General features: G+C 46.4%; 1 protein-coding gene across 1 annotated transcript; it reads left to right on the forward strand.

Moving 5' to 3' along the window:
* Positions 1-11,000: 11,000 nt before the first annotated feature.
* Positions 11,001-21,093, forward strand: fev (FEV transcription factor, ETS family member). The gene is made up of 4 exons (XM_069936237.1): positions 11,001-11,102; positions 11,232-11,289; positions 14,337-14,411; positions 20,573-21,093. The coding sequence occupies exons 1-4, from the start codon at positions 11,001-11,003 to the stop codon at positions 21,091-21,093; spliced, it is 756 nt and encodes a 251-aa protein (XP_069792338.1).
* The last annotated feature ends 50,996 nt before the right edge of the window (positions 21,094-72,089 follow it).

Consider the following 72,089-nt stretch of genomic DNA (forward strand, 5'->3'; position numbering starts at 1 on the left):
GTTGCCGGAATCATGTCACCAGGTGTGGCACTGCTTCACTCAATTCCCCAACGGCGTTGTCGACAGACTGGCCTGAGCTGGTGGGGTGGTGCTGGTCCCTCTGTTCAAGCATATGACCTGGGGGAGAAGGAATTGGGGGAGGTTGGGTTAAAGGCACTGCTGCACCAGATCTGGCTTGGGCTAGATCCCTTACCGAGACTGTGTCCTTCCGTCCATCCGGGTACTCACCGTAGGCATAATGCGGGTTCACATGGAGCAGAGTCACTCTGTCAACCAAGGGGTCGTTCTTAGAGTACTGGACATGGCGTCATAAAAGGACTGGACCGGGAACCATGAGCCATGACGGTATGGTCGTACCCGACTCGAATTTCCTCGGGAAAGGGAACATCCTTTCATGGGGGGTGGTGTTGGTCGCGGTGCATAGGAGGGAGCGGATGGAATGTAGGGCACTAGTGAGCACATCCTGCCAGCGAGAGGTGGGGAGACCCTTGGACCAGAGGGCAAGCGTAACCGCTAACCGCTTACCGGACGGTGGCATTCTCTCTTTCGTCTTGCCCATTACCGCGTGGGTTATAGCTGGTGGTCCTGCTTGAAGCAATACCACACTCCAGAAGGTACTGCCGCAGCTCTGCGCTCATAAATGAGGATCCCCGTCACTGTGGATGTAACTGGGGTACCCGAAGATGGCGAAGGTGCTGTGCAGGGCCTCTATAACTGAGGAGGAAGTCATGTCCGAGCAGAGCACAGCAAATGGGAAGTGGGAGTACTCATCGATGGCCGTAAGGATGTAGGTGTTATGGTTGGTTGACGGTAAGGGCCCCTTGAAGTCTACGCTGAGACGCTCAAGGGGGTGGGTGGCTTTGATGATGTGGGTGTTCTCCGGACGGAAGAAGTGGGGCTTGAACTCAGCGCACACTGGGCAGGCTCGGGTCATGGAGCAAATCTCCTCGACCATATAGGGCAGTTTGTGAGATTTGACAAAGCGCGCGAACCTAGTGACCCCTGGATGACAGAGCTCCTCGAGGAGTCTCTGCAGACTCAACCACAGTTGTATGTTGCCGCAAGTCCCCCTGGAGAGCGCTTCTGGCGGGTCGTTGGGTTTACCTGGCTGATAGAGTATGTCATAATTAAAGGTGGAGAGCTACATTATAACTCAGACAATAATATTTCAGTCTTAAATTTTAAGTCTGCCATTACACACGTCACTTATTGAACAAAGAATAGGTTCACAGTGTTGATGAAGGGTTGTGGCTTGAAACACCCACCATCCTTTCTCTCCCACCGACGCTGCTCAACACGTTGAGTTCCTCCAGCAGAATTTGTTTTGCTTCAGATTCCAGTATCTGCAGTTCCCCTGTGTGTCTCCAGATTCACTCATTCACTGTACCTCCCACACTGTCTGGGACACTTATCCCTCCCATCAAAGACTCTTCCTTGACCCAGGTTTCAGATCTGCGGGTATTTATTTTCCATTACAAATAAGAGAATCAGTTCTTTCAAACTGGGCTTGAGTTTGCATCGAAAAAGGTTCTAATATTTGGAATATTGAGTACCAATATAATATTTCTATCACAGGCCAGCACTGACAGAACAAAGCAGTACTGTGCCAGGGAGATCATGTGCCAGGGAGATCATGTGCCAAGGAGATCATGTGCCAAGGAGATCATGTGCCAGGGAGATCATGTGCCAAGGAGATCATGTGCCAAGGAGATCATGTGCCAGGGAGATCATGTGCCAGGGAGATCATGTGCCAAGGAGATCATGTGCCAGGGAGATCATGTGCCAAGGAGATCATGTGCCAGGGAGATCATGTGCCAAGGAGATCATGTGCCAGGGAGATCATGTGCCAAGGAGATCATGTGCCAAGGAGATCATGTGCCAGGGAGATAATGGCCTGAAATATCCATTTGGAGTGATAATTGCAACTGTGAAGAAGGCACACTAATGCCTCTTACTTTATAAGGCAGTGGTTCTCAACCTATTTCCCCCCTCCCCCCAACCCCCATCACTCACATACCACCTTAAGTAATCCCTTACTAACTGCAGAGCATCTATGGCATCCAACGCCTTAGGGATGCTCTGTGGTTAGTAAGGGATCACTTAAGGTGGTACGTGAGTGGGGGAAAAAGATGAGGACCACTGCTGTAGAATGTGGTAAACGCAGCGACACCTTTGCAGGCACCAGCCTTCCATCCACTGAAGATGTCTGAAGTAAGGCGCTGCCTCCAGAAGGTGGACCTTCATCACCTGAGTCACAACCTCTTCTCACTGCTACTTCCAGGCAGAAGGTACAGAAGCACCTCTCGGTTCAAGAGCAGTTTTAAAAAAATCCTATAGCTACGAGGTTCTTGAAACTCCCTGCACTAACCCTACCACCTCCCCCACCACCAGTCTACACTACTGAAACATTCCTTTTTTCTTGCACTAACTGCAAAGATTTATTCACCAGTCATTTGATATTATTTTTTTTCTGTCTGAATGGCCATTTAACTTTCTTTCACTGTTGTATTTGATGCATCTTACCTGCACTTGCTACAACAAGTAAAATTTTCCATGCATGTCTGTGCATGGTAAATAACCCTCCGAGACTCTACTAATTATTTAACAATATTTAGTTGTTTTTAAAACTGTTTGTACGTGTGTCCCTTCTGGTTGTGTTGTTGCCAGTCAGATGATAATAAATTTGAACTTCAAAATCCCATTGAGTACAAATTGGGTGTATCCAAGGCAATGAATATCCCAGGTGCAGGGCATCAATGAACATTGAACAAAGTCTAATAACCACAAAATATAATAAATAATCTTTAGTTAAATACTGACTGATCTCAGAGAATTGCTTTGACTGCAATTTCCGCCACCTTCTATGGGTTACAGTTGCTTATATAAACCAAATTATTGGCATTTAATACCCAGCGGTATTAAGGAAGCGGTGCATTTGTAAATTTCATTGACTTGGGTCAAACAAGTGGGCAGATAAATAAAGCAGAAAAACCATCACGATATTCTTTGCTGCATGTCCCCCCTCTCCAGTTTTAAGTGGCGGGCGTTGAGTGCCCCTGCCTTCCACGGGGTGATCGTTAAATCGATAACGGATTCAAGAAAGGGGCTTGAATGGCGATGCAAGCAGGAGAGACCTTCTCAATTGCGAGAAATCTCCTCTTTGCGATGGTTGAGGGTTGAGGGTGCGAATGTGACTTGATTTAGTTGGAAATGATCAACTTGAGCAGCGGGTTGGAATTATTTAACGGCGGAGAAAGGGACCCGGCGACAAAGTATCCACCGAGCAGAAGTATTCACAGAGTAAAGAGATTTAAAGCGTTATCAGGAGATGCGTTCTATTAACACGTTTATGGTCGATTGGGAGGTTATTTACAGCAAATATCTCTCACTGGGGTGTTTATTACAATATTGCAATCAAATAAGTTTCAGCTTGCTTTTGTATATTTAGCTTTATCTGTGGCGAAAAAATGTATTGCTAGTACGTGGAAAGATACAAATACGATTGATATTAATAGATGGCATAATGAGATGAAATATTGTTTAATAATGGAAAAATTACATATGTTTCACATGATAATTATAATTTTTTTGTTAATAAGTGGCTGTTATACTTGGAATATTTACATTTCAATTGATATTGATTAGATTTTAATATGTATATTTAAGTTTTTTTTAATATTCTTTTTATTTTTTTATGGCTCTCCTTAGGAGAGTTGGCTGAGGGGGGATCTTTTCTTTTCTTTTTTTCTATATATAAAAAAACTTGATGCTCATGTTTAATTGCTGTATATGTCATATATTGTTTTTTGAACGAATAAATAAAGTTTAAAAAAATGCATTGAAATCCCAATTTATTGCATGTCGAAAAAGCGCGGCAGCAGGTCACAGACAAGACTGGTTAAAGTAACAATGTGTATCACGTTATGTGTCTGGGCAGCTCATGGCAAATCCCCTCGGCGACTCAAATCCTTCATATTATATTTCTGTTTCAGGTGGGAGAAGTTGGCGACAGAACCTGCTCTTAATGAGGTGAAGGTGTCTCCGAAATCTAATGCGTTGGTGTCCTGCAATTTAGCGTCGAGACCAATCGGCAGTTTTCAGGGAGGGAGGGAGGGATGGGGCTGGTGGGAGGTGATCACAGAACTTTCTCACCATGTTAGCAGCGAGTTGGGGTCGGGGGGGGGGATTTCGCACGGGTGGTGAGCGATGAAATTCGGGGATACATATCGCACCAGAACTGGATATATTTATTTACACCCACCTCGCAGTAAAAAAGAATCAGCGGAAATTAGAGAATTGCTACTCAGGGCATCACACACACACACACACACACACTTCCCTCCATCCACGTCTCCCGCTGCCTGGGAAAGGCAGCCAACAGACTGAGACGGGCCCATCACACGGGACACCCCGGACAACACTCCCTTCACCCTGCTCCCATCGGGGAGAAAGATTGAGGGTACGGACATGCTCTTCCACCCAGCCATCAGGCACCCAAATTAAGCCCTCAACAGTGAAACCTCAATCCCTTGCCTTGTATTATTTTCTTCCCTATAGTAAATCTATAATTGTGGTCTTGACTTTCTAACTGTGTGTCTGTGTGTGTGAGTTCGTATCTTGGTGTGTGCCTGTCTATGTGTGCGTTTATGTGTGTCTGTCAGTTGGTATGTGTCTGTGTGTGCCTATGTGTGTGATGTATATGTGTGTGTGTGTGTGTGTGTGTGTGTGTGATGTATATATGTGTGTGTGATTATATAGGTGTGTGTGTGTGTGTGTGTGTGTGATGTATGTGTGTGTGATATATATATGTGTGTGTGATATATAGGTGTGTGTGTATGTGTGTGTTGTATATGTGTGTGATGTATATGTGTGTGTGATGTATGTGTGTGTGATATATATATGTGTGTGATATATAGGTGTGTGTGTATGTGTGTGTTGTATATGTGTAATGTATGTGTGTGTGTGTGATATATATATGTGTGTGTGATGTATGTGTATGTGTGATGTATATGTGTGTGTGATGTATGTATGTGTGATGTATATGTGTGTGTGTGATGTATATGTGTGTGTGATGTATGTGTGTGTGATATATATGTATGTGTGTGATGTATGTGTATGTGTGATGTATATGTGTATGTGTGATGTATATGTGTGTGTGTGATGTATATGTGTGTGTGATGTATGTGTGTGTGATGTATATGTGTGTGTGATGTATATGTGTGTGTGATGTATGTGTGTGTGATGTATATGTGTGTGTGTGATGTGTGTGTGTGTGTGTGTGTGTATGTGTGTGTGTGTGTGTTAAATTGTTAGACTGTTGGGAGAACACCTTGCCCTGTACTCGGCATAATTTGACAATTTAAATCCACACTGTATCACGTACTGGAACTTGAAATAATCTAATTTGTAAACGATCTTTTTGTTTGTCCAGTTAGATTCACCCCATTCCTTTTTTCGGCTACGATCACATTTTCTTTTCGTCCAAAACTGACTTGTCTCCGTGCTTTTCTGTTAGATCGAAACACTACTCAGCCAACACACAGACTTCTTTCGGAGCACTTGTTTAACCAAATACGTCCGATGGAAAAGATAAACAAAAATCAGGTCACTGACTCGAGACCGTTCGGCCCCTTGAGCCAACTCTAGCCATGAGATCTTTGCTGGGCTGCAGATCGATCGCCTTTTGCTCTGCATCGAGAGGGTATTTTCCCCGCGATCGGAGGATTCCCGATTCCTGCTACCTTGAGGCGGGGGATTTTGTTTTCTGATTTGACTCGCGGATGATCCGGCTTTAAAACCAACGTGACTTTCTCCTGGCTCTCAATCCCCTTTCCCGGGACGCCGTTCCCCAGATCTCCGTTCTTGAAATGCATGGAGCATTTTATTAAACTGTTCATCCAATCAATCCACGTGCAAGGACAGGGAACCCGTTCTCCAGTCATTCCCACTGATTAACCATCTCAACTCGGGATTATTCATTTTAACGAGAAGCAAAGCGTTGAAGCTTAAATGCAAACATTTTGCCAATGTCCAGAGATAATTTTACGTCTTAGGTTTTGTAATTTGGCGTCTGCTTTTCCTTTTCCTATATGTATTAATCTGCATTGGTGTTAGAATCCGATTTGGATCACACACCACTGCTGCATTACACAGCGGTTATATGGTATATATCGGGCGGCACGGTTAGCGGACAGCAGTGGTTCTCAACCTTTCTCTTTCCACTCACCTCCCACTTGAAGTCATCCCTCTGCCACCGGTGCTCTGTGATTAGTAAGGGATTGCTTCAGGTGGGATGTGGGTGCGAAGGGAAGGTTGTTTTTCAAATTTTATTTTATTGGTACATGTAAAAAGTACAGCTATTGCCAAATTACTATAGATCAAAATCAATACATGCTATTTTAACATCCCCCCCCCCCACTCCCTCTCACACAGAAACCCCCCCAAAGAAAGCAAGAAAAAAACCCAAACGAAATAGATTAATTATATAAACAATACTGGATATTACCTTATAACTAAATTATAACCTAATCATGTCAACCTCTCCAACTATGAATATATCCATTAAATATAAAAAATAGGATGAACTAAAACAGTATAATATATAGGACTTGGTCAAAATTTAATATATAGATACAATTATTGTTAGATGTTACATATACATCTAACAATAATAAAATATAAAATGAAGGTGAGGCAGGCAAGGGGAGTGGCAAAGCTGAAAATTAGTCTACCAATTAACTTAATATAAGTATTTATAAAGTTATAACCACCAATCTTTTTCAGGGAGGACGGAAGGTTGAGAACGTCTGCTCTAGACCCAGTTGTTAATGACAGATTTTGCTTGAGACAAATTGTCAGTGGCCCATTTCCTTGGGAGTTCTGAAACCGTGCACAGAACGAGTTAACGAGGGACGATTAAAACAGTGGTTTTCAAACTTTTTCTCTCCACCCACACCCCACCTTAAGCAATCCCTTACTCATCACAGAACACCGATGGCACAGGGAATACTTAAAATGGGATGTGAGTGGAAAGAAAAGGTTGAGAACCACTGATATAAATTAAAGGAAAGACTCAAGCCTGGAGACGCTGTGATTGACAGGGAAATGCTGCAGGAATTCAGCCGGTCTTTCAGCGTCCATAGGAAACGACGATATATTGCCAACGATTCGAGCCTGGGATCCTTCTTCAAGGAAGAAGTGGAATGAGGCCAACAATATTTGTCAAGGGCGCAGCCTCATAACACGGATAGACTTTGGAATTCCAGACGTTGAGGTCTCCCAGGGTAGAGAGTGGAGCTTGTTCCAACTGTCCACAGGAGAACGAGGAAGAGAAGGGTCGGGGAGACCCTGAAAGTCGTCTTGTTCCAACTGTCCACAGGAGAGCGAGGAAGAGAAGGGTCGGGGAGACCCTGAAAGTCGTCTTGTTCCAACTGTCCACAGGAGAACGAGGAAGAGAAGGGTCGGGGAGACCCTGAAAGTCGTCTTGTTCCAACCGTCCACAGGAGAGCGAGGAAGAGAAGGGTCGGGGAGACCCTGAAAGTCGTCTTGTTCCAACCGTCCACAGGAGAACGAGGAAGAGAAGGGTCGGGGAGACCCTGAAAGTCGTCTTGTTCCAACTGTCCACAGGAGAGCGAGGAAGAGAAGGGTCGGGGAGACCCTGAAAGTCGTCTTGTTCCAACTGTCCACAGGAGAACGAGGAAGAGAAGGATCGGGGAGACCCTGAAAGTCGTCTTGTTCCAACTGTCCACAGGAGAACGAGGAAGAGAAGGGTCGGGGAGACCCTGAAAGTCGTCTTGTTCCAACTGTCCACAGGAGAACGAGGAAGAGAAGGGTCGGGGAGACCCTGAAAGTCGTCTTGTTCCAACTGTCCACAGGAGAGCGAGGAAGAAAAGGGTCGGGGAGACCCTGAAAGTCGTCTTGTTCCAACTGTCCACAGGAGAACGAGGAAGAGAAGGGTCGGGGAGACACTGAAAGTCGTCTTGTTCCAACTGTCCACAGCAGAGCGAGGAAGAAAAGGATCGGGGAGACCCTGAAAGTCGTCTTGTTCCAACCGTCCACAGGAGAGCGAGGAAGAGAAGGGTCGGGGAGACCCTGAAAGTCGTCTTGTTCCAACTGTCCACAGGAGAACCAGGAAGAGAAGGGCCGGGGAGACACTGAAAGTCGTCTTGTTCCAACTGTCCACAGGAGAACGAGGAAGAGAAGGGTCGGGGAGACCCTGAAAGTCGTCTTGTTCCAACTGTCCACAGGAGAGCGAGGAAGAAAAGGGTCGGGGAGACCCTGAAAGTCGTCTTGTTCCAACTGTCCACAGGAGAACGAGGAAGAGAAGGGTCGGGGAGACCCTGAAAGTCGTCTTGTTCCAACCGTCCACAGGAGAGCGAGGAAGAGAAGGGTCGGGGAGACCCTGAAAGTCGTCTTGTTCCAACTGTCCACAGGAGAGCGAGGAAGAGAAGGGTCGGGGAGACCCTGAAAGTCGTCTTGTTCCAACTGTCCACAGGAGAACGAGGAAGAGAAGGATCGGGGAGACCCTAAAAGTCGTCTTGTTCCAACTGTCCACAGGAGAACGAGGAAGAGAAGGGTCGGGGAGACCCTGAAAGTCGTCTTGTTCCAACTGTCCACAGGAGAACGAGGAAGAGAAGGGTCGGGGAGACACTGAAAGTCGTCTTGTTCCAACTGTCCACAGGAGAGCGAGGAAGAAAAGGGTCGGGGAGACCCTGAAAGTCGTCTTGTTCCAACTGTCCACAGGAGAACGAGGAAGAGAAGGGTCGGGGAGACACTGAAAGTCGTCTTGTTCCAACTGTCCACAGGAGAGCGAGGAAGAAAAGGATCGGGGAGACCCTGAAAGTCGTCTTGTTCCAACCGTCCACAGGAGAGCGAGGAAGAGAAGGGTCGGGGAGACCCTGAAAGTCGTCTTGTTCCAACTGTCCACAGGAGACCGAGGAAGAGAAGGGTCGGGGAGACCCTGAAAGTCGTCTTGTTCCAACTGTCCACAGGAGAGCGAGGAAGAGAAGGGTCGGGGAGACCCTGAAAGTCGTCTTGTTCCAACTGTCCACAGGAGAACCAGGAAGAGAAGGGCCGGGGAGACACTGAAAGTCGTCTTGTTCCAACTGTCCACAGGAGAACGAGGAAGAGAAGGGTCGGGGAGACCCTGAAAGTCGTCTTGTTCCAACTGTCCACAGGAGAGCGAGGAAGAAAAGGGTCGGGGAGACCCTGAAAGTCGTCTTGTTCCAACTGTCCACAGGAGAACGAGGAAGAGAAGGGTCGGGGAGACCCTGAAAGTCGTCTTGTTCCAACCGTCCACAGGAGAGCGAGGAAGAGAAGGGTCGGGGAGACCCTGAAAGTCGTCTTGTTCCAACTGTCCACAGGAGACCGAGGAAGAGAAGGGTCGGGGAGACCCTGAAAGTCCTCTTGTTCCAACTGTCCACAGGAGAACCAGGAAGAGAAGGGCCGGGGAGACCCTGAAAGTTGTCTTGTTGAATAAACGAACGAGAGTTTATTCAGACACGATAGAAACTTTCTTCGGTTCCGTTTCCCAGTTGTGAAAAGTTCACCAAAAGCCCATTTAAGCGGATCATTTCAGCTCTGGAAACCAATCCCAGGGGTATCGGTGGAGGAGGGTCCCGGCTGAGAGAGGAGAGCAGCAATGTTTTTTCTGTTTGTGTCGGTACAGGATGGAGGATAAGCCAAAAGAGGCACTAGTTCCTCAAGGGGCCGTGGAGTGATCACAGGCACAGACTTACCTCGCGTTGGAGCCAAACACGAGAGTCTGCAGATGCTCTGATGGGTTCTGAAACTCAGCAGGTCCCGCAGCGTCCATAGGACGTTTCAGGCCTGAGTCCTTCTTCAAGATATCTTTCAGAAATTCCCGAATTTATCCCAGATATTGGAGAAGGAGTTGGAATCATAAGGCATTGCTATGAAGGTCGTTGTTTTGCGGCAACGTCCGAGTGCAAAAACTGCTTAAAATGAACATTTCACTAATAAATAAATGAAAATGAGCTGGTGTCTGCGGTTCATTGACCGTCCAGAAATCTGATGGTGGAGGGGAAGAAACTGTTTCTGTGCTCGTCTTCAGGCTCCTGGACCTCCTTCCTGGTGGAAGCAGTGTGAAGAGGGCATGGCCTGGGTGGTAACAGTCCTTGAGGATAGAGGCTGCTTTCTTAAGACACCGCCTCCTGGAGAGGTCCCCGATGGAGTGGACACTGATGCCCTTGATGCGGCTGGCAGCGTTAACAATTCTGTAGTTCCCCACCCGCCCCCTCCATCCGCCCTGTACATTGGCACCTCCATCCCGGACAGCGAAGAAGCAGAATTTATTTTAGATCCTATTGCATATATTTCTATGTGAGAAGGTAGTAAGGAAGCTGGGTTTGTGGAATAATTTAAACCAATTAAATTAACCCTCCAAATCCCCGAATCCCCCCGACCTATAGTCATGGAGTCGTCAGGATACTGGGATTTTGAGGGATCATTTATAATTATAATTTACACACACACACACACAGACAGATATATATACACACACATACATTCACTCACAGAGACACACACATACATACACACAGATATACATATATATAAATACACAGACAGACACACATACATGCACACACACATTATACACATCTACACAGATATACATTCAGACACATGCACGCAAATACATATATAGAAGAAGAAGAAAGAAGATATATATACACACACATATATTTGCTCACAGAGACACACTGATACATACATACACATATACACCTACAGATATATATATACATATTTATATCCATATATACACACAGATACATTCACACACACACACACACGCTACAATAACATTTTTTTAAAAACAACTTTCTGGCTGATTTGCTTTCCGAACCCTGGTTTGGTTTCGTAGGTTCAGGGACCCGGAATTGAGTCAACATTGGAAGTAAAGAGGCGAATCTGTTTGCCGAGAGTTAAAGCAGCGGAAAAGTGTGGCGGGCGCAAAGCGACCACTTCAAGCCTCCATGGAAACGTGGCAGATCCAGCGCAAGAGGAACGAGAGTTTTATTAAAAGGAGATGGAACTTTGATAAGGGTTTAATTCTTCGGTGGAGCCGAGCGATCGGGGTTGGAGATTTTATTGCCGAGACGCGTCTCTCTGACAATGTTAAATTGCTGTTTTAATTAAACCACCCAGCTCGTCCCAATCTTTCAGGAAATTGCTCCCTGATCATTGTTCTGTTCGCTGATATCCAGACTGTTGCCTCGCAACTCCCCCCGAACCTTACGTTTCACACCAGGTCGAGAGAGGAGGGTGATTCACTAGCTTTTTTTTAAATTTATCAAAAGCCTCCCCATAATGTTTGCAAACCGCTTTTGATCCTAGACTCGCCATGAAACAAGCAGCAAACTGCGGACCGGGACTCAATCCTGCCGGATATAATCTGATGTTAAACATGTACCTGCCAGGTACAAATCCTTCTCCTCTCTGACATTCTCTCTCTCTCCCTCCCTTCAAGCCCAGGTTCTTACCCCGTCTTGATTTCCCCCCCTCTAACTCAGATTCTCTTGTTCTTCCCTTCCCCTGTCCACTTTTCCTTTCTCTCTTCCCCCCCCCCCCCCCCCCAACTCTCTCTTTTTCTCACACCTCTCTTTCTCTCAAATTCGATCTGTATCCAACTCTTCTTTTCGGGGAGCGGAACACAAGAACGGCAGAAGTTGGAATTTTGAGTGAATAAGGAGGAGCTGAGGGACCTCAGTGGGACAGACAGCATCGGTGGAGGGAAACAGTCGGAACCTTTAGGTGTCCCGACTCAATACGTTGAGTACCCATAGATGCGGCATAATGCTCGCCAGCTTCTCTCTGTTCACTCTTTTCCTCTCTCTCCCTCTCTGTCTCTCCCCTCTTCCTCTCTCTCCCTCTCTGTCTCCCCCTCCCTCTCTGTCTCTCTCTGTCTCCCCTCCCTCTCCCTCCCTCTCTGTCTCCCCTCCCTCTCTCTCCCTCTCTGTCTCTCCCCTCTTCCTCCCTCTCTGTCTCCCCTTCCCTCTGTCTCCCCCTCCCTCTCTCTCCCTCTCTGTCTCCCCCTCCCTCTCTGTCTCTCCCCTCTCCCTCCCTCTCTGTCTCCCCTCCCTCTCTCTCCCTCTCTGTCTCTCCCTCCCTCTCTGTCTCTCCCTCCCTCTCTGTCTCTCCCCTCTTCCTCCCTCTCTGTCTCCCCCTCCCTCTCTCTCCCTCTCTGTCTCCCCCTCCCTCTCTGTCTCTCCCCTCTTCCTCTCTCTCCCTCTCTGTCTCTCCCCTCTTCCTCTCTCTCCCTCTCTGTCTCCCCCTCCCTCTCTCTCCCTCTCTGTCTCTCCCCCTCTTCCTCTCCCTCTCTCTCTGTCTCCCCCTCCCTCTGTGTCTCTCCCCTCTTCCTCTCTCTCCCTCTCTGTCTCTCCCCTCTTCCTCTCTCTCCCTCTCTGTCTCTCCCCTCTTCCTCTCTCTCCCTCTCTGTCTCCCCCTCCCTCTCTGTCTCTCCCCCTCTTCCTCTCCCTCTCTCTCCCCCTCTGTCTCTCCCCCTCTCCCTCTGCCTGTTTCTCTCTTTCTCTTTCCCCATCTCGGTCCCTCTTTCTCCCATTCCGTCCTCTCGCCCGCACACCTTCCACCTCTCCCATTTCCCACGCTACCATTAAACCTTTCTCCGTCGCAGGACCTTTCACCTCCAAGTGCGTTCGCCCCTCTCCTCCCTCCTTGACTCAACCCCTGCCCCCCCACCCCCTCCGTTCTTTACTTTTCATTTGTTGGACGATCTCCACCTGGACCTTTTGGTTGATTTTCTCTCAGGTTTCAGTCCTTCAGTGACTGCGTCTCTCTAGTTGCTCCTTGTCCTGCCTCTCCCCCCCACACCCCCACCACCTCACGTTCCCTCCCCACTTCTTTCTGACCCCGACTAAGTGCCGCCACTGTCCCGCCTCACTCTGCCCCTCTGCTCTCCACTCCTTGTCCCCATTCTCCCCCTCGTTCACCTTCAACTCCCTGTGCTGCCTTCAACGGATTCTCCGGGCGTCTCCCCACAGCTCTCAGCAATCACATCCCTTTCCCATCTACCGCCCCCACTCCCCCTCTTCTCTCTCTCCATCTCCGCTGTTTTATAAAGTAAAAGGGCTCTGATGTCGGAAGTGAGTTTGCCGTCTTTTCCTGAACGTGTTTCCTGCTTTCGGGACAGGGGTGTCCAGAGACAGAAAGTCAGGGAAGTATTGGTGACTTGGTGTGAGAGAGAGAGAGAGGGGAGGGAGGGAGAGAGAGGGGTGGGGGGTGGGGGAGAGATGGAGGAGAGAGAGAGGGGGGGGGGGGGGTGGGGGAGAGATGGAGGGAGAGAGAGAGAGGGGGATGGGGTGGGGGAGGGATGGAGGGAGAGGGAGAGAGAGAGGGGGGGGGTGGGTGGGGTGGGGGAGGGAGAGAGAGAGAGAGAGTGTTTATCAGTAAGTCTGCCCCTGAAATGTTGGTAATTCCTTCACAGTTGCTGCTTTTTTCCATCCAGATTCCAAAGTCTGCAGTCTCTGGTGAGATGAGACAGAGATGGACAGGGGAGAGATGGAGGCAGCGAAAGAAAGAGACCAAGGGAATCATAGTTTGAGAGAGGTGTGTGTGTGAGAGAGAGAGGGCATTGGTGAGGCCAAATTTGGAATATTGTGTGCAGTTTTGGTCGCCGAATTACAGGATGGATATAAACTGTATAGAGAGAGGGCAGAGGAGGTTTACGAGAATGTCGCCTGGGTTTCAGGGTTTGAGTTACAGGGAAAGGTGAAACAGGCTAGGACTTTACTCCCTGGAGTGGAGAAGGTTGAGTGAGGGGTGATTTGATCGAGCTGTTTAAAATTATGAGGGGGACAGATAGAATCAATGTGGACAGGCTTTTTCCATTGAGAGTGGGGGAGATTCAAACAAGAAGGGGAAGTTCTTCACTCAGAGGGCGGTGGAATGAGTTTCTGGCCAAAGTGGGTTCGATTTTAATATTTAAGGAAAAGTTGGATTGGTCTATGGATGAGAGAGGTCTGGAGGGTTCTGGGCCAGGTGCGGGTCAATGGGACTAGGTGTTCGGCATGGACTAGAAGGGCCAAACCGTTTCTGTTCTGTAATTGTTATATGGTTATAGAAAGAGAAAGAGAGAGTCAGGAAAAGAGAAGGATAAAGCTAACAGAAAGGTTCAGAGAGAGAGAGAGAAAGGGGCAGAGAGGGAGACAGCAGTAGATAATAGTGTATTGTTACACCTTTTAACAAGTATCTAATTTCCAAGACTTTGAAAAATTAGGCGGCTAATGTGCAGATTGTGGTTTTAGGATGGTGATATTTTCTGTGCTTTCTTTATGATCTTTATTCCCTTCCAGACACAGCCCACGACAACCTCCTCAAGGATGGAAAACAGGGGACGTGGGGAGCCTTGAGCTCCGGGGCACAGAAAGGTAAGGGTGCCAAGTATGTTTGTGACAAGGACAGTGCCCTTTGGCTCCATTGTGGAAGCAGGAGATAGTGCAAGCCATTTGGCATTTTCCGGCTGCTCTGACAGTCAATATGATCATGGATGAACATAAAAAGAAATGACAGCACAGTGCAGGCCTTTCACCCCAAGATTTAGTGCTGACCTATACAACCCACTCACCAATTTAAACCTTCCCCACCTCACACCAATAACCTCTATTTTTCTTTAATCTGTGCCTGCCTAAGACTCTTTTTAAATGCTCCTATTATTCCAGCCATCACCGCCACTCCTGACAAAGGCCCACAACTCTCTGTGTAAAATTCTAACCTGTGACATCTCTCCCAAACCTTCCTTCCCTCACCTTGTACAGATGTCTTCACTACTCTCACCCCGGAAACAACGGTGCTGGCTGTCCGCCCTATCCAATGGTCCCATTGTCGTGTAGACCTCCATCAAATTATCTCTCATCCTTCTTTGCTTTAAAGGGAGGAAGGGGGACAGAAAATAAAACATTACAGCACTGTACAGGCCCTTCAGCCCACTATCTTGTGCCGGCTGACGACAACCTTTGCCACAACAAACATTTGCCTCCGTTCTCACTTTCTAGCACTCATCCAGCAAACCTGCATATCTGTACATCTCTGAGTATGTCAGGGGCTTGCAGGTATAAAGGGAAGGCATCCTGGCAGCATCTGCTAGAGGATGGTGGAGGTTCAGCAGCAGGGTAGGGAAAGGATTGGTTCTGACTCTGTGCTCCCTGTCATCCATCAGATATCATCCCGATTTTCGCATTCCCATCCCTATCGTTTCCAGCCCATTCATTCTCTCCCGACCCTCATCGCCCCATCACAGCTGGTTGCACCTTCCTTTATCAGGCACCTGGGTTCTGAAGTTCTGTGTATGTGACCACACTTGGAGTATTGTGCACAGCGTTAGTCATTGGAAACAGTGCAGATAAGGTTCACAAGAATGTTGCTGGGATGGGATAATGGTACTGAGTTTATTGTCAGTATTCATAATGTACTTTTGCCTGAAATTCTTACTTTCTAAAACCAAACAGGAACTTTGCAAAAAAAAACCCAAACTCCTATGGTATTCTCAATGGGGGCCCAGAATAGTTAACGGGTGGGGGCACTGAATGAAGTCATAAAGTGTTTTTTTTACATAGTCAGATTCCAGGTGTATTGTCAGAGTCATGACATCATATACAGCCCTGAGATTCCTTTGTCCTGCAGGCGCGGCAGAATTGCCACTAATTGGTTGTGCAAAAAAATGAACCGCACCCAGCGGTGAACGTGCAAACAAACAACTGTAAAGAACTGTAAAGAGGTAACAAATGCAAATAAACTGACTGTGCAATACAGAGAGAGCAAAGAGAATCAATAGCGTGCACATGTAAGAGTCCTTAAATGAGTCTCTGACTGAGTTTGTGACTGAAAAGTGGAGGGGGAGCAGCCGTCAATAGGAGAGAGGTACAGAAGAAACCAACTAAGCTTTACTGCTTCACGAGGAAGGGTCACATGAACTTTGAAAAGAGATCTAAGGGGACCATAACCAAAAAAAGGTTGAAAATGTCTGCATTAAGTGGAAAGAGAAAAGCTAATATATATAACCGATAGATAATAAATATTCACACGGATAATAGTGCAAAGTGATGGGGGACTTGATTGATAAAGAGAGTTTGGTCAGACTGGGACATTTCTCCCTGGAGTGTAGGAGGCATTGAAAATTGGTGCAAGGCATGGATTAGGGAAAAATTCATAGTCTTTTCTTTTTCCAGGGCAGGGGAGTAGATTTAAGGTGGAAGGGGCCATATTAAAAAGGAATTTGAGGCAACTTTTTCACATAGAGGGTTGTGGGTATATGGAACGAGAGGCCAGAGGAAGTGGTCGAAATGGGGACAATTGTCATACTTAAAAGACCATAAGACCATATGTGCAGAAATAGGCTATTCAGCCCATCGAGCCTGCCCCACCAGTTGATCATGAGCTGATACACTTTCCCACTGAGCCCCACTGCCCGGCCTTCTCCCCGTAACTTTTGTTGCCCTGGCTAAGTTAAGAACCTATTGCTCTCTGACTCAAATACCCCCAATGACCCGGCCTCCGCAACCGGCTGTGGCAACAAATTCCACAGATTCACTCCCCACCCACCACCCTGGCTGAAGAAATTCCTCCGCATCTCTGTTCTCAGCGGACGCCTTTCAATCCTGAAGTTGTGCCCTCATGGGACATTTGGGCAGGTACGTGGGTGCGAAAGGATTTCAAGGGATATGGGTGAAATGCTGATTAATGGGAATAACTTTGAGAGGCCATTTTGTTGGCATGGATGTGTTTCCGTGCAGCACAATTCGACGAGCCCGCCATGACTCCAAAAGATCACTGACCATCTATGATTCAGCTTTTCAATACTCTTGCCTGCACCTGGGTTTGATGATATATTTGTAATTTTTTTTGTTCAAAATATAGTGTAAATAGTGTTATTATGGTCACAGTGGGATTACAGATAAAATTGGCAAGCATAACCCTATTAAGCAATAGGGTTAGCTAAGGATAACTTTACAAACATACATCTGAATGCATAAATATGCTGTCAAAATGAAACAGTCTGAACTTAGAAATCAAGGGGACAACAGTAAAATCAAAGAAGTGTATAAATTGACCAGGAAAAGCAAGAAACCTGTGGATTGGGAGAACTTTACAATATCAGCAAATGAATTTCTACAGGTACGTAAAGAGAATGGGATGAAGGTAGGAGAAATGATGACAGGGAACAAGGAAATGGCAGGCCGATACCCTCCAGCTGGATGATATTAACATTGACTTCTCTGGTTTCCATTTGCCCTATCCAAAGCCGTAGAGTGAGGAATAATAGGGCTTTATTACACTTTAGACTCGTAGCTGGTCTGATTCCATGTGCTCGATTGAAGACCGGGAGAGGGGAGGTTGACTTTTAGTCCAGGGTCGCAAGGGAAGGAGTTACTGGGGGGGGGGAGGGCGGGCCAACTAGCCATTGACAGTCACATATTCGTATCACCACAGCCCTCCTGCCCCATCTATCTCTATTTCTCTTTTCCTCTAGCCTTGGCGCTCTCTTTTCCCTCTGTCTTCTTCCTTTTCATTCATAGAGTCACCTCCCTCCTCTGGTGAATTCTCACCTGTTTTCCTATCCACGTCCTTGTTGGCCTGCGCTCCTCCTCCTGCCCTTTTCCTTCTCACTAGCCATTTTATTCAGGCACATGCCTACTCTTGACACAACCTGGAAGAAGGTCTCAGGCCTGAAACGTCGGTTTGATATCTTTACCTCCCATGGATGCGGCGAGACCGGCAGCATTTCCGTGTTTTTGCTGCAGTCGCAACATCTGCAGACTTTCGTGTTTCACTCCCTTCCTCAAGGAATGAGCAAGAAACAGGAAGGCGTCAGAATAAAGACTGAAGACTGGCAGGGGGAGGAATCCAGACCAACAAAAGGTGTTCATTGAGTGTGATGATACGGTGAGAATTGATTTTGGCTCTATGAAAGGAGACAGAGGGAAAAGGGATGAGAGAGGGGGAGAGAGAGATACTTTGATTTGGTTTTCACGATGTAGATAATACACCGGGAGAAACTGGGGCCCAAGGAGTTAGCGGAGTCGAGGAATTGACGGAGGTGTTATCAATTGTGAAATTGTGTTAGATAAATTGATGGTGTTGCAAGTTGATAAATCCCCAGGGCCTGATCGTCTGCATTCTAGAATGCGTTGGGAGATGGCCCTGGAGATAATGGACACATTAGCAATTATTTTCCAACCTTCTCTCACTCTGGGTCTGTTCTCTTGGACCGGAGGGTTGTAAGTCGATAGGTTCCTCAAGGTGACAGGGCAAGTTGTTAGGGTGGTTAAGAAGGCGTTTCGTGTGTTGGGCCTTCATTAGTCATGGGGTTGAGTTCAAGAGCCATGAGGGAATGTTGCAGCTCTATAAAACTCTGGTTAGACCACACTAGGAGGATTGCATTCAGTTCTGGTCACTTCATTACAGGATATAGAACCTTTGGAGAAGGCGCAGAGGAGATTTACCAGGATGTTCTTTGGATTGGAGAGCATGTCCTACGAAGCAAGGTTGGCAGACATAGGGGCAGAAGGTCTCACAAAAGTTGGAAAACATTTATGGCTTTTAGTTATTTTGTAGCAAGGCATTTCAAGTGAAAAAATGCAAATGATTTTCCTCAGTTCACCCATAAGGTTAATATCAACATCGTTTGGATACTCTTTCATCACAGTTCCTACTGCTCCACGTAACTGGACCTTTGAAGCTTCTAAATCAATGGATCTCGGGTGTAAACCCATTAACAAATGAATAATAACACTATTGGGTGGAGCCCATGATCCCAAGGTGTAAATCAAAAGCTAAACACACCTGCCTAAATTAAATAGACCGCATTGATGCACGTGAGTTGGCTAGTCTCTAAATTACTGATGGCCTGAAATTAAATGCAAAATTCAGAAAATACAGAGCGGAACAATGTAATATAAAGGTGAAGCTCTAAATAGAAAATTTTGCACGAGCATAACACGCACACACATACGCACATTTACATACACATGCACACACCCACCCACACACACCCACCCATACACACTCACACACACACATGCGTGCGTACAGACACAGAAAAAAAAATCTGAATTTGTTTGAGGCCCCTGTAGATGGTGAGGCCCTAAGCTTCCCAGTGAATACAAATCTAGTTGATCCAAATTCCTCAGAAGACAGCCCACTGGTCAAGGTACAAACGTTGGTTGTACATCTTTCCCTATGACGGACGCTGCGGGACTTGTTGAGTTTCTCTAGCACTTTTGTGCGTTAATGACAATCACAGCTTCTGCAGACTTTCTTGTTTCACTCCAGTGCATTAGCAAGGCACCAATCCTGTGCAGGTTGCTTCAGATCTGACTCACCAATACTGTGTAATATTCTGTTAGGTTTCCTCGTTTCTTGCTCTATTTTGTATCAAAAAATGTCATAAGTGCCAGAGACAGTCAGTAAATTGGAGAAAGGCAGAAATGCGTGAAACACGGAAGTCTGCAGATGCTGTGATTACAGTAAAAACACACAGAAATGCTGGAGGATCTCAGCCAGTCTCGCAGCATCCATAGGACCTGTTTCGGGCCTGAGCCCTTCCTCAAAGAATGAGCAAGAAACAGGAAGGCGTCAGATAAAAACTGAAGACTGGCAGGCAGGGGGAGGAATCCAGACCAACAAAAGGTGTTCATTGAGTGTGATGATACGGTGAGAATTGATTTTGGCTCTATGAAAGGAGACAGAGGGAAAAGGGATGAGAGGGGGAGAGAGAGAGAGAGAGAGAGGGACAGAGAAAGACGGAGCTGGGTGAAACAGGGGAAAGAAGGTGGGGGGAGTTTAAAGGAAACCGGAGAAATCGATGATAATACCATCCAGTTGGAGGTTGCCCAGTCGACATGGGGGTTCATGCAATGGCTAAAGAATGTACCACAGAGGTGCTGATGGAAACAAGAGAGCCTGCAGATGCTTGAAAACTGGGACGACATATGAAATGCTGGAAGAACCCAGCATCCAAGGAGGGCGATAGAAAGTGAACGTTTCAGCCTGAAACCCTTCATCAGGAATTTTGGCCTGAAACATTGCCTCTAATGGATGCTGCCTGGCCTGCTGGGCCCCTCCAGCATCCTTCTGAGCTGCTGAGGGTCTGTTAGAAATGCGTTCGTTATCTTGAATGGTGTTGGCAATAAAATCACAAAAGCACTGGAGGAACAGATGGCCTAGCGGTTAGCGCCACAGTGCCAGCGACCCGAGTTCGAATCCCATGGTGTCTGTCAGGAGTTTGTATGTTCTCCCCATGAGTTTCCTCTGGGCGTTTTGGTTTCCTTCAAAATGTACCGGGGTTGTAGGCCCCATTGGGTGGCATTGGCTTGTGGGCCGGAGGGCCTGTTACCATGCTGTACATCTAAAAAATAAACTGAGCTGGTCACCCAACATCCATTGGAGGTAAAGATATACCAACGTTTCGGGCCTGAGCCCTTCTACTGGGTATCGCCTGCTGAGCTCCTCCAGCACCGTGTGCTTTTACTGCAATCACAGCATCTGCAGACTTTTGTGTTTCACTCTTAACGGTGTTGGCTTGTTGCCCCAGGCAGTGGACAGATCCAGTTGTGGCAGTTCCTCCTGGAGCTCCTGTCCGACAGCGCCAACGTCAACTGCATCGCCTGGGAAGGGACCAATGGTGAGTTCAAGCTGACTGACCCAGACGAGGTGGCCAGGCGATGGGGCGGGCGGAAGAGCAAGCCCAACATGAACTATGACAAGCTGAGCCGAGCCCTCCGCTACTACTATGACAAGAACATCATGACCAAGGTGCATGGCAAGCGCTACGCCTACAAGTTCGACTTCCACAGCCTGGCGCAGGCATGCCAGCCTTCCGCCGCCGAGCACGCCCTCTACAAGTTCCAGAGCAACCTCGCCCACATCCCCTTCTCCGAGATTCCCAAGCTCAACCTCGTGACGTCCAACGTCGCTCCCTCGGGATTCTCCTACTGGTCGGGCTCCACCCCTACCCTCTACCCGGGGCATGGGCTACAGACCCCGACCCATTTCAGTCCTGTGGGAGGGTCCCACCTTGGTAGTATCGGCAACATGAGCAGCCACTATCACTGAACATTGCAGTACCCTGTTTTTTTTTAACTGCAGACATTAATTCTGATCAAATGGAAGAGGGGTAAAATGGAATTGCAATGACTTGCAAACAGAAAGCTCCAACGCTGCCCAGTGCCCTTATTGCTTGCATTGCTGCTTTCTACGTTGCAACCATTTGACTGCCAGACCACTCAGCTTTGTTAACTCTGAGCCAACGTTAGAATTACAGAATGATATATTGTGGAAAGAGGCCATCTAGCTTGTGCCAGCCAAATAGCCCCATTTTCCCCATGCCCTTATACCCCTGCAAAGACTTCCCCCTCGATGTTAAACCAATTCTGGTGACTGACCAGTTTCCATCACCCTTTTGAGTTCAGGATTAAAGGATCCATCATCCTTCCCCTTGTTCTTCTGCCTGGTATCATAGCATCCTCTTGTTGCTAACATCTCTTCCATTCGGAATTTCACAAAAGGTTCCAAGCTCATACAAAAATTTTCATTAACCTTCTATCTATCGGCTGATCTCTAAAGTCCTTCGTCTCTTCGATTAACAGAAGGCAGGAAATTGTCCTTGAATATAGTTCCTATTTTATTATTTACAACATGGCAAAAAGCCAGTTGAACCCATCTTATTTCACCCAAATTATTCATCAAATCCCTTACAGGGTGGGAGGAAACCGAAGTACCTGGGGAAAACCCACGCGGACATGGTGAGAGTGTGCAAACAGACAGCATCAGATTCGAACCCGGGTCACCAGCACTGCAATAGCCTTGCACGAACCTCCACGCTAAGTGTGCGCTGAATTGGTAGGCGCTGGTCCAGTTACTCGCTCCATAATCCAGCGAGGTCATACATGATCCTCCTGAGTCTGGTCGGATTTCCATGTGGCTTAATGCCGATGGAGATTAAGCAATCGACCAGCCTCATCCTTCATTACATAGAATGGTCCCCGTGATCTTCCTGGAAAGATTTCTCTGTGCCCTTGACATGGTTCCTAACATCTGTCGCCAAGAATTACACAGGACCGAGGTTCAAGGATTCAGATCTTTCACTATGCATTGGAACCAGAGGATCTTGGTCTGGTATCTGTTTCTCATCCTGAGGTAGGAATCCCAGTTTCACTGTGAATGGGGAAAGATGGGTTTGATTCTTAGTTTTGCCTAAGGTTTTTCTTTGGGACATTTGATTAACAAGGTTGTGAAAGCACATGTTCATGGGCTAAAAGTCTTTGTAGAAGTGCATCAACAATTCGCCAGGGGTTGTAAGTCATGGCTACTGACATTACTGTTTAAATGTTTATCCACAAGGGGGTCAAAACTCTTATGTAATTCACTAAAACTATGACTGAGCCTACATAAATCTGTCCTATCCCCTTCCTATCGAAAAACCCTGAGGATTTCAGCTTTGAATGCACTCAGTGATTGAGTGTCCATGCCCTGGGGTGACCTTTATAACCATCTTCCCTTCATCCCCCCCTTTTAATGGTCACCCAACCTGAGTTCTAATTCTAGCCTCTCACCCCCTCTCCTGTCACTCCCCACCCCACCAGAACCCTATATGTGACGATGAAATCACAGTATGACTGTGGGTTTACCTTTTGGACCTCCCCACACTCACAGTCTTTGGTCACCTTCCATTATATTCCCAGGGCAAGGGAGAGGAGAACTAGAAGGCCCAGGTTTAATGTGAGCGGGGAGAAAGTTAAAGAGATCTGGGGTGGGGGGGGAGAGGCAGATTCAGTTAAAAGGATAATAGGGAACGTCTTCTTCTCATATCCTGATGAAGGAAAACATCCAATAGCTACTTTACCAACAGATTCTGCTACCTGGAATGATCTGTCAATACACACGCTAATCTGGTTCTTCACATCACTTAATGTATGTTCCCAGCTCCAAAATGCATCGCCACACACTTCCCTGGATTAAACCCCATTTGCAATTGATCAGACCATCCACATCTTCCGGCATCAAAAGGCTTCCCAATTTTTGCACCATCTGCCAACTTCTACATTTTATCCCCTCCATTTAAATCTAAATCACTTTTATATTTATAAAAGGCAAGGAGCCAAGTAATGAACCTTCTGCAACTGCCCCCCCCCCCCCCCACTGTCTGTTGCCAAACATAAACCAACTTCTTCGCTTCCGGCCACCGACAAACTTGTCGCCTTCATTGGACATCTGCTACCCGGCTCCCTTGATCATTCCCATTAGTTTTTCTTTACTTTAGAGATACAGCACCCTATCCAGGCTTTCCAGCCTGCACTGCCCAGTTACACCTGTGTGACCAATCAACCTACTGGTCCCTTGGGTCTTTGGAACATGGGTGGAAACCAGGGCACACAGAGAGAGCTTGCAAGCTCCTGAAGAGGGCTAGAATTGAACCCGGGTCACTGGCGCTTTAATAGTGTTGTGCTTGCCGCCACACTAACTCTGCTGCCCAGACATTAACTGTGTCTTAAACAGAACGGAAGAACTGCATCAGATATCTCCCAGGATGTGGCTTGGGATGGAACGTTTCATCAGTGAGGGGAGACAGGATAAGCTCAATTTGTTTTCCTTGTGGCAAAGGGAGTTATTTTCCTTGACCCTGGTGGAGATGTAATTTTGAGAAATGTTGATATAAAGTGAGGAACTCTTCCCCATGGCAGAGGTGTCTACGATAAGGTTGAAGGTGAGGACTAAAAGGTTTAGAAGAAAGTTAGTTCAACACTTACTGCGCCGGCGACAGGGGTTCGAATCCTCCGCTGTCTTTAAGGAGTGTGTATGTTCTTCTGCCTGGATTTCCTCTGGGTGCTCCCGTTTCCTCCTACGTTCCAACGATGCACACGGTGAGTAGATTGATTGGTCATATGGGTGTAATTGGGTGGCGCGGGCTTGTTACTGTGATGTTACCTCTAAATTAAAAAAAATTTATTGGGACCATTATTCTGATAGCTCAGTGGTGAGAACGCTGGTCTTGTAAACCAGGGGTCATGAATTTGTTCCTCGCTGGGGCCTCATTTCTGTGAGGGGCTTTGGACAATGTGGCGACTCTCTGTCTTCCTTACGGTAGACAAAAGTTAAAGATGTACATGTATGTTACACTCTAAATGTAGTCTTACGTAATGTGACAATAATGGAACCTTTACTCCTTTCCTCACTGTGCTAAATCCTGTTTTCTCTCTTAATTTATCACCTCCTCTGGTAGTTGTTTCCAGACGGCCATTACTCTTGCTGTATAAATATTCCTCTCAGATATCTTTAATAAATTTCTCCTCACTCACGTTAAACTTGGCTCCTCTGGTTCTCCACTCCCTTGAAGATCAGGGGAGGTAGCCATTGGAGAGGTTGAAAAGCTAAAGAAATCTTTAAATCTAATTTTGATCTGTGAGTTGATGATTATGCTTTGTGGTGTGAGAGCTGAGTGCAGCGAAGACTCATCTCTCGGGTCACTCAACCTCTCGCCATCCCGAGGAACTCTGGAATCTGATGTAATCCTGATACCCATAGGTTTAGTTCTTGACCTGTATTGGAACATTCTGATTGTGTTCAACGCAACATTTCTAAGGCAGGGATTAGAAAAAACCATTTATAAGTTTCTGGAAAGGATTCTGCGAGATATGATCTACCTGCATATAGAAATGTAACTGGTTAAGGATAATCAATGTGGTCTTGTTCATGGGAAATTGTGTCTCATGAATTTAGAGTCACCGGGTCACACCGCATGGAAACAGACTCTTCGGTTCATCGCCCACTGAGCTTTTTGACAAGGCATAAGGAAGAGTGATGAGGACAAGGCAATCTTGACATGGCCTTGAGCAAGGCCTTTGACAAGGTAACGAATGGTAGGCTGGCCTGGAAGGTTAGATCACATGGGATCCGGGGTTAGCTGGCCACTTGGATGCAAAGTTGGTCAGCACAGTTGGCACAGCAGTTAGCACAATGCTGTTCCAGCGCAGCGATTGTCCGTAAGGTGTTTGTACATTTTCTCCATGTCTTCCCCAGGGGCTCCAGTTTCCTCCCACCCTCAGGACATACTGGGGGTTAATTGGGTACAATTTGGCGGCACAGGCTCATGGACTGAGAGGGCCTGTATGTCTAAATTAAATGTTAAAAATTGGCTTGGTGGTGGGAGACAGAGGGAGGTAGTGGAGGGTGTTTTTTTCAGACTGAAAGCCTGTGACCAGTGTTATCAAGAATCGGTGTGGGATCCACTATTGTTCATCATCTATAATAATGACTTTGGTACAAATGTAGTTGGGATTGGTTGGCAAGTTTTCAAATGACACCAGAATTTGTGGTGTTACAGACAGTGTAGAAGATTACACCGGACAATGAAAATTTTGCTTCCTGAACACTTTTGGGTGTATTTTATGGATTTTGGCTTGCTGTTTCACCTTACAATTTTTCTGTCACATGCCGTTTTATAGATATAACCTATTTTTGTGATTCCCTGTCATATTTTAATCCTGCTTCATTGAAAATTCATTTTCTGCATCCGCACTTGAACTTCTTCCCGGCTGATCTTGGGGCAGTGAGTGACGAACATGGTGAAAGGTTTCACCAGGACATTGCGACATGCAGAAGCGGTATCAGGGGAGACTGGAATCCGTCACTGCTGGCTGACTATTGTTGGACACTGACACGAGAGGCATCAGATGCTGAGTGCAAACAAAGTTCAGCGGTAAAGCATTTGAACTGATGCAGTGAGTCAGCATTATAATGCGATAAAATATGCTAAATTCAATAAAAGTTAATTTAATGTTTCTCCAACCGACGTGATACAGCCAATCGGAAGTTACCTTTGTGTTCAGCTTGAAGTTGTCTATCATAATCCCCTATTTTTTTTCCAAAAGCAAACTCTTTGAAAAAAAATTGTCCAGGTTATCTAAGATTACAAGATCCAGATGAACTGCAAAAGTAGGCCAAGGAAGAACAGATGGAAAATAACTTGGACAAGTGTGAAGTGCCGCACTTACTTAAACCAGGACAGGTTTTGCACAGTGAATGGCAGGGCCCTGGACAGTGTTGTAGACTAGTTCCTTAAAACAGGTAGACAGGGTGCTGAAGAAGGCATGAGGATCACTTGCCTTCATTGCTCAACAGTCAGTATGTAATTTTACAACTGTATCAAGTGTGGGTGAGACCCACACTTGGAGTATTGAGGGCTGTTCTAGCTGCAGGAAGGAAGTTGTTAAGCTGAGAAGGTTGCAGAGAAGATTCACAAGGACGTTACCTAGACTGGCGGTCTTGAGTGAATCTGGGTCAGCTCCCTTTATAGAGTGAAACATGAAAGTCAGCAGATGCTGTGATTGTCGTAAAAACACATAAAAGCTGGAGGAACCCAGCAGATCTTGTAGTGTCCATAGGAGGTAAAGATATATAACTGACGTTTCGGTCCTGAGGCCCCCCTCAAGGTGTGAGTAAAAAGCAGGCAGACACCTATATTAAAAGGCTGGTGAAAACTTTATGGAGGTATATATAGAGAATCGGAGTGGACAACTGTGCGCGGAGCCGAATGAGATGGGGGAAGATACTGAACAGGTTCTTCTCTTTGGTATTCACTAGGGAAAATGATATGGAATCGTGTAGGATAAGAGAAACAAAAGGGGTGATTATGGAAATTGTAGGGATTAGGAAGGAGGGGGTATTGGAACTTTTGAGGCATATAAAGGCGGATAAATTTCTGGGTTCCTGAGGGAAGTCAGTGAGGAAATAGCGGAGGATCTGACAGTAATTTTTCAAAGGCCACTAGAAGGGGGCATGGTGCCGCGGGATTGGCGTGTCGCAAACGTGGTTCCTCTGTTTAATATAGGCCAGTAAGTTTGACGTCTGTGGTCATTAAACTAATGGAAAGTATTATTAGAGATAATATGTATAAATATCTAGAGAGGGAGGGACTGATCAGGGACACCCAACATGGGTTTGTGAGGGGAAGGTCATGTTTGACAAATCTTGTTGAATTTTTTTGAGGAGGTGACTGGGAAGATTGATGAGGATAGAGCAGTAGATGTCATCTATATGGATTTCAGTAAGGCCTTCAATAAGGTTCCACATGGAAGGTTGGTAAGGAAGGTTCAGGCACCAGGTATTAATGTTGAGATAGTCAGATGGGTTCAACGGTAGCTAGAAGGTAGATACCAGAGAATCGTGATGGATAACTGTCTGTCAGGATGGAGGCTGGATGCCTGCTCTACCCTCATCAATCTTCCCAGTCACCTCCTCAAAAAATTCAACAAGATTTGTCAAACATGACTTTGAGTGGTGTGCCTCAGGGATTGGTGTTGGGTCCCCTGTTGTTTGTCATTTACATTAATGATTTGGATGATGGAGTGGTAAATTGGGTGAGTAAATATGCAGATGATACAAAAATAGGGGTGTTGTGAATAGTGAGGATGGTTTTTGGGGACTGCAGAAGGATTTGGATGGCTTAGAAGATTGGGCTGAAAGGTGGCAGATGGAGTTTAATGTCGATAAGTGCTTCATGTTGGGAAAAATAATCAAAACAGGACATATGCAGTGAAGGGGAGGGGGACATTGAGGAATGCAGAGGAACAGAGAGTTATTTGAAAGTGGAATCTCATGTGGATAGGGTGGTGAAGAAGGCTTTTGGTATGCTGGCCTTTATAAATCAAAGCATAGAATATAGGAGCTGGGAGGTGATGTTGAGACTATTCAAGGTGTGTGTGAGGCCAAATTTGGAAAACTGTGTGTAATTCTAGTCCCCAAATTATAGGAAGGATATCAATAAGGTAGAGAGGGTGCAGAGAAGATTTACTAAAATGTTGCCTGGATTGCAGTATCTTGAATACAAAGAAAGATTGAGTAGACTGGGTCGTTATTCATTGGAGCGTAGAAGGTTGAGGGGGGAATTTGATAGAGGAATTTAAAATTATAAGGGGGATAGGTAGAGTAGATGTGAATAGGTTCTTCCCTTTGAGGGTAGGAGAGTTTGGATGGAGGGGTCATAAGTTAAAGGTTAGGGGGCAAAAGTTTAGAAGTAACATAAGAGGGAGCTTCTTCACTCAGAGAGTGGTGGCTGAGTGGAATGACCTTCTGGAAGAGATGGTTGCATCAGGGTCAATTTTGTCATTTAAGGAAAAGTTGGATAGGTGCATGGATGTGAGGGGATTGGAAGGTTATAGGCAGGGAATGGGTAGGTGGGACAAGAGGAGTTCACTTAAATCGGTGCAGACTAAAGGGGCTGAGATGGCCTATTTCCGTACTGTAATTGTTGTATGGTTATATGGTTATGAGGGTCAAGGCTAAAGTGAATGGCCATTGTTTTCCCTCCAGAGCAGAGTCTAAGATCTAAGGGCGTTGATTTAAGGTGAAGGGGAAAGATTTAAAATGGACTTGATGGGCAATGTTTTTATTCACATGGTAGTGAGTGTGTGGAATGAGCTGCCAGAGGAAATGATAGAATGGCACAAAAATTTGGAAGATATTTAGACAAGTAAATCGCTTGGAAAGGTTTAGAAGGATATGGAACAAATTAAAGCAAATGGGACTGGTTCAGGTCGACAACTTGGCAGGCATGAACACGTTGGGCTAAAGGGCCTGTCTCCATGATCACGAGCTGATAACTCCTATGGTAAAGAGCAGTAGTTACTGGATCTGGGCCGGGTGTGAGGTTTTCCCTGGTTATGTGTCCTGCCAGCACACATTAACCTGCTCAAAGACTGGAGCGAAATTGGAGTGAGACCGCCTATGGAGGGATTCCTCATCCACATCTGACTGCAGGCAAAGAAAAGCAGGGATGGGCAACAGAGGAAGCTGTCTCGAAATTAACCAAATGACCTGTAACCCCTGAAGAGAGGGCAAAATATCAAGGGCATCTTGTCTCACAGAGGATGCTGGAAGGAGCTGGGGTAGAGGGGCCAATTAGATGGGAAGGGTTGAGCATGGTAAGTGGGACTTGGTCTGCAGGGATGATGGGGAAAAGGAGCTTTTTTTCCTTCATGACTCTGTGGTTATGACTGTCATGTTGCCCATTATTCAAAGACCACAAGATTTAAATTTTAAATTTAGACATATAGCACGGTAATGGGCCATTTCGGCCCCACGAGTCCGTGCCGCCCAATTTACACCCCATTAACCTACACCCCCGATACCTTTCAAACGGTGAGAGGAAACTAGAGAGCCCCCGGGGAACACCCACACAGACACAGAGAGAACGTGCAAACTCCTTACAGACAGCCCGGGATTCGAACCCTGGTCCCGTTCATTGGCTCTGTAAAGGCATTGTGCCAACGCCGCACCAACCTTGCCGCCCCTGTAAACTGAGGTGTTCAGCAACAACATTTCTTTAAGTGTTTAAATTATATCTGAATGTGTTTAATGATAATGTAGGTAATAAGTTATTTGTAAATATTGCTGTTACTTTGTGTGGTTTGTTTAACTGAAATAAATAAGGTGACATAATATTGGTGGTTTTGATTTAATTTCATTAAACGTTTAGCAAATGCAAGAGTCCCATTGTTTCCTGTTCTTTATCCACAGCCTTGCAAAAATGTTCTTTTTCGAATTTGCTCATTGTCATCCAATCATACCAGTACAAGACAAACCGTTCTCTGGTCCACGGGACAGAACAGGGCAAAACGCAAACATAACATACATACATACGTAAACACAGTACATATGTACATGCATTAAAATAAATAGTAGAATCGCGGAGAGTTGTTTTTAGCAGTCGTTCGGCGTTCTCACTGCTCGTGGGAAGAAGCTGTTCCTCAGCCTGGCGGTGCTGGCTCTGATCCTCCTGTTCCTCTTTCCCTGATGGGAGCAGCTGAAAGATGCTGCGTGGAGGGGCCCTCAATAGCCCCTTTTCCACTGGCATCCCAGTAAATTGGATGTGCTGGGATAGGAAGCCCTTTGTGCCATTTCCACTGGGGCCAGGGGCAGTGACCGCTTTTCCACTGAACACAACTCATCCCCGATGATCGGTGTGTTTTACCTTCAACTGGCAATGGAAGGCTTTCTACTGTCCCTTTCCCACTGGTTTTATCAGGACGCCGGCCTCATCAAATGCCGGGGATATGAGTATGGGTAGAGGCCGTCAATCCCCGGCGTGAAATTACGTCATTTGATGCTGGCGTTTGGACAGTGTTCCTTGTCTCTGTCCCAGTAAACTCCTAGTTAATTCCTGTGGCGGGGCACCTGTGGAAAAGGGGCTTGTGATTCAGCCGGCCAGGACGCTCTCAATAGCATTCCTGTAGAAAGTTGACAGATTGGTGCCCGCTTCAGCCTTCTAAGGAAGTGCAGTCATTGTTGCGCCTTCTTGACAAGAGAGATGTTACGTGTCCAGGATAGGTTACTTCTCAAGTGGACTCCAAGGAACTTGGCGCTCTCCCCCTCTTCACGACCGAACTATTAATATGTATTTTGTGAAAAAAAAACAACAAAAGAGAGAATAAATACAAAGAATGAAACATTCACAGATCCTAGTAAAAAAAAGTGTCTTTGCATCAGTAGAGACAGCACTTTTGTGGGATCGGTGCAGTCCCTGATCAGTACAATTCAAGAGCCTGACAGCTGCTGGAAAAATCTGTTCCTGAACCCTGAGATAAGCCCTGAACTTCCTAAGGACGTGCGTGACCTGCTGAGTTTCTCCAGCAGCTTTGCGTACAATCACAGCGGGCCGCAGACATTTCCGTTGAACCTAGAGGATCTGGTCTTCAGGCTCCTGTACCTTCCTGCCTGAAGGTAGCAGGGGGGACGAGTTTGTGACCAAGTTGATGGGGGACCTTTGTGACGCTGCTGCCTTTAAGATGCAGAGCCGCACAGGGACAGCCAGTTTCGCCCAATTGAAAACTCAATGCACGGAAACAGTCCTCCTTCCTTGTCCACTTTCACTGAGGGTATGGGCGAACTGAGCAACCATGGCCATGCACATTGGAGGAAGGAGACTATTTCCTAAATGGTAAGAAAATTCGGAATCTGCAGGGTCCATCCTCAGTGTCTGGTGCTCCTGCTGTGGTCTCCTCTACATCGGAGAGACTGGGCGCAGACTGGGGAGATCACTGCTCACCTCGGTGTAATCAGGGACCTCCCACCCATTTCAATTATCCGCCTTATACCCGTGCCGACGTGTCTGCCCCATGGTCTCATGCACTGCCAGAGTGAGACTGCCCTCAAACTGGAGGAAGAACAACTCATATTCTGTCTGGACACCCTCCGCCTGGAAGTCATTAACATCGGCTTCTCTGGTTTTTGTTAGCCTCCCCCTTCCCCCTTATCACTATTTCTCCTGACTGTCTCTCTCTTTTCTCTTTCCCTTTGTCTCCTTCCCTTAGCTCTGCATTCACAGAGCCACCCCCCACTGACCAATTCTCACCTGCCCTTTGATCCATGTCCAATCATCACCTTTTGGCTGTTGGCCTGTGTGCTGCCCTCCCGAATCTCTATCTCCTATGGATGCTGTGAGACCAGCTGAGTTTCTCCAGCATTTCTGTGTTTTTACCACAACGACAGTGCCTAAAGACTTTGGTGCTTTCTCTCTGGTGGGATTAAAACTCTACGTGTGTGGTTTTTGATGCATGTTTATTAACTCTACTAAGATGTCAGTGCACCTTTAGATTAATTTATGATTGTCTCCTGCGCTGAAGAGCACCCAGATGGCATATTAGGCAGTTGCTCCTCCAATTTATTGGTGGTCTTGGTTTGACAGTACATGGCGCCATGGGCAGACATGCCAGCGTCGGAGTGGGGTGCTGGGAGATCTCTGCCATTGATTTGGACAGAGTGAAAGTTCTCAGTGAAATGATCTCCCGTCTATCCTCTGTAGAGGAGGCCACAATGGGAGCACCAGATGCAGTAGTTACACAAGCAAAGTGTTGCTTCACTGGGAAGGACTATTTGGGGCCCTGAATGGGGGTGAGGGAGGAGGTGTGGGCTCAAGTGTGGCACTTCCTGGGGCCAGGTGCCGGGGGGGGGGGGGAACGAATGGTGGGAAGAGATGAGTGGACGAGAGAGTCAGCATTGTGTTTTTACTTCAATCACGGCATTTTATTCCTGCTTCAATACCGCGTATTTTGTATTACGGGGTCGGTCCTGTGCAATTGCCTACAGGCATAGGCGTCTCTCGGGTATGGCAGCTAAGCCACTTGAAGGGGGGGGGGGAAGGGGAGCCACTGTCCATGCCTCACCTGCCAAATATCAAACTCTGAGACCTGAGCCCAGCAAAGAATCTCCACCCAGGGGTGTATTGCTGCCAGGGCTTGCCAGAGCGCCGCTCCGGCATCTCATCAGGTTGCTTTGCGGCCATTCCGGCATCTTGCGGCGGTGACTCAGTGCCTCCTCCATTACCCATAATCCCCCATGCAGCTCAACCCTTTGCTACCTGCCTATCAGCCACTTTTCTATCCGGTTTAATAACTTCCCTGTAATTCCATGGGCCCTCATCTTATTTAGCAGCCTAATATGCGGCACCTTATCGAAAATCTAAATAGATAACATCCGCAGGCTTTTCTTTGTCCATTCTACCTGAGATTTCTTCAAAATCTCTAATAGGTTGGTCAGGCAGGATCTACCCTTTAAAAAACCATGTTGACTTGGACCTATCCTCTCATGCATCTCTAGGTATTTCATCACCTCATCCTTGAGGACCAACTCTAATACCTTCCTAACCACTGACGTCAGACTAATCGCCTATAGTTTCCTTTTATCTGACTCTCACCTTTCTTAATCATCGGAACCACATCTTCCAATCCTCTGGAACCTCTCCAGAGTCTATTGATTTCTGGAAGATCATCGTCAATGGATCTACAATCTCCAAAGCCTCCTCTTTCAAAACCCATGGATGCACGTCATCCGGTCTGGGAGATTTATCAATCTTTAATCTGTTTAGTTTGCCTAGTGCAATTTCTCTAGTAACCCAAACTGAATCTAACTCTACTCCCTGAAGCCTCTGACTGCCCAGGATATCACTAATGTTTTCCACGGCGAAGACAGACATAAAATATTGATTAAGTTCCTATGGCATCTCTTTATAACCATTACAATTTTCCCAGCATCGCCAGGGTGGGATGCAAGGTGGTTCCAGCTGAGTGAGGGATTGCATTACAAAGCCCTCTCACTCGTAATTGATGGTTAAGAATTATAGATGGCAAGCTGTAAAATCAACTCCATGGCAATTGCCTGCACGATAGTGGCAAGCAGATAAACGGAACGACAGCGTTGTTCAGGGAAGTGTACGCTCCTCATAAAGGGACCTTTTATTCCTTTTAGCAGTTTTGTCCGACATAAAAGGAAATTTTGCCAAATACACACGCAGTTGATCTTCAAAACAGCCCAATTGTGCGTGGAAATTGCCCAACTGGCAACTTTACAATTTTTTTACTGGGGAAGGGTACAATTTCAGCACTTGGCAGCTGTGATAGTACAGATTCTATCACCAATGTGTCTATGTACATATGTACAGATGGTAGTGTAGGATGACTGTGATTGGCTGAGAGTGTAGCCACACCTTGCTCCTAGCCAGACCAGGTCATTCTGAACTGGTCGACCTACTTGTGATACGCTCCAGTCTTTTAGTTAATAAAAGCCTTGGTTTGGATCAACAAGTCTTTGGTTCTTTTGACGTGCACTACACTAGCCATGGGTGCTATTTAACCTAGATAAGCCTCTGCCTACAGTGGGCAAGATGTAGAACCTGTTTAGCCTCCAAATCAGGGTCATGTGAAGCCATGGACTGCAGATGGTGGTGTAGCGGTACGCTCTGGAGGGAACCAGCACTAACAGCTCCAAACTCATGATAGTTAGACACAACAGGCTCCTATCTACTGGCCTCTGCAGCCATGAGGCATAGTGACTCAGCAGCACCCATAGGTCTATGGAGAAGCCCTGGCCTACTCAGCGTGAATGCTGTGAGGTAGCACATACTGCAGATGCCATGACGCCAGGTCACCTGTTGTTTGTGTATATCAAGCCTGACAGGACGTCAATAAATGCTTTTGCTCTTCTCTGGCTGAAACCTGAGGCGGGGTCTCATTATTCAACCTATTTCAACATGATGGCATATGTCCATAACTTACATCTGCCACAGTGGATGGTTTTTACAAGCAGATTCTACAACTTGGAATTTATGGCTAAACTAAAAAAAAATGCTGGGCAGATGAATCTGCTGATCAGCTGAAGAAGGCATCAGGAAACCCACTTCAGTATTTTTTTCCTTTGTATAATAATGACCTCGACATCGTCCACGGTCTCAGCTCAAAGATGGAGCCTTCACTGAAGGAGAACCGGGGAGGCAACAGTTCGGAGGGTCAGAGCTTGTGACAGAGGGAGAGAAGTGATCGCCCACGCCGGACGGCAAGGCACCTGAATGAATGATGACGATTTTGTTGATGGGGATTTGCAGTTTGAAAGGGGTTCAGCAGGTGTCACTGCATTCCTCTGAGCTCAGCCCTGATCGGTGTTTCCTGTGGGAGATTGAGATGGGGAACACAACCACTGCAGATGCTGGGATCTTGAGTAGACAAGGAATTGCTGGAGGAACTCTGCATCATGGGAAGAAATAGTCAGCCAGCATTTTCGGTCTGGACAAGGCTCTTCAACCCATGATATCTGTGCTGAACATTTTGGCCAAATTAAACTAAATCTCTGCAGTCTGTTTTCAAAAAGCCTTTTAAGCTACCTCCACCCCTATTCCTGGCAGCCTGTTCCAGCCACACACTGTTTCTATGTGAATAAACCTGGTTCATTGGCATGGAGAAGGTAGACCTTCTTGAACAATGGGTTGGTCTTATGGCCTCTGGAGCAGGACGGGTCCTGGGACATCAACCAGGATGGTAGTATTGTCCCTGATGCAGACTTCCTGAGGAAGGAAAACATTCGTTCATGTGGCGTGGTGTTGGTGGGTGTACACCGGAGGGATCTAATCACGTGGAGTGCCTCGGGAAGGACCTCCTGCCAATGGGAAATGAGTAGACCTTTTGATTTCAATGCTAGGAGGACTGCCTTCAAACAGTGTGTTCTGAATGTCTGCCAAGCTGCCTGTCTCCCCTCTGGAGAGCCTTGCTGTACTAACATTGGCTGTGTATTAACTCGACTGTTAAGGACACTCCCCTTCCATATAACTGGATATGCACCTATTGTCTTTCATTATTGTACTCCAGTTCCACATGGCTGTTCCCCTGGGGGTTATAACTGGTGGTTTTACTCATGCTGATGCCCCGCACCGAAAAGTCGCTCAGGAAGGAGGACTCCCGATTGCTGTGAATATAGCTCGGGTACCCAAATAGGGTAAAAATATTGCACAGTGCCTTTATGACTGTGGCTGTGGTCATGTCCGGGGAGGGAATGGCAAAAGGAAATTGAGAGTACTCATCAACGAATTTAAGGACGTGCCAGTTTCTGTTTGAGGAGGGCAGGGGCCCCTTGAAATCCATGCTTAGGCATTCAAAGGAGCTTTGATCAGATGTGATTTATTGGGCTTGTAGAAACATGGGTTGCGCTTAGCACAGACCCAGCAGTTTCTGGTCAGTGCCCTGACAGCGTCAATTGAGTAGGGAAGGTTTTGGGCTTTGATGAAGTGAAAACGCCTGGTGACCCCAGGGAGACAGAGGTCATCATGGGGGAGCTTGGAGTCAGTTGGACTGCACACTAGCACACTTGCCCTGGGACAGAGCATCTGAAGGCTTGTTGAGCTTCCAGATGTCATAACTATAGGTAGAGAGTTCTATTCCCCACCTCAGAATCTTCGCCTTTTTGATTTTACCCTGCTTATTATTAAAGATAAAAGCGACTAGAGTTTGGTCAGTTAGCAGGGTAAATTGTCAGCCAGCCAGGTAGTGCCTTCTTCTCGATAGAGGAGTGCCAGGCTTCAGGGCCATGGAGTGTGTGAGAGAGAAACACCATGGTTCTGCCCGCTTGGTTAAAGGTAGCGGTTAGGCAAAGTCAGAGGGCATCGCTCTCCAAACTGGAATGGGGTGAATTCTTCCATGGCATTGTAGCCTCGGTGATGTCTCCTTTGATGTGGGTGAAGGGTGCCTGAGCTTCCGCCGACAGGGGGAAAGGACATGGGCCTCACCAGGGAATGAGTCTTGTCTGCGTAATTGTGGACCCATTGGGCGTAGTATGAGGAGAAGCCCAGCCACCTCTTCAGGGTCTTTAGGCTGTGAGGGAGTGGGAGCTCCATCAGTGGGCGCCTGCAGTCAAGGTCAGGACCAGTGTCACCATGTCCCACGGCGTAACTGAGGATGGCCAGATGTGCAGAACACGCATTTTTTTTGATTATACGTGAGGTTGAGTGTCTTGGCTGTTTGAAGGAATTTTTCTAAGTTTGCATTGTGGTCCTGCAGATCATGGCTGCAGATAGTGACATTGTCCAAATAGGAGATTGTGGCCTTGAGACCGATGCTGGTCAACCATCCAGTCCATTTCTCTCTGAAAAACGGAGACACCATTGGTGACTCCGAAGGGGACCTGTAGGAAGTGGTAGAGGTGGACGTCCTCCTCAAGCGCAATGTATTGGAGGTCCTCCAGGAGGATAGAGAGCTGGTGATACACCAATTTTAAATCTATGGTGGAGAAAACCAAGTAATGGGCGATCTGATTCACCATGTTGGCAATGTGGGGAAGGGGGAGCGCGTCCAGCTGTGTGAAGCGGTTGATGGTTTGATTGTTTGACGATCACTATGCGGAGTTTTTCCCCATTTTTGACCACCATGACTTGGGTTCTCCAGGGGCTAGTGCTCGGTTCAATGATCTCCTTGGGAGAGGGTTCAGAGGATGAGTCCAAGAATGAAAGGTTATCATATGAGGAGCGTTTAAGGCCTCTTGATCGATACTCGTTGGAATTGATGAGAATGAGGGGGGAGGTGGATCTCATTGAAATATTTTGAATGGTTTAAAAGCATGGACAGAGTCGATGTAGAAAGGTCATTTCGCCATTGGGGGAGTGTCCAGGACAAGGGGGCTCAACTTTAGAATTGAAGGGTCCCAATTTAGAACAGAGATGCAGAGGAGTTTCTTTAGCCATAGGGCGATAAATCTGTGGAATTTGCTGCCACATGTGGCCATGGAGGACAGGTCATTGGGTGTCTTTAAGGCAGAGACTGATAGGTTCTTGATTAGCTAGGCCATCAAAGGTTATGGAGAGCAGGCCGGGCAGTGGGGGCTGTGTGGGGAAATGGACCAGCTCATGATGAAATGGCAGGGCAGATTTGATGGGCGGAATGGCCTATTTCTGCTTCTATGTCTTAACACCAGTTTGGAGATAAGGCACGTAACTCATGGTGGAGGAATGGTTACATTTCAACCATGAGTAATTAGAATCAACAAAATGCCAAGACTTTATTATTGTTTGTAACAAGAACAGAAATAACTATTTCCTGAAAATGACATGACATATCCATCCATAATTTATTACTGTCTGATTTATCTCCACTATTTAATCATATTACTGCACTCATATCTTCTCTCGGTGTTTAGAAGATTAATATCTCCCTTGTCAGCTGAAATTCTGTTGCCTTAGATCTGAACGGAAACATTTTCTTTAATATGTGCACCCTGGAACACATGATAATTTCTCATAAACTTTGAAGAATAGACTTTAATCTTCAGCTTTTTAATCCACTTTTGTGATGTGGAGACTTCTGGCAAGACCAGTATTCATTCCCATCCTTTATTGCCTTGAGAAAGCATTGGTGAACAACTGGCTTTTCTACACATATTTTCCTTAAAGCACATTGGTCGGTTCAGTCCTTCTAGACTACGCTGGTTGTCACAGCAATCCACCTTCATTTACATTAACCTGGAACCCACTCCCCTCTATAGAACATAGAACACTAGAGCACAGTATAGGCCCTTCGGTCCTCATTCTCCCAACCCAAATATTCCTAATACTCCTGGCAATGATATAGATACATTTCAACCCCTCTAACTTGCTGCCTTTATGTTTTGTCCCCTGCCTGTCCTTCCTCACCAACTCAGAACACACAGCTTCATGCTTTTGACCTTCTACCCTAATCTCTGCCCTTGGATTTTGATTCCCACCCCCTGCCAAACTAGTTTAAATCATCCCCAATAGCTCCAGCAAATCTGCCCGCCAGGATATTGATCCCCCTTCAGTTCAGGTGCAGCCTATCCTTTTTGTACAAGTCAGACCTTCTCCAGAAGAGATCCCAATGATCCAGAAGTCTGAACCCCTGCACCAACTCTTCACCCACGCATTCGTCTGCCACAACTTCCTACCCTCTCTGGCACGTGGTATAGGCAGCAATCCTGAGATCACCACCTCTGAGGTCCTGCTTTTTAACTTCTTTCATAACTCCTTATATTCCCTCTTCAGGACTTCATCTCTACTTGTATCTATGTCATTGGTCCCCACGAGGACCACAACATCTGGCTACTCCTCCTCCCCCTCCAGAATGCTATGAACTTGATCAGAGACATCCCTGACCCTGGCACCTGCGAGGTAGAATATCATCCGGGAGCCTGGATCTCGTTCACCAAAGTTCCTATCTGCTCTCCAAATCTCCAAGTTTCCAATTACCATCGCTCTCCTCTCCTCCCCCACTTCTGAGCTGAGGGCCAGCCTCTGTGCCAAAGACGTGACCACCACGACTGGTCCCTAGTAGATCACCCCCACCTCTCCTAAAGGAATCCAAAACAGTATACTTGTTGTTGAGGGGTACGGCCGCAGGGGTGTACTGGTTCTTCTCCTTCTCTCTCCTATTAGTCACTCAGTTACCTGTCTCCTGCCTTTAGGGGTGACTGTCTCCCTGAAGCTCCCCTGTCTCTGCCTCCTCTCATTCAAGTTTATTATTATTTGGCTGTGCAAGTACAAGCCAACGAAACAGCGTTCCTCGGTGCAACAGTAGACCAAAACAGGAAAGTCTGCGGACACCGTGACTGAAGTAAAAACACAATGGTGGAGAAACTCAGCAAAGATAAAGGTACATAAGCAATGTTTCATCAAGGTATCAGCAAAATGTATACAAAACACTGGCAAAATACCAGTCCTTGGTGCAAAACATGCAGACACACAACCAGACATAACACACGTACAGATGAACAATACATATGCAGGACAAGTATTTCATCTATACCAATAAATGAATATTGCCTCGGAGGGTGAGTGTGAGCAGATCCTTTGGTTGTTCAGTGATCTCACTGCCCGTGGGAAGAAACTGTTCCTCAGCCTGGTTGTACTGGCTCTGACCCTCCTGTATCTCTTTCCCGATGGGAGCAGTAGAAAGATTTTGTGAGCCCTCTTTACCCAATGATCCTGGTATATCCTGTAGATGGAGGAGGGAGATCTGACTTTCCCATCACCTCCCTCCTCATTCTCCCACCACCCAAGGAACACGAGAGGTCATTTGTAGTCACCCATTAGTGGGCGACATTTGGAATGTGGCATGAAACCGGAGCGTCTGGGGAGAAACCTGGGAAGTCACAGGGAGATCGTGCAAACTCCACTCAGACAGTGCCGGAGGTCAGATTGAACCCTGGGTCATTAGATGTGTGAGTCCTAAGTGACTCTGCTGTGCACGTCTGGGTGATGAGAACTGGCAGTGCTCTGTGCAGGACTGCTTTGGCATTGAGGTGAATCATTCATAATTTGTAAGGCAGAGAGATGATATATGTGGAAGCTATGGAGAGGGTGCAGAGGAGATTTACCAGGATGTTGCCAAGATTGGAGAACATGTCTTATGAGCCAAAATTTAGAGAGACATGTTCTCCAATCTAGGCAACATCCTGGTAAATCTCCTCTGCTTTTCTCTTTGGAGAGGAGGATAAGATGTGGTTTTATAGAGGTCTACACGAATATGAGGGGTATAGATTGGTATCCACCTATGACCTCTTGCCTATGATCCTGTGCTCCTCCCCTTGCCCCTTCCCTCATCATTTTATTCAGACACCTGGCTGCTTTTTGCTCATACCTTGAGGAAGGGCTCAGGTCCAAAATGCTAGTTATGTATCTTTATCTTTGCTACAGTGAGTCTGGAACGGCAACCTGGGCAGCCAAACAATGAGCGGGGTTGCTGAGACGAAGCCTCAAGGTTTGCAGCTCAACGGTCGTGGAGTGGGGCCTACTGAAGAGTCCAAGCTGCGGGGTGGCATGGCGATGTGGCCTCGGCCTTTCCAGTGGTGCTGCTTCGATGGTCGTAGAAATGGCGCCACGTGGCGGAGACGGAGGTGGTGTCACGACACAGCCAGAGCGGTGGAGTGTTAGCCCCAAGAAATCCAGAAGAATGTGTTGGTCGTGGTCGATGTCGACCTGAGGCGTGAGGCCTCGTGGCGTTCGAATCAGGGGGGGGGGGGTGTGGGGGGGGAGGGCTTTGAGGCAAACTGTTCCTCTGCCACCTTGAGAAACTGTGACTTGGTTGGAAGTTCCCTCTTTGAGAAGCTGGCAGACTTTAACAACCAAGTCCTGCCGAAGCCGGGAAACCAGCCCCAAGATGGCTGCGTTTGGACTTTTTGTCTGGCATTTATAGGACTGTTGTTTATTTGAAATTGGGGAGTTGTCCATTGTTGTGATCGGGAGGAACGGGTTAGGGTTAAATAATTGATGTTTAAGTGGGGATAGTCTCTGTAAAAGATGGCCATGTCAGTGTATTTTAGCTGCCTGTCATCATTTAAATAGTAACCAATTTATTCCTAATTGTAAGTTCAGCGCTTTAGATCAACGTGGGTTGTGCTAAATGCACTGTATAAATAAACTACGACTACGTAAAGAACACGATGTAACTTGTTGAGTTTCTCCAGCATCTTTTTGTAAACTTCAATCCCTCTCACCTTCCGACCTACACCCTATCACCACTAGGCCCCTCTCCCAGCCTCTTAAGATATTTCATCTGTCTTGATAAAGGGCCTTGACCCAAAATGTTGACTGACCATATCTACCCATGGATGCTCGCTCCCTCCAGCAGCACAGGGCCTGCTCAGGGCTCCAACATCTGCAGCTTTTGTGTTTCTCAAGGGCAGCATTTTCTTCCGTCCCGAAAGACCCCATTAGAAGACCCCTTTGGGGGACACCACCTCCTGCCCATCACCATCCCTCTCCAGGGCAAGCATCTCAAGCAGACAGCTTGCAAGCTTGGTATTGATCTGTTCAGAAGTGATGGCTCAAAGGAGTTTGCTTAAGATGGAAGTTAGAATGAGGCTCCGAGGCAGTAAAGGTAATAATTTCCTGGTGGATATGAAGAGATCAGATGTGTTTGTGCTTTTCTGCACAAGCAAATAAGTGGTGATTGTCTTTAATAAATGGCAGCCTGCTCCAAGCCCAAGTGACGAATGGCTCATATTGAATCAGTGCCTATAGTAGACTTTATTAATTCCTAAAGCAACATCTCCTGCCAACCTAATGGAAAGACAGTCTGTCCAGATTGGTAGCAGAACATTGGGGACCGTTATGCTGTGTACTGCCGCACCTCAGGACTGTTTGCTCAGCCCACTCTTGTACATGCTACTGACCCACGAATGCAGGGACAATTACGACATTTGAAAGACATTTGGATAGGTGCATGGATGGGGAAGGTTTACATGGACACGGAACAAACACGGACAAGTGGGAATAGCTCAGATAGTCAGAGTGGATGACTTGAGCCTCAAGGACCTTCATCAGGCAGTACATATTCATGACTCTTTGACAACTTCCTTGGAGTGCACTTGGTGGAGAACTTCACCTGGTCCCGTATCACCAGCTCCAGAGCCAAGAAAGCCCAGCAGTGCCTCTACTTCTTGCGAAGGCTGAAGAAAGTTCATCTCCCACCTTCCCTCCTCACTGCATTCTATAGAGGATGTATCGAGAGCATCCTGTGCAACTGCATCACCGCCTGGTGTGGAAGCTGCGCCACCTCGGACTGCAAGGCCCTGCAGAGGATAGTGAAGTCAATGGAAAAGACCATTGGGGGCTCCCTTCCTACCATGAAGGACATCTACAACACTCGATGCAGGGGAAAGATCGTGAAGGACTCCACACACCCCTCATGTAAACTGTTCTCCTTTCTGCCATCTGGTAGGAGGTACCGCAGCACTCGGGCCCTTGATTCCAGATTAGGCAAAGTTTTTTTCCCCCAAGGCTCCTGAATTCCCAGAACATACGTGGATAGTGAACCATGGACTTTTACTGTATATGTCTAAATATTTTAATGTGTTTAACTTTTATTCTAACTTATATTTATGTAAATATGCTCCGTGGTCCTTCTTGGAGAAACATTATCTCGTCTTTACCATGAGTTGATTGACCGTCACGCTGAGCACTGGCGCACCTCAGGGCTGTGTGCTCAGCCCGCTCTTGTTCCTGGTACTGACCCACGACTGCATTGCCAGACCCAGCTCCAACAGAGTCATCTAGTTTGCAGATGACACGACAGTCTTTGGCCTCATCAGCAACAAGAATGAGTCGCACTATAGAGAAGAGATGGAAAATCTCGTGAAATGGTGCAATAGTCTCAACATGGATAAGATGAAGGAGATGATCATGAGGCCTTTTCACACTGCATTGTGAAATGGAGATTCCCGAACTTTCCCATGAAATTGCGGTGTGAAAAGGTCAGCCCAGGAATTTTAAATGGGTCCGCGGCCCTACCTCGTTGGTAGGGCCACAGCCCTGGGAAATTTTTCCGGACCACCATCTTCCTGCAGTGTGAAGAGCCAAATGGCCAAGCAAGGAAGCCTCGTGGCATCAGTGCTTGTGGGCTGCATAATGTAGGTGATTAAAATTAAAAGATACTTACCGCCAGAGAACAGCAGGCCTCTTCGGCCCATTGCGACAGCAGCACAATGTGGGATGAATGGCCGTCCTCGTTAACCAAGATCCCTCACGCAGCTGGATTTCCCAGAGCAGTTCCAGCTGTGTGAGGAATTATGGGTAACAAAGTTGGTCATTTATCTTGCATTGTGCCACTGTCACGACATCCCAAAGTGGCTCCGAAGTGCAGGGGTGAGTGGTTGGGAGGGCGGATGACCGATCGACTGACCTATGGACGGGGGAGTGGGGAGGGAGCAGGCTGGTGAGCGACTGACTGACCGACGGATGGCTGGGAGGGAGGAAGAAATTGCTGAGGAGGGCAAATACCCAGGAATTTTGACCATGGAGTGAAAAGGCCCAGATGGTTCTGAATTTCTGGGAAATTCTCCAGGACAAAATAGGGTCACCGGTCACTTGTGGTGTGAAAACACCTCCTGACTTCAGGAGGACTAGGAGAGACTACCTGACTACCCCCCACTACACATCAACAACTCTGTTGTGGAGAGAGTGGAGAGCACCAAGTTCCTTGGAGTTCACTTAACTGGTGACTTGTGGAGACCCAACATCTCCTCACTTGTCACTTCCTGAGAAGACTGAAGTGGGCAAGGCTACCAGCCACCATCATGTCAACCTTCTACAGGAGCTTTAATCGAGCGTGTCCTGGTCAGCTGCATCACTGTGTGGTATGGTTGCAGCAGAGAAATTTGTCGGAGGTCAATCGACAGGACCGTAAGAACAGTAGGAAGGATCTACTGGGAGCGTTGTCCGAAGAGGGTGCATAAAATCATCGAGGACCCCTTCCACCCCTCACACTGTGAGGGAAGAGATCCAGAAGGATCAGAGCCAGCACCACCAGGCTGAGGAACAGCTTCTTCCCACGGGCTGGGAGAACGGTGAACGTCCAAAGGAACTGCTCACACTAACCCTCCATGGACTCTCATATTCACAAAACTATTTTATTTGTACATATGAATACTTGCCCTGTCTATGAGTTGTTTGTCTGTAAGTGTGCTATGTCTGGTTGTGTGTCTGCGTGTTTTGCATCGAGGACCGGAGAATGCAGTTTCACCGGGTTGTACTTGTGCAATCAGATGACAATAAACTTGACTTGATCTGACAGTGCAATGAGATTCTCAGCCAATATTAGAGGAATTAAGGTCACCCACCACAACTTCTTGGTGCTTTCCCATCTTTTCAGAATCTGCCAACATTCCTGTTCCATGAAACATGGGAGCAGAAGAAGGCTATGGTAGTTGGGGGATTGTGTTCTGGAGTCGTGAGGTAATGTTGCACTTCTATACATCTCGAGTCAGACCACACGTGGAATGTCCTGTTTATTTCATTGCCATCTGAGGCAAGAATAATGTGGAGGCTATGGAGAAGGTGCAGAGGAGATGTTAACAGAGCTAGGGCTTTTCTTTTTGGAAGGACGATTGATGAGAGGGGACTTAACAGAGGTTTACAAGATTATAAGAGGCATAAATAAGGTTGACAGCCAGCACCTTCTTCCCAGGGTGGGAATAGCAAACACCAGAGGACACCTGTACAAAGTGAAGGGAGGAAAGTTTAGGGGCGGCATCAGGGGTAAAGGATTTTTGCACAGAGGGTAGTGGGTGCCTGGAATGCATGGAGGCTGAATCATTAGGGGTATTTAAGAGACTCTTAGACAGGCAGATGGATGAAAGAAAAATCAAGGGTTATGAGGTCGGGAGGGTTCAGTTTCTCTTGTTTTTATTTGGGTAGGTTTATATAGGTCGGCACATCATGGACGAAGGGACTGTAAGGTGCAGAAGTGTTCTATGTTCCACGTTCTATGAAAAGTGGGGTGAGGTTGGAAGGAGAGCCGTGGGTTTCACCTTGGCTGCTTCATACGTGCCACCTGAGGCAAGAAACAGGAAGGGGGTGCAGTTTAAAGCATGGCTAAGGAGCTGGTGCAGAATGAAGGCATTCAGATATTTGGATCTTTGGGCTCTCTTCCAGGGGCAGGAGGGACGAGTTGCACCTGAACTGGAGCCGGGACAACATCCACGTAGGGAGGTTCACTAGTGTTACTGGGGAGGGTTTTAAACTAGAATGGCGGCGGGGGTGGTGGTGGGGGGGTTTGTTGGAGGGAGTAGGATGAAAATCTGAGCACAAGTGAAACAAGTGGAATGGTTAAAAGGATGGTAGATGCTGTACGATGTCGTTGGCACAACATCGAGAGCTGAAGGGCCTAAACTGTTCTGAAAGACTGAATGGAAGGGACGGAAAATGGTCACAGCGAGGCAAACGTCAATGAGACTTGATGGCAAAAGAGATTGCAGATGGTGAAATTCTGTTTTAATTTCTAATTTCCTGAAACTACAGTTTTATGATAATAAGATTAATGGCAGATACAATGTGTGGTAAACCACAGCATGTATATATTTTTCGGTTTGGACACACCCATTGGCCGACTGTGCCCATGGCTGCTCCCACAGGCTCCAGAATGTTCCACAGCCCTTCCTAGTGCAGATGTCAAGCATGTGCTTTTGTTCTAAAGCTATTAAAACTGTATCAGTTCATTCAACTTCAGTCTTTTGGAGTTATTGATGGTGCATCACGTTGTATAATGTACGTAAGCGTCAAAATTTGCATCTGCTGCAGTCAAACAGGAACTTATAAAGAAAACCTTTAACAGAAAACTTATTTGAACTAAATTGGGTGATAAATACATAAGATAATTACATAATAAATATTCACAGTAATCCAAATGCAAAAAAAGTGACCTGTAATCCTGTAGACCAATGGTTCTCAACCTTTTTCTTTCCACTCACATCCCACTTTAAATAATCCCTATGCCATTGGTTCTCTGCAATGAGTAAGGGATTGCTTAAGGTGGGACGTGAGTGGGAAGGAAGGCTGAAAATCATTGCTCTGGACTTAATTGCAACTGAAATATTTGGCTTGAGAAAAATTGTCATTGGCCCATTTCCTTTGGAGTTCTGAAACTGTGCACATAACGAGCCAATGAGGGACGATTAAAACAGTGGTTTTCAAACTTTTTCTTTCAGAATTGGAAACAGATTCAGAATCAGGATTTATTGCCATGAACAAGTCATGAAATTCCATGTTTTGCAGCAGCTTCACATTCTAAACATTCAGATTATGAACCATCTTATAACATTACTATAAAAAATAAAATAGCAAAAACAGTTCACGAAAAGTAAGTCAGTTCACTGATCATTCAGGAACCTGATGGCAGCGGGGAAGAAGCTGTCCTTGTGCTGCTGGGTGCTTGTCTTTAGGCTCCTCTACCTTTTCCCCGATGGCAGCAGAGTGAAGAGGGCTTGGCCTGGGTGGTCTTCGAGGATAGAAGCTGTTGGACACTCTCAATTAATTAATTAATTAATCCCTTATTAATCACAGAGCACCTGTGCCATAGCGATTACTTAAGGTGGTCCGTGAGTGGAAAGAAAAAGTTCAAAGACCACTGTTTTAATCGTACTTAATTGACTCGTTATGTGCACGGTTTCAGAACTCCAAAGGAAATGGGCCAATGACAATTTTTCTCAAGCAAAATATATATTTTTATATATTTTATTTACAAATTTTCAAAAGACAAGATACGTTTCCGAAAAAAATAGTAATATACATCTATTGATAGTAATTGCATGTCTAACTGTACCTCTAACATTAACCGTTGAGATAGTATATATGTTTTTGGGAGATAAATTGGGACAGGTTTGTTAGAGTAGGTCACATACAAACACTTTAAAACAGATCTTATTTAAAATACTGGAGCTCTGCTCATGCTAGACATGTTGGCTCCAGAGTCTTTGCAAAAGCTTTGGAGAATGCTCAAGAGACTTCGCTAATGGATTGTTGTTTACAAAAAGGCAACAGATGAAAGAGCTTGTCGGGGCCGCATTCTGTTTGGAGTGAAACTTGCTGTTTTAAGAGGACCATGTGGTTAAACAGGCTTTCTCTCAGAGAGAGAGAGAGAGAGAGAGAGAGAGAGAGAGAGAGAGAGAGAGAGAGAGAGAGAGACACACACACACACACACACACACACACACAACACACACACACACACACACACACACACACACACACACACACACACACACAGATCAGTTCTACAGTGTTACAGTCAGCAGAAGCAGCTGGGACTGGAACAGGACAAGCTGGCAAGCTTGTGGAAAACCCAATTTTGGAAGATGGGTTGTGAGTGCTTGGTTCAGCCTGGTCAAAGCCCTTGTGGTTCACACAAGAGGAGAGGACTGACTGTCTAATGTTTCACTTGGAATAAGTGAAACAAAAAGGAACTCTGTGGTGACCTGTAAGAAAGAGGTTATCACCTGGAGAACCCTGAGGGGGAAAGTTTCTTCGGCAAGACACTGAAGTGGCTGGATGTCCAGCATACAACAAATCTCTCTGTGGAAACCGACAAGAACTTTCCTGAATGGTAACCATTTACCTTTCAAGCACCAACATCTCCCCTCCCCCTGAGAAAAAGTAAGAAAAATATAAAAAAGAATAGAGAGCAAGAACACAAGATCGTTCAAGATGAGACTCAAATGAGAGATGGTCAGGTCTGCACCATCCAGCTTCCACTCCTTAAATGATCTAACTTTTCTAGATCCGGGGAGGGGTAAGGGCAGGGTGCTCCGAAGCGAGGGGGGGGGGGAAGCTAAAGATTTACACTTATTTGCCATAAATATGGCTGCCAAAAACTGATAAAAACATTATATTTGTTCCTCAAGCTGTAGGTGATTTTTCTCAAGGGCTACACAACTTCGCACTTCTGCGTTCCATCGTACCATTCTCAGATGGGAATCATATTTCCAGGCCACCCCCATTAGAATCTTTACAAATTGCATTTGAAATTTGGATGGCCTCTCTATAGGTATTGCCAAGTAAAAACAATTCTGGGTTTTGTGGAAAATGTTTTCCTCCAATATGCTCTTGGAAATTCCCTAGTTCTTCCCAGAAGGGCCTCACCTTGGAACACGACCAGGTTGAACGTAGAGAGGTTTCCACCTCTGTGCTGCATATAAAACATTGCTCAAGTAAAATATTTCAGTCACAATCGGGACCAGAGCAGTGATTCTCAACCTTCCCTTCCCACTCACATCCCACCTTAAGCAATCCCTTACTAATCACAGAGAACCGACGGAATAAGGATTGCTTAAGGTGGGATGTGAGTGGAAAGAAAACCACTGGTGTAGAGAGTGCTTTTGTGGTGTCGGAGCAGTTCCTGATCAGTATAACAAGGGGAGATGCAATAGCCTGGTAGCTGTTGGAAAGAAACAGTTCCTGAACCTAGAGTTGAACCTTAAACTGATGCCTTTCCTTCCAATGGACGCTGCTTGACCTTCTGAGATTCTCCAGCACTTTTGTTTATTTCACAACATTCACAGCATCAGAAGACTTTCCTGTTGAACCGAGAAGTGCTGGTCTTCTGGCTTTCGCACCTTCTACCCGAAGGTAGCAGTAGGGACACATCACCAAAATCCCTGAGTGAAAAGCCTTACAAAATGTAGTGGACACAGCCCAGGACACCGCAGGCAAAACCCTCTCCGCCATCGAGAACATCTATGGGGAACAGCAGCAATCAGTAAGGATCCACTCCACCCAACACCCGCCCTGTTCTCAGGAAAGAGGTCTCGGTGCCACAAGGCTCACAACCCCAGGTTCAGGAACAACTGCTCCCCCTCCACCATCAGAATCCTCAACGACAAACTCAATCAGGGACTCATTTAAGGACTTGTACTTTTGGACTCTATTAATTTTTTTTCTCTGTATTGCAGTCAGTTTGTTTACAGTTGTGTACCTGTGTACGTTGAGTCTTTTTCTTGCACTGCCAATAAGTGGTAATTCTACTTCGTCCATGGGAAAAGGAATCTCAGTGCAATGCCATGTACGTTCTCTAACAATAAATCTGAATCTGAAGAGGCTGCGACCAGGGTGATGGGGGTCAACTATTGGGGACACTTTGCAGGTGGAAATTCAGTCATCAATGCACTTGCCTCGAATCTGTGGGGAATTCATTCAGTTGGCTCAAGAGTAAGGAGTCTTTCTAACATTTGAGTTCTACTGGAATGAGTTGAATTAGGGGAATAAATTTGGATTTGAGTTGCCATAGATCGGAAGAGATGTATCACCTGCTGTTTAGCAAAGATCAAGTCACTGCAACGCATCCATGGACAACACATCCCCCGTGCCTGCGTGGGTTTTCTCCGGGGGCTCCGGTTTCCTCCCACCTTTCAAAACGTACCAGAGGTGTTGGTTAACTACGGATAAATTTAGTAGCACAGACTCTTGGGCCAAAATGGCCTGTTACCATGCTGTCATGTCTGAAAAAATAAATATCAATCCCATCCAGACTTCAATCGGACCGGACGATCCTGGCTAGTTTTACATTTAATGGACACTAGAGGGAGCAAAGAACCACTTTTTTTTTCAAACATCTGTCAATGAGATTTGAGATGCTGCATTCTGGAATAAAACCTTCTGCTGGAGCGACTCAGCAGCACCTGTGGGGAGGGCAGGGAAAGGAGATGTTGGCATTTGTGGTCAAGACCCTGGCCGATGCATTGATAATTCCTTTCTTCCCCCCCCCCACCCCCATCCGTTCGATCTGCTGAGTTCTTCCAGTAGGTGGTTATAAGACCATGAGACATTGGAGCAGAAATAGGCTGTTTAGTCCATCGAGCCTGCACTTCTATTTGCCTTAAATGCACCCAGTGACCTGGTCTCCAGAACTTGCCTGGGCAACAAATTCCACAGATTCACCACCCTATGGCTGAAGAAATTCCTCTGTATCTCTGTTCTTAATGGGACACCCTTCAATCCTGAAGATGTGCCTGTGGTAAACCACTGTAATGTATAATTATCTGATCAAGCATGCCTATTGGCTGGTTGTACCTGTGACCCCTCCCCACATGCTGCATGGTTGTTCCACAGCCCCCAGCAACTCAGTGCAGGATGGCTGAACAGTAGAGACATGCTATGTTCTCAAGTGAATTGGTTTCTCCACAAGTCTCCTGAGTGATTGAATCTTGTCCTAGATTCTCCCACCACGGGAAACAATCTTTCTACATCTACTCTGTCCAAGGCCTTTCAACTTTTGAAATGTTTCAATGAGATCCTTCTTTGTTCTAAATTCCAACATGTTAAAGACAAGAACTGCCAAATAGTCCTCATGGGAAGGATATCAATAAGGTGGAGAGGGTGCAGAGAAGATTTACTAAAATGTTGCCTCGATTACAGTATCTAGAATACAAAGAAAGATTGAGTAGACTGGGTCTTTATTCATTGGAGCGTAGAAGGTTGAGGGGGGATTTGATAGAGGTATACAAAAGTATGAGGGGGATAGATAGAGTAGATGTGAATAGGCTTTTCCCCTTGAGGGGAGGTGAGATTGGAGCGAGGGGTCATGAGTTAAGGGTTAGGGGGAAGACGTTTAGAAGTAACATGAGAGGGTGCTTCTTCACTCAGAGAGTGGTGGCTGAGTGGAATGACCTTCCAAAAGAAGTGATTGTGGCAGGGTCAATTTTGTCATTTAAGAGAAGGTTGGATATAGATCAGAATAGATTTAGATATAGTATGGATGAGACGGGATTGTAGGGTTATGGGCAGAGAGCAAGTAAGTGGGACTAGAAGAGATCACTTAAATCGGTACAGATTAGAGGGGCTGAGATGGCCTGTTTCTGTACTGTAATTATTATATGGTTATATGATAATCCTTTTATTCCCAAAATCATTCGCTGAACTCTCTCTAACGTCCTTTCTCAAATAAGAGCCTGAAATTGCTCACAATTCTCCAAGTGAGGTCTCACCAGTGATTTGTAAAGCCTCAAGATCACATCCCTGCTCTAATATTCTCTTCCTCTTGAAATGAACACCAGCATTGCATTTGCCTTCTTCACCATCTATTCAACCTGCAAGTTCACCTTCAGGCTGCCATACACAAAGGCTCGTAATGTGTCAGTTTATTCCAAGGTTAATCACCAGGTACATAAAAATACAAAATGGGCTGACGTTTGATTGCCCACAAAGACATAGAGAGGCACGTCTCGTCCAGCATCCCCACCAAGAAGAGAAAGAGAAGTGAAGGAGTGAGTCCCTTCGGAGACATCGAGTGTCCATCCATCTCTCCATCTCCTCTGACGCCGCCATCTGCTGTGCTCTCATAACCCATCGCGTCCTGTCCATTCCAGTGGTGAACCTGAGTTCCAAATGTCCAATGCACCATCCTGTTCTGAATCCTTCCCAACCCCTCACCTCACCACCCACCACCCCACCCCCCCCGCCATCCCGATATGATTAGAACGCTGCCAGCAACTGAGCCCTGCTCACTCAGGGCACCCTCATGAGTCCCAGTCCCAGTACCTGGTTCCCACCAGCCTGGTCTCCACCAGCCCCTTGCTGCTGTGGTTTCCTTCCCTGTAGGATTGTCTCCCTGGCTGCTTCACAGCTTGAGGCAGGTGGTGGTGGGGGGGAAAGAGAAGGGGTGTTTACCTGCTCTGAAGCCCTGCACACCTGTTTGCTGCTCCTTCCCCCAAGGCCCATAATCCTTTGGCCTGCTGACAAGCATGGACTCCACCAAATTGGGCTGTTTTAGGCCCATTTTAGGCTGTTCCAACCTGTACGGGACTGTCGGCATGACATCCAGGCACTCGGGCCCTGCGGAGAAGCACTGGAAGACACACTTCCGCTCCTCTCTCCACCCAGGTGTCACAGTAGCATCAGTGCAGCCAATTGCCCTAATTTACAATGATCCCCCTCCACATTTTCCTCCACTCCCCCAGATTTTTCTACTCGCCCACAAATCGGTGGTATAATAATCACAAGTTCACCTGTAGTTAGGTGACCAAATCTGCACACACAGGACTCCAAATTTGGCCTCACCAATATGCAACTTCACCATAACATCCCAACTCTTATACTCAATAGTTGAAGTTCACGTTTAAGTTTATTTGTCATCCGATTGCACAAATACAATCCGACCAAACAGTGTCGGTGCAAAGCATGCAAAGACAAACTGGACAGCACACATATGCTGGACAAATATACAGACATAAAAATAAATAAATATTGTTTAATAAATAGTGGAATCCTGGAGGGTGAGTGTGAGCAGTTCCTTTGCTCGTTCAGCGTTTTCACTGCCCGTGGGTAGAAGCTGCTCCTCAGCCTGGTGGTGCTGGCTCCGAGACTCCTGTATTTCTGCTGATGGGACCAGTGGGAAGGTGTGTGCAGGGTGGTAGGGGTCCTCCATTTATGAAGGCCGGTGGGCCACAAGTTCTCTTTACGACCCTTTCAGGGAATTATGCACAGGTATACCCTGCTTTACGAAACTAGAGTGTTCCTTTGAAACCTTTCGTAAGCTGCAATGGCCTACAGCTAAGACCCATTCAATACTATTGGAGGCTATTTTCAGAAAAGCGAAAATCCTTTCAAATACGTTCATATAAGCGAACACAGGTTTCTTTGTAAAAACCACATTTCATAAAGCAAGTATTCGTAAAATGGGATATACGTGTATCACTGTTCCCAGATCCTTCTGATCCACTGCACTCCTCAGTGCTCCCACCATTTACAGTATAGGTCCTACCATGGTTTGCCCTTCCAAAGTGCAACACCTTACAGTAAAGATTGATCTTCCCCCAGGCCTTGGCCCCAGGGTTCTCTTGCTTCCTGACCCATATGTAAAGTATATACTTGTGTAATAGTCAAGTTTTGGGGACCAAGTTTGGGGCAGTTGACTTTTACACAGGTACTATTTCTTTTGACCGTGGTAAGTCCCTGTGTCGTTCAAGGCATCGGGAGCTTGAATGGGCAGGAACAAATGGTAAGTCCGCAGTCAGGGCATCGGGAGCTCGGATGGACGGGAAGACGGAGCATTGGGAGCTCAGATGGGTGGGACTGAATGGTAAGTCCGCAATCGGGGCTTCGGGAACTTGGATGGGCTGGCAGTGAGAGTGTTGGGAAATCAGGAAGGTGTATGGCTGGGGCCAATATTATGGGGCCGGGGTGTCGACTTTTGCACAGGATCGACTATTACACGAGTATATATGGTACTTGGAGTAACTTTGGAGAAGGACAAAGGCAAACTGCTGGAGGATCTCTGTGCATTGAGCAGCATCTGTGATGGGAAATGGACCGTCAATGTTCCAGGCATGCTCTCTCTCCAGATTGCACATCTGGAGTTTCCTGTCTCCACTGGAGAAGGGACACGTGCAGGAGGATGCATGTCCGTTGTAGGCGTCCTCCTGTTCCAACCTGCTACCGCCTTTATATTTGATCGCAGATGCAGAGAGGGAGAGAGCAGCTCAAATGGTCAGCAGCTGGTTATAAATATCCCAGACCCTGGTGGGTAGATTCAGATTGCAGATGCATTGTCAGAGTACATACGTGATATCATATACAACCCTAAGATTCTTTTTATCGCAGGCGTGGCAGAATTACCACTAATTGGTAGTGCAAAACCAAAATTGTACACAGCGTAAACATGTAAGCAATTAAAGAACTGTAAACAGATAATGACTGTGCAGTGCGGAGAGAATAAAAAGAAAATCAATAAAGTGTGCAAGTCAGAGTCTTAAATGAGTCCCTGATTGAGTTTGTCATTGAGGAGTCTGTTGGTGGAGGGGAGCAGCTGTTCCTGAACCTAGTGGGTGCGAGTCTTGTGGCACCAATACCTCTTTCCTGATGGCAGCAGTGAGAACAGAGCGCGTGCTGGGTGGTGAGGGTCTCCGATGGCAGCGACCCCTGTAGATGTGCTCAGTAGGGGGGAGGGTTTAGCCTGTGATGTTCTGGGCTGCGTCCACGACCTTTTGGAGGGCTTTATGCTCGGGGGTATTGGTGTCCCCATTTTCAGGCCTGTGCTCTGAGTTGGCTTGAAATAACAATTGTCACTTGATGATGGATCAATGAGAAAGGGAATTGGGGAGTGGGTGTACCATGTGCACACAGAGTGGGAGAGTATTTGGATATCTGAAGGGGCTGCGTTTCAGTCCCACGCTCCTGATCCTCGGTCACCTGGTGAGAAGAGCAGTTCGGTGCTCAGTGGCTGATACTTGCAGAGAGCGGGTAAAAACACAACACTGGAGAAACTCAGCAGGCCAAACAGTTTCTCCAGCATTGTGTTTTTACTTCAACCCACAGTGTCCGCCGACTTCCATGCTTTACATCAGCAACGTTGCCAGAGGAGGTGGTGGGATCAGGTTCAATCGCTGCATTTGAGAGGCAGGGGAGAGGAGAGGAGGGAGGAAAGGGCCAAAGGGAGGAGCGCAGGCTCATGCGCAAGAGGACAGTGCTGGATGCAGGTTGGAGGGTAGAAGAGAAAAAAGGCTGAGAGGTGATTGAGCTCTTTGATTGGAGAAGGAAGGGGATGGAGATCTGGAGAAAGGAGATGGAGGGAGAGATACACTCTGTAGGGGGTAATTGGAGGTCGATGCTAATGGCCAGAGATTGCCCAGAAGGAATATAAACTATTGTTCGTCAATTTGTGGCTGGTCCATTGAGTCTGCCTTGCCATTCCATCATGCCTCATTTATTATCCTTTTCAACCCGATTCTCCTGTCTTCTCTCCGTAACTCTTGATTCCTGAACATTGTCTTAAATATATCCATACACGCGTGCGGGCGCGTGCACACACACACACACACACACACACACACACACACACACATACACACACACACACACACACACACACACACACACACACACACACACGCACACACACACACACACACACACACACACACACAGAGTCACGCATGCACACAAACATTGGAAATGACAAGAGACCATGATCCTCGACCAGTCACTGTCTCTAAAGGGTCTTTCTTTTTCTCTTTCCAATTTTTTGCAAGGTAGTGCTGGGGTGTGTGTGTCTCTGCTAGCCTTTGAACGGCTGTCCGCAGCAACAATACGGTGAACTGAAGGGGCTACATTTGTGCTGTACAACTCTGAATAGTTTCCAAGGCCCAGTGACATGGAGAGGTCCACTTCCTCTTTCTTGATATCCTACAAGTGTCCCACATTCAAGTACAAGACAGGCCTGAGTCTGCTTAGATTTTGAGATTGGTCATGTCTGTATCAAATCTTCAGCTCTGCGTCTAGAGGGAGCATGCCTGTGGCGCCATGTGCGAATCATGAGGGCCGCCATTTTGGACTGCGCGCCTAACACCATCTTCCCAGGCATACAATACTATGAAGAGTCAAAGCCAGCCATCTTGGGGCTGAGGGCAGCCATCTCAGGTGTGGGAGCACCCATCAGACTCAGACAATGAATCCGTACTAGCCTCCATCACCCTGAACCAGGAGGCACCACACAAACTTGCCAGGTCTATGATGGACGTTCAGGTAAATGGCGCGATGTCATCTGTTCATTCAATAGTGGGAGTACAGAAAGCTTCATCCACCCTGATACCACTAAATAACTGTCCCTTAAAGTATGGCCCGCCAAACACAGGATATCATTCATGTCCAAGTTATACATGGCAGCCATCCATGGGTCTGCATAATGACTCTTGCTGTTGGAGGCATACTGTGCAAATGCTTTTGACTGCTCGTTATATCACAACTCTGTGCCCCCTTGCTATCCCAACTTCAGAAAGTCACTCTGTGATTCGATGGGCCCCTCCCCCTCACCATCTGCAACAAACAGCTCACAGATGACCCCCTGAAGGTGACCCTCAAGGTCGACCCCTCTCCCTTCACTGTTTGCCAACATCATCCCCGATTGCAAGCCGGAGGCCACCATGAGTAGGTAGTACCGTGTGGTTGACTGGGCATTCATTAAGGTGGAGGTTCAGCTCTTATTAGGCAATTATTGGCATAATCGAGGCCAATAATAGCTCTCGGAGGGCCCAGGTGGTCGTGGTCAAGAAAGGGGGAAAAGAATAAGATGGACATAGACTTCAGCCAGACCATCAACCAGTACAGGCAGCTTAATGCTTACCCACTTCTCCACATATCCAATATGGTCAACCAGATTGCCACTGGAGGCAGTACCTCGGCGGGAAACATTTCTCCCTCCTCACAGATCAGCGAGTGATCTCATTCATGTTCAATTATAAGCAAAGGAGCAAAATCAAAAATAATAAGATCCTCAGGTGAGAATTGAACTGTCCACATACAACTATGACCTTCTCTACCAGCCCGGAAAACTTAATGAGCCCCCATACGCTCCATCTAAAGGAACCTGTGCTAATGTTCAAATGGATAGACTGCAGACTCTCCATAATAACCTTTGTCACCCTGGAGTAACTAAGTTTTTCCACTTTATCAAATCTCAGAATCTACCGTACTCCGTTGAGGAAGTCTGGACAATGACTAAAAACTCAGCTCTGCACCGAATGCAAACCACAATTCTACCAGCCGGACAAGATGCATCTGATCAAGGCTATCCACCCCTTCAAGAGCCTCAGCATTGATTTCAAGGGACCACTCCCTTTCTCCAACCGGAATGTCTATTTCCTTATGATCATCGACGAATACTCCCATTTCCCCTTCGCCATACCATGCCCTGACGTGACCACAACCACAGTTACCAAGGCCCTCCGTAATATCTTCATGAACTTTGAGTATCTTGGCTTCATCCATAGCAACACGGGGGACATCATTCATGAGAGATGAGCTGCGGCAGTACCTGCTGGCCAGGGGCATTGCCACAAGCAGGACCACCAGCTACAATCAGAGGGGAAATGGTAAGTGAAAAAGGAGAACGCCACCCTGCTGGCACTAAGGTCACGGGGTCTCCCTGTCTCGCAATTGCAAGAAGTCCTCCCAGATGCACTCCACTCTGTCTGGTCAGTTTTATGTATGGCCACCAGCAACACGCCTCATGAACTGATGTTTGCTTTCCCAAAGAAGTCTGCGTCAGGGACTATGCTGGTCACCTGGTTTACCTCCCGAGGGCCGGTCCTGCTCTGGAATCATGTCAGGAAATCTAAGACTGACCCATTGGTCGAAGGGTATGCCTTCTCTATGCTAACCTCCACTATGCCTGTGTTACCTTCCCAGACTGGCGCGAAGACGTGGTCTTGATCCGGGACCTGGCACTATCGGGACCTCCTGGACCACCACTGACTTTCAACAGACATTCCTTCCACTTCAACCTTAGGGATCCTGGAACCTTCACCTGACCATCCCCTAGCCCTGGCCACTGTTGTCACTAACAATGTACCAGCACCACACTCCCTTACCACCCCACCTGTCCCCACCCATCAACAAACTGTTAACAGGCCAACCCCACAAGCTGTCCAGGATGCTATGGCAATGCCCCAACCATTGTTGATCACTGCAGCAGAAGAGACCACGTGATAGAATTAACCTGTAAAATGTATATATGTATAGTTGTTTCACCCTCTTTTTTTTCCTCACCCCCACAGGACTCTTCTTAAAAAGAAGGGGTGCATGTGGTAAACCACTGTTAGGCTATAATTGGCTGCTGCCATCTGGAGACGCCTCCTGAGACTGATCCTACCCATGGCCCCTTGCATGCTCCCCCTTTCTCTCAGCTTCAATCAGACAATGAGGTTGATGGTTGTTGCAGTCTTTAGTTCAGTGGTTCTTTACCTTTTTCTTTCCACTCACATCCCACTTTAAGTATGCCCTAAGCCATCGGTACTCTGTGATGAGTAAGGGATTGCTTAAGGTGGGATGTGAGTGGGAAGGGAAGGTTGAGAATCACTACTCCAGATCCAATTGTTACTGAAATATTTTGCTTGAGAAAAATTGTCATTAGCCCATTTCCTTTGGAGTTCTGAAACCGTGCACATGACGAGTCAATGAGGGATGATTAAAACAAGTGGTTTTCAAACTTTTTCTTTCCACTCACATACCACCTTAAGCAATCCCTTACTCATCACAGAGCACGGATGGCATAGGGATGACTTAAAGTGGTGTGTGAGTGGAAAGAAAAAAGTTGAGAACCACTGCTTTAGTTAATAAAAGCCTGATAGTTTCACAACATCAGCCCTTTGTGATTATTGATGGTGCATCACACGCATTGGCATGGGTGGGTGTGCGTGTCCACCTGCCCAGGTGTGCACTTGTTTGCACTTGCTGTTTGTGCAAGCAAACCCCGTTCTCTATGAATCTCTGACCTTCGAAACCGGACCAGGACTTTGCCCTGATCTAACAGTTGTCACTGCCATCCAACAACAATTCTTCATTCAAGGGCACCACACCCACGCAGCCTCCTCTTTCCAAAGTAAAGACCTCTTTGATCCCCTGGGACTGATGGAGATAGATTTATTTAATTGCCTTAATTTAAATTCTGCAGCTCTGTGCTGCGATTGGCCAGATCAATAGATCAGAGCCCAGATACTTGCCAGTAGATTACTCACCAGGGCTGATTGAGGTCTCTTTGTACGTTGCCTTGCTCAAGTTGTGAGGCTTGAGGAGAGGGCATTGGTCTCCATAGCTGAGAAAGGCTACACTTCCTTTAGGTTAGCAGGGAAAAGCTTTATGAGATTGGTTCCTTGGATGAGAGCCACTCAGAGAGCAAATGCTGAATCCAGACTCTCTAGAATTTAAGAATTTAATTTCTGATATATTCAATTACCATAATTTAAATTATCCAGCTCTGTAATTTAATTGACATTTAAAAAAAAATTATTTGAATGAGGTGCTGCTTCCTCTGGTTCCAGTACTGGGAAATAAGAATGAACATCCTGAATAGGGATTTTAGCCATTTACGCCTGGTATGGGGCGAACCAGTACCTCTGAACGGAAAGTCCTGCGAAAGGTAGTGGAGACAGCCCTGTACGTGAGTAAATCTTGAAGGTCTGCAGACATTGTGGTTGATGTAAAACACACATAGCTGGAGAAAGTCAGTAGGTCCAACCAGCAAAGATAAAGATGCATAGCTAACATTTCGGGCTTGAGCCCTTCATCAAGCTACAAGTCCAGGACGTCACAGGCAAAACCCTCCCCACCACTGAGAAAATATATGGGGAATGCTGCCATCGGAGAGCAGCAGGCATCAACAAGGATCTGCCTCGCCCAGCACACGCTCTGTTCTCGCTGCTGCCATCAGGAAAGAGGTACAGGTGCCACAAGACTCACACTGCCAGGTTCAGAAATTACTATACCCCTTGCCATCAGACTTCTCAACAACAAACTCAAGCAGGGACAAATTTCACATTAAATATTACTGCATGTTTTGCACATTTGGCTTACGTTTCTTTCTTTGGTGTACATGTGGTGCATTCCAGGCACACACCGCCCTCTGAGTAAAAGAACACCTCTGACGTCTCCCCAAAAACTTTCCACTACTTACCTTACACAGATGTTCTCTAGTATTTGTCATTGCCCCGGAAAAACCTGCTGGCTGTCCACCCTTATCTAAGACCCTCATAATCTTATACTCCTCGATTACGTCCCCTCTCATCTTTGTTGCTCCAAAGAGCAGAGCCCCAGTTTTATAAGACAAGTTCTCCAACTCAGGCCACATCCTGGCAAATATCCTCTGTGCTTGCTTCCTGCAATGTCTGCCTTATTTTTAAATTTAGACATGCAACACATAACAGACCAATTCGGACCCACGTCTCCATGCAGCCCAATTCACACCCCATTAACCTACACCCCTGATACATGGGGAGAATGTGCAAACTCCTTACAGACAGCACGGGATTCTAACCCAGGTCCGGTCCCGATCACCGGCGCTGTAAAGGCGATGCTCTAACCATGACCCCATCCATGCCAAATCTGGTGAAAAGTTTTCTTCAAAAGTGAGCAAACAGTTGCCAGGTGAAAGCACAATTCTGCAAAAAAAAAGAGGAAAGAACATTAGATCCGAGAGAGATGGTGTGAAATATGGGATCATGACCTCTCGTCCAATGTACATCCCTACAGGCCATCTGACACCATCCCCCATTGCCCCTGACCCTATTGCCCTGTTCCTATTGCCCCCTGTCTCCACTTCTCCCCGACACCATCCCCCACTCTGCCTCATCTGCACTGCCGCCATCCCCACAGTCCCCGACACCATCCCCCATTGTTCCCCGTCCCCACTGCCCCCAACACTGTCTCCACTGGCCTCTGACATTGATCTCCCACTGCCCCCGCACACCGGCTCTGCTGCCCCTGACTCTCTCCCCTCTTCCCGCCCTATCCCTGCTGCCCCCTGACACTATCCCCACTGCCCCCTGGTGATGAGAATTCTTCTGTTATCAGCAGTTGTTGGTCTTCCTTGGAATATGAGTGAGATTACTGATTTCATCTGTACGCTCTTTCTTCTGAATGACGTTTTAACCTGTTAATTTTGGTCATCCTAAGGATTTTATTTTTTGTCTTTCAACCTCAAAGGATTATTTGACTTTAATTGGCGCAAATCTGGTCCCCATGTTGAACAATGGCAACTATACACTCCAAAGGTGATCAAAAGCTTAGAGCTAAGCCTATCTCTCTTCTACCTGCATCAATGAAGCAATTAAACATACTTGAGTCCTCACAAACACTTGTGAAGCCAAATGTCCCAAACATTGTGGGGCCCTGAAATGAGGGGACTATGTAGAAAAATTGCTGCAATTTCTACAGGGTCAAACCAAAATGTCTTCAAATAACCATGAATAAAATCTGGAATGTGCACTTTAATGAAATATAATTATTTGATTACCAATTTAAAATTGTGGAGCACAGGGATGAATAAAGTAAAAAAGTGTGTGTGTGTGTGTGTGTGTGTGTGTGTGTGTGTGTGTGTGTGTGTGTGTGTGTGTGTGTGTGTGTGTGTGAGTGAATGAGCGAATGTGTGTGTATGTGAGTGTGTGTGTGTTTGAGTGTGTGCACGTGAGTGTGTATGAGTGAGTGAGTGAGTGAGTGTGTGTGTATGTGCGTGTGTATGTGTGTACATGAGTGTGCGTACATGTCAATGTGTGTGAGTGAGTGTGTGTGTGATTGTGTGTGTGTGTGTGAGTGCGTGGGCGTGTATATAAAAATAATGAGATTTGAATTATCTCTGTATGTATATATGTGATTTATTATGTGTTCAGCATTAGGTGAGTGTGTGTGTGTTGCACCGTGGTGTGGAGTTGCCTCTCATTGGAATGTGGGAGGTTACCGGAGCACTCTGGAGAAATTCGCTGGAAACCTGTACACTCCACCGCACTCTTTTATTCTTATCAATTTTAATTTTAAATATTTATTTTCCTCGACGTTTTTTGGCCAGTTGCTTGAGACTGCTGGTTGCTTGAATTCCGGATACCAGCAGTTTTACTGGATTTATTTTTTTGCACAGAACTGATCTAGCTGCAGCAAGTAAGAATGGTCACGGCATTTGTACATTGTGCAATGTTCATGACAGTAAGCTCAGTGTGTTTACCATTATAGTAATGTCTCATTATGAAAACAAACATTTAGACCCTTTTTCTGGCCTTTGTAACTGTAATTTAGTTTGTGAAGGCTTTAATTCTATGTTGACATCAACAAGTGAGGATCTAGTGCTGGGAAAATATCAGGCAACTTCTTACCAGAAAAAAACCCCAGTGCAATTTGACAAATAGTACGATTTCACCTGGAAATAATCTCTAATATGATTTATTTCAGCAAAGATTAAAAAAAAATCACACAGCACTTAAAATAAACAGAGGATTGTTGCCCAAATTCTAGCTGAAAGGATCTGCTGTAGAAGGTGTTCTGTGACATGTCAAGTCAAGTTTATTGTCATCCGATTGTACAAGTACAACCCGACGAACCTGCATTCTCTGATCCTCGGTGCGAAACCCACAGACACACAACCACACCTAACACAGAGACAGGCGAACAATATATATGGAGGACAAGTATTCATACATAAATAAATCTTGTTTTGTGAATATGAGAGTCTCAGCTAGTTGGTGCAAGCTGTTCCTTTGGTTGTTCACCATTCTCACTGCCCGTGGGAAGAAGCTGTTCCTCAGCCTGGTAGCGCTGGCTCTGATCCTCCTGTATCTCTTTTCCCGACGGGAGCAGCTGAACGATGCTGTGTGTGGGGTGGAAGGGATCCTCCATGATTTTGTGCGCCCTCTTCAGACAATGATCCCATTAGATGAGGGGGGGAGAAATAGGGAGGAGGGAGACCCCAATGATCCTCTCTGCCACACTGTGGATTGACCTCCGATCCACTTCTCTGCATGGTTTTGGGTGCGTGGGCATCCATAACATCCAATCCCAACTTAATGGCCGACATCCTAAAGGAATCCCATCTCCCTGGTCACAGTGGACCCTGCTGAAGTCCAACACCTTTAGGATCTGGAACAGAATTCTTCCAACAGCTATCAGGTTCTTGAACTTACCTGTACCATCCCAACCCTAACCAGTAACTATTTCAGGGCCATCTAAAGATCCATCTGCACTATTGAAATGCCATTTTATTTTCTGTGGTGAATATTTATTGATCTACCCTTTTATATTCATGATCTCTTTTACTGTCTTTGCCTATTGTGGTAATTTAATTTATCTGTGTGACTGCAGCAAGTCAGAATTTTGATGCACCTATATGTTGGGCCCACGCTCTGTTCTCGCTGCTGCCGTCAGGAAAGAGGCAAGCCTCGCACCACCAGGACACCCCTTCACCAGTCTCCTCAACAACAAACTCAATCAGGGGCTCTCCTAAGGATTCTCGCACTTTATTGATTTTCTTTCTCTCTCTATTGCACAGTCAGTTTGTTTACATTTCTTTTTTTTAACGTGTGTACGTGAATCAGTTTTTTTTTGCACTCCCCACAGGGAGGAAAAATCTCAGGGACGTATGTGATATAGTGTCTGTAACCTCTGCCAATAAATCTGAATAAACTCTCAGCATTTCACAACTGAATGGCAGTCCTTATTCTGTGTTCGGAACGCAGATGTGTGCACAGACCGGTGAGTTTAGATAGCTCAGGAATTTAAATTCAGTTAACTAAAAAAAAACCCACTGCATTTAGAAGCTCATGTGGGGATCATGAAATTGCTAGATTGCCATAGAAACTGGTGCAATAAATTTCACCATATGAGAGTGATGGCCACCTCTCATGAATGAATATGTCGGGCAGCATTCAGTGACTGGGTGTTGCTAGAGCCTCTCTGTGGAGAGAAATGGACAGTGCATGTTTCATGATGAGACCCTTTATCAAGACTATAAGTGCCGAGGGGAAGTGGTCAGAAATGGAAGAGGTGAAGGGGCAAGGGTGGCGCAAGAGCGAGCAAGGGATTCATTAATCCAGATGAGGAGAGATTAATTGGCAGACAGTAACGTGGGGTGGGAAGGTAGAGACAGCAGTAGGAGACCATATAAGGACCAGTTGAGTTTCTCCAGCAATTGTGTCTTCACTTCAACCACAGTGTCTGCAGACTTTCATGTTTTGCCATCGCCCATGGGAAGAAGCTGTTCCTCAGCCTGGTAATGGCTGGATCTGATATTTCTGTATCTTTCCTCCGATGGGAATAGCTGAAAGATGCTGTGTGTGGGGCGGAAGGGGCTCCTCAGTGATGTTCCGCACAAGGATCCCAGTAGATCACATCGATGGGTGGGCAGAGGGAGATTCCAGAGATCCTTTAAGATCACAATGCAGGTTGATTGGGTGGTTAAGCAGGTTGTTCTGCCCTTCATATGGCAGGGAATAGGATTCAAGAACCATAAGGTAATGGGTTAGCTCTATAAAATGGTGGTTAGATCACTGTTATGAGCCCAGAAGACCCCAAAACCCAGCAACAATAGATATTCACCAAGACAAATGGTTACTTAAAGAAAAGTTGCTTTTAATTATCGTTAAACATGAAAACAGAACCACACTTTAATTTATCACAATTGACTTAACTAACCCAACTTAACCCCCTTCTAATTCTAAGCACTGTGTCTGCACTGTGTGTGTAAGTTCAGAAAAGTTCTTTGATTCACAGTCCAATCTCACTTCTCATTCCTCCAAGTTCACTGGTCACAGGCAATTCTTATACTGTGCACAAAATTTAATTTATAAAATTCACTGGGCTTTGGTGCTTGAAAGGTAAATGGTTACCACTCAGGAAGGTTCTTGTTGGTTTTCAGAGAAAGTTTTATTATTCCAGGACACCCACAACTGATTCCTTTTTAATCAGCCACACCAGTGTCTTGCTGACGAAACTTGCCCCCTTCAGGGTTCTCCAGATGATAACCTCTTTCTTTCAGGTCACCACAGAGTTCCTTTTTGTTTCCCTTATTCCAAGTGAAACATTAGACAGCCAGTCCTCTCCTCTTGCATGAACCACAAGGGCTTTGACCAGGCCATCTTCCAAATGGGGCTTTCCACAAGCTTGCTAGCTTGTCCTTTTCCAGTTCCAGTAACACTGTATAAGTGAACTCTCCCTCTCTCTCTCTCTCTCTCTCTCTCTCTCTCTCTCTCTCTTTCTCTTTCTCTCTCTCTCTCTCTCTCTCTCTCACTCACACACACACACACACACACACACACACACACACACACACACACACAGACTCTCTCTGCTTGCAAAACCACATGACGCTCTTAGAACAGCAAGCTCTACTCCAGACAGGAGGTGGCTCCAACAAGATCTTTCATCTGCTACCTTTTTGTAAACAACAATCCATTAGTGAAGTCTCTTGGACACTCTCCAAAGCTCTTGCAAAAGCTGTGGAGCTGATAGGTCTAGCATGAGCAGAGCTCCAGTACTTCACAATAGATCTGTTTTAAAGTGTTTGTATGTCGTCTACTCTAATAAACCTTTCCAAATTTATCTCTCCAAAACATATCTATATACACTGTCACACCACTTTTGGAGAATTGTGTTCAGTTCTGGTTGCCTGAACACAGGAAGGATGTAGATGGTTTGGCGAGGATGCAAAGATTTACGAAGTTGCTGCCTGGATTGGAGAACGTATTTTATGAAACAATGTTGACAGAGTGAGGCCTTTTCCCTTTGGAGCGACGAAGGATGAGAAGTGACTTAATAGATGTCTATAAAATTATGAGGGGCACCTTCTTTCCCAGGCCAAAAATAGCAAATATGAGACGCCACCTACTTAAGGTGAGTGGAGGAGAGTTTAGGGGAGACGTTAGAGGTAAGTGCTTAGTGTCGAGGTTGGTGGGTACCTGGAATGCATTGCGAAGGGTGAAGGCAGAGGCTGGTACTAGAAGGCCGTTCAAAAGACTCTTTTGGATGGGCATGCAGATATAAGAAAAATAGGGAGTTGTGGATGTGAGTTTGGGAAAGATGGTTGTGGACCAAGTTCATATACGTTGACACAACATCGTGGGCAGAAGGGGCTGTAATGTTCTGTGTTCTATTGTATGGTAGAATCTTTGGGGAGTTGATGAGATGTAAGATTAGTGTAAATGGGTAATTGATGATTGGTGTGGACTTCTCCTTTCTGCATTTCCATGGCGCTATGAGAATCAGCGTTTCATCCTCATTGATATTTAGACACAGAGAGCTGGTTTGCAGGTCTTGGTGCTTCTTGGTAAAGCCTGCGGCATGCTTTTCACTTCAGAGGTGGCTCTGGATAGCTCAATGCAAAAGGTTCTGCATTCCCCGAGTGGCTCAATCTGTCAGCCCAGTAAATGACAGCACTAACGTATTGCACCAAAATGCAGCCAATCAGCTCAGGCAGGAGGCAAACCAAAGAAAACAGGTTGTTGGCTTCACTCTCTCCCAAACTGTAAATCTTTCAGGAGTTCTTAATGCAAAGCTCCAGGCTGCTGAAGAGCAGAAGGATCTTCCTGAGGCATGACTGCTCCTTCCTATTGGATTCCGGGCACAAGTGAAACTTAAATAAATTAGCACTCAGGTCACTGCATCTGTTGTCAGGTCGACAGCCTCGGTTTCAAGAAGGAAGTGCATTACGTTTGTCTGAAGTACTCAACCAAAGACAAAAAGTTGATGGCAATCGCAGCCTACATTTCCTTTGTCAACAACAAGAATCAATCTTGATAAAGGGTCCTGCTTGGAAATGGCCATTTTTCTCTAGTGTATGAATGTTGTCTTGAGAGAGAGAGAGAGAGAGAGAGAGAGAGAGAGAGAGAGAGAGAGAGAGAGAGAGAGAGAGAGAGAGAGAGAGACAGGAAATAATGCAACATTGATGAGAGTGGAGAAATGGAAGGTGGTTCTACATTCATTAGTGTAGGAAGGATCTTCCTGTGACAGTAAGAATAATTCTCCAGTATTTTGGTGCAATATCAAAGAATTATGGACGATGCACTCTGTCTGTCATGCTGGCCACCCATTTCAATTCCCCATCCCATTTCCATGCACTGCCAGACTGAGACTACCCATAAATTGGAGGAACAACACCTTATCTTCCATCTGGGCACCCTCCAACCGGATGGCATTTACATTGACTTCTCCGGCTTTCGTTAACTCTTCCCCCTTTTTCCCCTGGATTTTTCTTCATTCCCTGTCTCCTTTCGCACAGACGTGATAAATTCTCACTTCGTCCCTTATCACATCCTTTTGTTGGTCTGGATTCCTCCCCCATTGTTTGAATCCTGAGTCTTCAAGTGATGCACTCCGTACAACTCAAGCGGTAACTAGAAGTTGCAAGAATTCGCAATATTTAAGAGGTATCTGTCCCTATTGGCAATCTCCTTGACCCACGACTCTCTAAGATCTCTGTATACCCAGAATATCTCTATGAATCCACCGTCAGCAGCAGGGCCTTGGTTCTTCTTCACTGGAATTCTTCACTCTAGCCTCTCCACCCCTCTGATGCTCACTTTAGAGTCCTCCTCAAAGCCTACCAGCAATGAACCGCTGGAGTGACTCAGCAGGCCGGCAGCATCCATGGGTAGAAATGGTCAGTCAATGTTTTGCATCGGGATACTTTACTGAGACTAAAGTGGGGGGGGGGGGGTGATATGAAGAGTATCAAAGGAGATGGAGAACTAAAGGGGAAAGTGCCAGAAAAGGAATGTTGTTTCAATATTGTGCAGAAAGATCTTTATGTGGTGCTAGAGTAGTTTATGATTGTTAGTAAATGGATGTTCAAGATCCTGATAGCTATTGGAAATCAAAACTGTTCTTGAACCCAGAGTCATTGGATTTCAGGCTGTTGAGTATGTGGGCACATTATCATGGGACAAAGGGCCTGCACTGTGCTGTAATTGTACTCTGCTCTGTATCTTCTGCCTGAAGGGAGCAGTGAGAAGAAGTTATGACGAATGTGATTGGGGTCTTTAAAGATGTTGGCTGCCTTCTTGAGGCAGCGCCCTGCATTGGCGCCTTTAGTGGATGGAAGCTTGGTGCTGGTAATAACCTTGGCTAAGCTTGCTAATTTCTCCAGCCTTCTGCATTCCTGAGCACTCCAAATGCCAAACCAGGCCGTGGTGCAACCAACCAATATATTTTCTAACTGCGGATGTTTGATGGAGCATTGGATGACGTGCCAAATGTCCTCTGTCCTGTCTTCCCAGAAAGTAAAGGCGTTGATGTGTCTTTTATTAAGACGATGTAGGCAATTCCTCATAGCTTCTTCATGCAAGAGTTGAGTGGCTGAGAAATTTACTATCCGTATAACAAAATAAGGGCACGGTTGGCATAGTAGGAGTTGGTGCAATGCCTTTACAGTCCCAGCGATTGGACCAGGGTTCAAATCCCCCGTGATGATGTAATGGGGGTGGGGTGAATTATACTGACTGCTTCTCATGTATGGAGTTGCTTGCTATTGGCTATGGCTATAGAGATGCTCCACCCAACTGGTATAAGCGATAGAGATGCTTTCCCATTGGCCAGTATAGTGGTGGCTGAGAGTCTGTTAATAAAAGTCCTGTTTTAGTATAACACTTGTCTGGTCCATGTCTATGGCATATCGCCTGCACTGCCTGATAGGAGTTTGTACGCTTCCCCCGTGTCCGTGTGGGTTTTCCCTGGGGACTCTGGTTTTTTCCTTCTGTTCAAAATTGTTCCAGGGTGTACGTTAATCAAGGGGTAAATTGGACGGCACAGACTCATAGGCCAAAGTGGGCTGTGACTGTGCTGTACATCTAAATTTAATTTTTTTTAAATTCAAAGAACAAAATAGCGTAAAATCCTTGGTGTCTTGCACCTATGGGGTTCGGTAGATGCCAGATACTGTAAATACTTGAGACTGCGTGTTGAGTGATCGGCGAACTAATGACGAGGCATGGTAATTTTAAATTCTGCATTTTTTTACCTGTTTACTATCCGTGATTTTATTTTACTGGTTGCTTGAATTCCTGATAACCGGGGGTTTTACTGAATATTAAACTGGTTGGGCCTGCATTCTTTGGAAAAGGGAAAACAGAAAATTGAAACTCTACAGCTCTTTAGGTTGTCTGAAGGAGGCGCGCAGAATCATCAAGGACCCCTTCCACCTGCACCCAGCATCTTTTAGCTGCTCCCTTCGGGGAAGAGATCCAGGAGGATCGGAGCCAGCACCAGCAGGCTGAGGAACAGCTTCTTCCCATGGGCAGTGAGAACGCTGAACGACTAAAGCAACTACTCGCACTAACCCTCCGAGACTCTCGTATTCATGAAACAATGCTTACTTGTATGTTCTTAATCAATAAAATATGTCTTGTATACGTACTGTTTGTTTATACATGAGTTACGTCCTGCATATTTTACTGGAGAACACTGTTTCGTCAGGTTGTACTTGTACAATCAGATGATAATAAACTTGAATTGACTTAAGATGGTGGTTTTAAAGAGGAGGTGTCAATACATGTTTCCACTATTGGAGAATCCTAAAGTCGGGGTGATAATTCCAAGGGAATCATGAATGTATCCAAAGGGAAATTCCAGAGGAACTTGGGATCTGAAAGTCATGCACTGGTGGGCAATAAACATTCAGGAGGCAAATGGATGGGGAGCCGAGTTGAAAGGAGGGGAGAACACGGAGAGAAAAGCCAAAACTGCAGATGGAGCAATCTTGAGTGAGAAAGGAGAAGAGGAGGGGACCTAACGGGTCAGGTAGGATATGATGGGTCCCTCCAGCTTCTCAGTTCAGATGGGGGGGGGAACATTGATGAGCAAAATGCAGAAGTGGTTGGAGATATTTATGGAGCATCAGTTCCATCTTGATGCAGGGCCTCGACCTGAAGCCTCGATGCACACCTTTTGTCTCTGCAGATGGTGCTTGACCCACTGAGTTCCACCAGCTCATTTAAATGCTTCAGACTCCAGCATCTGCCATCTCTGACGTCTCCTGAGTTCTTCCATCATTCTGTTGTTTTGTTCTGGTATGATGAGTTGGGCTGAATAGCCTGTTTCTACGCTACCCATTTGATGGAAGGTCTCTCTCAGTCACACAGCAGCATACAGAGAATTGTGGGTGCATGGACTGCGCTGTCAGTGAAGGTAGATACAGTGGGATCTTCGAAGAGACTATGAAATGGATTCAAGGTTCAAGATCAAGAGTGAAGATTCAATTTGTCGTCATGTAATAAAAACAATGCAATATTACACAAAATTTATTTTTGTCTGCAGTAAGGCAGGACAGATTTTCCATCAGCTGAGATTTCTTGAAAGCGCCTCGTATAGTCAGAGAAGCAGAAAGAAAGCCGCCTCAGGGTCAAAAGCCCCTTTTCCACAGGCGCCCTGTCCCAGGAATTAACTGGAAATTTACTGGGACTGGTTCCAGTGGAAAAGGAACATTATCTGGATGCTGGAGTCAAATTATGTAATTTCACGCCGGGGATTAATGGCCTCTACCCCTACTCGTATACCTGGCTTTTGCTGATGCCATCATGCTGATAAAACCAGTGGAAAAAGGGACAGCGGAAAGCCACCCCTTTCCAGTTGAAGGAAGAACACACCGATTGTCGGGGATGAGCTGTGTTCAATGGGAAAGCAGTCACTGTCCCAGTTAAGGGTGCCCAGTGGAAATGGCTCAAAGGGCTTCCTATCCTGGGACACTGCATGGCCACTGGGATCCCAGTGGGAAAGGGGCTCACATGCGTCCCTGGATCTGGCTGCAGTTCTCCTGCAGCCACACAGAGTCCTGTCCAAACCATCAGCAGCCCGAGCTCCAGATCAGTGCATGGAACTGAGAACAATGGAGCGTTATGCAGCCAGGAAATTCTAGGCAGTTGCTCGAGAAGGTTACTAGGTCAGCTGAACACTGTGGGCCCAAGGGCCGGTACTGTGCTGTAGATTTCGATGTTCTAAAAGTGCAGGAGAAATTCATACAGAATCCATAGGAACCCAACAGCAGCCGACGTTTTGGGCTTGAGCCTGTCAAAATTTTCCTGTGGATGGTTTGTGGCCATATTTCTCCAGCACGTTTGGGTCTTTCACTAGACCCCAGCATCTGCACATTTTCCTGTTTACCGTGAATTAAAGTGATGTTTAGTGATTGTTTAGTGATGCCCCAAATCTCCTCAAGAACCCCTTGCATCTTTAAGAAGGACATCAATCAATTGGAAGGGGTGCAGAGGAGATTCCCCAGAATATTGTCAGGATGAAAGGGCTTGAGTTATAGGTTGGAGCATAGGAAGATTATAAAATCTGAGGGGAGGTGATTCAAAAACTGAAGGTGTTTACGGTGAAAGGCAAGAGATTTATTCAAGATTCAAGGTTCTTTTATTGTCATGTAATAAAGCAGATAGAATTTTATACGAAATTGCATTTTAGTCTGCCATAAGAGACTAAATTATGGCATCCCTTACAGTCGGAGAAAGAGAAGCAAAAGAGAGTACCTTCAGCGTCACCGAGCGTCTGTAGATTCACCTCCAGTGCTCTCATTGCCTCTGCAGCCATTGTCAACCCAAGCCCCAGATCCCAACCTCCGATGTGATCAGGAACCTTCGGAGCCTGAGGCCCCTTGGGAGCCCCTCCCACCCTCGGCACCCTCTTGGATCCCTGGTTCCCATTCCTGGTACTCCTTCAGCCAGATTCAAGCAGTGTCCAGCCATCCATGGCCCTTTGACCTCTAAGCTCCCATCATCCCAGGACATACAAGGCAACATTTTGCCCAAAGGGAGTCCGCATCTGGAATGAGCTGCCGGGGAAACCAGAAACAGGCTCGATAATGATACGGAAAGAAAGGGCAGAGAAGGATAGGGACCAAATGCAGGCAGATGGGATTAGCCCAGAATGTCAACTTGGTCAGCATGCAAGAGTTGGGATGAAGGCCCTGTTCCATGCTGTATGACTCCATATGTAGAGTTAGAATGAGAAGCTTGATTCTGCCTGCCATACAGGCATCTTTCAAAAAGCCACCATGGTCCCACGCCTTCTGTATTTGAACTTAGAAGTGCTGTTTTTCAGGCTTCAGTATCCTATGCCCAAAGGTAGCAGTAAGAAAAGGTTGTGGTCAGGGTAATGGTGGTGGTGAGAGTGGGGGGGGGGGGGGCCCTTTATGATGTTGGCTGCCTTCTTGAGACAGCTTCTCACATAGTTATGTACAATGGATGGAAGGTCAGAGCCTTGTGATGGACCTGGCTGTGTTTGCTACCTTCTGCAGTATTTTTTTCCACAGTGCATCTGTAGAATATTGGATGACATGCCAAATCTCCCCAGACTTTTTGGGAAGTGGAGGTGTTAACTTGGTTGGTGGATGGGTAAGTAAATTTGCAGAAAGATTGGCAGAGTTTTGGATGGTGTAGAGAGCTATGAAAGAATACAACAGGATAGAACAGATATAGAAGATAGATCACCACAGCACAGTACAGGCCCTTCGGCCCTCGATGTTGTACCAACCCATATATTCCTTAAAACAAAATATTAAAAAAATTCCTCCCTACCTCATAACCTTCTATTTTTCTTCCATCCATGTGGCTATCTAAAAGCCTTTTAAATGTCCCTAATGTTTCAGCTTCTACACCATCCCTGGCAAAAATGTTTCTGCCTGGTTTCAAACCAGGGACATTTTGAATGTTAGGCAAATGTATAACCACTACACTACAGAAACTTATTTAATCTGGACAAGTGTGAGGTTATACACTTTGGGAGGTCGGGTGTAAAGGGAATGTTCTATATTTGATGGCAGGACTCATAAAAGCAGTGATGTGCAGAGTGAAGCAAAACAGGAAAGTCTGTAGACACCGTGGTTGAAGTCAAATAACAATGTCAAGGCTGAACCTGGGTCTCTACCCACTGCACCACACTGTTTTGCTGCATTGAAATGCTTCAAAGGAAAACAGTGAGCTGGCAAGTACAGAGTGTTCGTTGCAGTCTCAGGGAGGTTAAAAATACTTCACAGACAACTAAATATTTCATTACAATGGCATTCACATGGGAGTTGGGGGGGGGGGTCCTTATGGAGGTCTATAAAACCACGAGGGACAGTCTGTTTCCAAATGTGGGAATTAAAATATATATTTTTTCAAATTTAGACATATAGAACATTAACAGGCCCTTTCTGCCCATGAACTTACAACCCTGGTATGTTTTCAAGGGTGGAGTGGAAACTGGAGCCCCCAGGGAAAACACACAAAGACACGGGGAAGAA

The sequence above is a fragment of the Narcine bancroftii genome, chromosome 4, assembly GCF_036971445.1.
Source record: "Narcine bancroftii isolate sNarBan1 chromosome 4, sNarBan1.hap1, whole genome shotgun sequence".
In the NCBI taxonomy this organism is placed as follows: Eukaryota; Metazoa; Chordata; class Chondrichthyes; order Torpediniformes; family Narcinidae; genus Narcine; species Narcine bancroftii.

Excerpts from the sequence above, each read along its gene's own strand:
- fev (XM_069936237.1), top strand. The coding sequence starts at position 11,001 with ATGGAAACGTGGCAGATCCAGCGCAAGAGGAACGAGAGTTTTATTAAA. Across the intron at positions 11,290-14,336 it reads CACCAGGTCGAGAGAGGAGG|ACACAGCCCACGACAACCTC; the intron begins GTGATTCACTAG and ends ATTCCCTTCCAG. Across the intron at positions 14,412-20,572 it reads GAGCTCCGGGGCACAGAAAG|GCAGTGGACAGATCCAGTTG; the intron begins GTAAGGGTGCCA and ends TTGTTGCCCCAG.